The sequence below is a fragment of the Dromiciops gliroides genome, chromosome 4 (assembly GCF_019393635.1).
Source record: "Dromiciops gliroides isolate mDroGli1 chromosome 4, mDroGli1.pri, whole genome shotgun sequence".
Lineage (NCBI taxonomy): Eukaryota > Metazoa > Chordata > Mammalia > Microbiotheria > Microbiotheriidae > Dromiciops > Dromiciops gliroides.
The window spans coordinates 303,351,321-303,423,409 of NC_057864.1; positions in this window are offsets into that span (position 1 = coordinate 303,351,321).

The window sequence follows — 72,089 nt, forward strand, 5'->3', positions numbered from 1 at the left end:
TCTGTTCTTAATATTATCCATGACATGTAATAGATGATAGGGAAAAACAATATAAATTTCATTATTTGTCATTCCACTCAACATTTGATCTACATCAATATTGAATTCCATAATTAATTAAACTTGCTTCTTCTTGCCATTAGATCCATATTATGTTAATTAAGAGATGCCAGCAAAATTAAATTGTGTGATCCTGTTATGGAAACATGATGACTGATGTGAATCATGGACATTTTTCCTTGGAAGCTAACTAAGAAATCATTTAGTCCAACCCCTTCATATTACAGATGAAGAAATTGAGGCTTATAGAAGTTAAAGTCACACATGATATTTTCAGAGCTGGTAAAAAACACTTGGTCTCTTGACTTCCAATTCATTATTCTTTCAAGTGTAGCGTACTGACTTCCATTGCTTATGTATGTGAATGTTTGTATCTCTACATGCACTAGTATCATTAAATTGATTTTTAAAATCAATCTCCAATAGCTATATGTTGGGGAAAACTAGAAAATTTGTTTTCTACTTGATGTCGCAGAAGCAGTTTGACAGAATTTTTCATTATCAAAGAGATATGATCAATGAAGTTAAAGATCTGTAATCAGAGACAAAGCCATGATCATTCTTGCAGATTAATAATGAAGTAACTAGGTGGCACATTGGATAGTGTTGGACATGGAGCCAGCAAGCGTTGAGTTCAAGTACAGTGTCAGACATTTACTAGGTGTGTGACCATGGGCAAGTCATTGCTGCTTTGATTTGCTTATCTATAAAATGGGGATAATAATAGCACCTACCTCCCAAGACTTTTGTAAAAATCAAATGACAATATTTATAAAGTTCTTTGCAAACATTAAAGTGGTACTTATATGATTTATTATTATTATTCTTTCAGAAAGATTACTGGAAAGGGACAATATATTATACTGGAGAGAGCCTTTGGTCTGGAGTCACAAAGTGCATGTTCTAGTTCATGCTCTGATGATGATTTAGTGTGTGCTTTGGGCTAAGTCACGCCACTTTGGGGGTCTCGGTTACTTTACTGACATGTGATTAGATTGAAATAAGCAATGTCTAAGATCCCTTCCATTTATTAAAAATCTATTCTCTTCAAAACATCTTTCCAATAATTCAATAATTCATGACTCTATAATTCTCAATAACCCATGAGTCTCTTTTAATAATCCATGACTCTGGGGTAGCTAGGTGGCACAATGGATAAAGCAATAGCCCTGAGTTCAAGAGGACCTGAGTTCAAATCCGGCCTCAGACACTTGATACTTACTAGCTGTGTGACCCTGGGCAAGTCACATAACCCTCATTGCCCTGACAAAAAACCAAACCAAACAAAAAAACCATGACTCTCAATAATCTGATTCTATAATTTAATGTTTTTGAGTTTGCTATAATTTTTTGTCATTTCACTAATACATCTGAGAGTATTTTATATCTGTATGTCTCTTATTGAAGGTCCAATGAGTTTGCATTGTCATTAATAGAAGCTCAGTCAATAGCAGATATAGGGTTTTTTTTTTTTTGCTTTTTTGTTTGTTTTTGCTAGAATAGTTTATGAAGCCCATCTATTAAGTCATGATATGTGTTAGTGGTAGGTGGTACCCACACTGATGAAAGCATATATTTGAAGAAGTGAATTATTAGAGCATTACTAGAACATATTTGTTCTTTAACAGTTGCATGATGTGATAAATATTATATTTCCCTTTACTGTAAGAAGATGGAGTATGACATCATGGTTTTCCATTTTTAATTTCAGTGATTTACAAGATTGTAACACTTCTGTTACAACAGATGATGAAATGACATCAATGAAATGAAAGATAGTAACCATTAACCAAATTACATTAACAATGCATTGAGGATGCAGGATTCAGTCACTGAAAGAACACCAGGAAAACACTGATGCACTGTACTGCTGAATAAATCATGATGGGATTGTGCACATTTTTAGAAAATAATGAAGGTGTTACAAGTCATCAGAAATGCATTTTTAGTATTTATAAAAAGCTTGTATATTTAGACCAAATTAAATTTTTCTTTCTTCCTTTCCTTCTTTTCTTTTCCTTCTTTTCTTTTCCTTCTTTTCTTTTCCTTCTTTTCTTTTCCTTCTTTTCTTTTCCTTCTTTTCTTTTCCTTCTTTTCTTTTCCTTCTTTTCTTTTCCTTCTTTTCTTTTCCTTCTTTTCTTTTCCTTCTTTTCTTTTTCTTCTTTTCTTTTCCTTCTTTTCTTTTCCTTCTTTTCTTTTTCTTCTTTTCTTTTCCTTCCTTCCTCTCTTCCTTCCTTCCTTCCTTGCTGGCTTTGCTTATTCCACTTTGTATAAGTTCATGTAAATTTTGTCATTCTTCTCATGTTCAGCTCTTTACCTCTTCCTCTCAAAATTCCTCCCCGCCCCCCAATCAAGTACATCTAAAGACCACTGAATCTTTTCTCATATGCTTCACTAATATCCTGCCAGCTGTGCTAAATATTAAAGGCAAACCTAGTGCTTGAAATCTATTAAGTCAGTTTCCATATTGGGATAGAATGAGGAAATCACAAGTCATCGAACAGTTAACAAAAAGAGTTGTGCTTTTTCCCTGATACAGCAAGGATATGCAACATGGATACAGAGGCACTTAGCTTCTCTGGTTTGTAACTTCCTCATTTCTATATGAAAATGTGTTAAGGCTAAATTTCTAGCTGAACTGTCTAAAATATCTAATGAGTGGTCGCCAATAAATTATAAGCTTTAGCAAGAGTTAGACTTTTAAGCCTTTATTAAGGAGAATAAGAATTTGGTAAACAGAGAAGAAAAGGCCTAGATCCATATATCTATTAAAGGGAGAGCACATTTCTAGCTCCCTTCTCCACCAGCGTCCTCAGGAAAAAGCCCCAGTCAGAGTGCCAGGCTCCCCCCTTCTTCCTCCCACAAGCAGACATCACTTCCTGCCGCCAAAGAAAAGACTCCTGATCTTGCCCTCAAAGACCTTAACTTCATGGGGAGCTTTTCTACAGTAAGTCTCCAGCAGGTGGCGTCATTCCAATCGTTACAAATGTATCTGTTCAGTAAGGCAAAATATGGTGAAGGATATGATGGCATAAATGGTCTTAAGAATTCAACCATGGGGAAATCTAGGTGATGCAATGGATAAAGCACTGGCCCTGTTTTCAAGAGGACCTAAGTTCAAATCTGGCCTCAGACACTTGATACTTACTAGCTGCGTGACCCTGGGAAAGTCACTTAACCCTCATTGCCCTGGAAAAAGAAGAAGAAGGGGAGGAGGAGGAAGGGGAGGAGGAGGAAGGGGAGGAGGAGGAAGAAGAATTCTACCAAATCTAAAAGGCCCCAAATGCACATGGGTGGGATTTTTTTTATGCCTTTAGGATATTTCAGATGGTCACTTAAGAGAGGTAGGAGCCAATCAGCTCCTGGGACTATTTTTTTTTTTTTTTTAGGGAAAACTGTTCCCGATTTAGGAAACAGTGAACAGTTAATCTCTATTGTGGGAAATGGTCCTACTATAGGAGAAGGGATAACCTCCAAAAGTACTGAGAAATAGTGGGATTTGGGTCCTAGCGAGGACAAAATAAATTTAGGAGTGAGGTATATGGAGAAATAGAATGATAGAAGACCATCTTTGGATAAATTTCGGAATTCTTCAACAGGGAATGTGAACATTTGTAGATAATTGCATGATTTCATGTTTGACCATCCCTGCATTTGGCTAACATGTACTAGAAGCATAGGTTGCTGGAGTTGTCAGCTGAACAAAAGGGAAGTAGATGTATTTGAAGTAACAGCAAAATATTATTGAAGTTCCCTAGTACACATATGAGAAAGAATACAGTGAAATACAGAGTAAGGCATTGAATTAATTGAGAGTTTAAAAACTGTGAGCTAAGAGATTTTGAAACAGTTTTAGCCCCATTGTTGCCACCAACACCATCCAGATCCTGCTGAACCCCCAACTATTAATCTATCACCACCTCTCATTCTGGGCACAGAATTCATAAAAATGACATGGTGCAAATGATCAAATTGGCTGAACAGGCTGAGAGATAGGATGACATGCAGTCTGCTTAAAGTCTTTAACTGAGCAAGGAGATGAATTACCCATGGAAGAAATGAATCTTCTCCCTTTTGCTTACAAAAACATTGTAGGAGGCTGGGTGTCATTTTGGAGGATCTTTTCAAGTATTAAGCAAAAGACAGAGATTCTGAAGAAAAAGAAAATAGCAGATAGCTTGAGAATGTGGAAAGAAAATTGAGACTCAGCTCAGATATATGAGCAATGATGTATGGCCACTACTGAAGAAGTTATGGGTTCCAATTGCTTCACAAGAAGCAAACAAAATTTCCTATTTGAAACTGTGATGTTTAAAATCTAAATTGTGGTCGACTTCAGGAAGAACCCAACCAGGCTGGAACTCTAGACTAGACTGGAGCTGAAGCTTCTGATTTAAGGCGACCACAATTTAGATTGTAAGCATCACAAAAATAAAAGATTACCATCATTAGGCTGAGGTTACTGCTAGTGAGGACCAGAAAGGATTATTGGATCAATCACAGGTATATCAGCAAGCAACTGAAATCAGCAAAAATGACTTACAATGAATGCCTTTTATAAGATTGGATTTGACCTTGACCTTTCCTGTGTTCTATTGTGTGAGAAAATAATGGGTTTTGGGAGGCACAGAGGCCTTGCCACTTGAAGAAGCCTTCCCTGACCTCTTTTAAGGTCAGTCCAGAGTCAGGAGTATTGCAAAGGAAATGTAGATTTACCTTCCTGACTAACTAAAGGAAGTTAACTCACCTAGTCGACCCCCCAAGTCATGTCAATCAATGGACTGGCCAACTAGCTCTACCTGAGAGAGGACAAAATCCCTTGGGGCAGGGAGAAGTCACTTTCTTCTCTCCCTTTCTCTTCTCACTGTATCTTTCCCCATCCTGGGATTTTATGCTAGCCTTGGGATGCTGGAGGAGGCAGCTGTGCAGTCCCCACTCCCTCTCTTTTCTATCTCTGTATGTAGGGCTTTTCAAGTCTAATTCTGAGCAATGTGTTATCTCTCTTTACTAACATTTAATATGCTTTAATTAATGCTTAATGCTGAAGACTAGTGCTATAGCCTCTAATTTATAAGTAGCAATATATTAGAAACCCTAGCTAAATCCCCTTAAACCTAGAACAGAGACAGGCACCCTTATATTTTCAAATGATACAATTGAGAGCACATGAACTCCCCACAGGAAGCTCATTCATTCCCTTAGATATTTTTTGAAGATGCCATTGCTAAACTTCACACATGCACACACACAGAGAATATATACATATGCTGAATATATATATATATATATACACACACATACATACACATACACACACATACATACATATATATAAACATATATGCACACTGAATACATATACCAAATAGGTATGTATATATGTACACATATACATGCATATGTACACATATACATGCATATGTGTGTATGTGTGTATATATATGTGTATATATATATATATATATATATATATATATATATATATATATATATATATATATATATATGTATCACAAAAATAACACACAAATAATGCAATGATCGTGAGACAATTTGAAACTGTGAGCATCAAACACCCAAGAGGTGAGGCTGATTCAAGAAAAAGACAGTTATACTAAGCAACCTTTCAATATTTATCTACCTAATTCTACAACTGGGGCCATCTCTAGTCATCCTGATGTAAGTCTCACCACTGGACTCAGATGACTCCAGAGGAGAGAGTGAGGTTAGTGACTTTGCAAAGCCCTGTGTCACTCAAATCAGAGTCGCTTCAAGTCAAGACATCACCCCAATATCATGGTCCTCTTTGAGAAAAAGGACAAACAACAACAGCAGCCTCATTCTAAAATGTACACAGTAATCCAGTTGCCATCCATGCTTTCTCCAAAATTGTCTTATTTATTATTTATGGCGAGTTTATGTTACTCTTTTATGAGTCAGCTAGGTGTTTCAATAGCTGAAGTGTTAGGCCTGAAATCGGGAAGATCTGAGTTTGAATCTACCCTCTGACACTTACAAGCTATGTGACTCTGGTCAAGTCAATTAAATTCTGTGTGCCTCAATTTCCTCATCTGTAATTACAGCATCTGTCTCCTAGGGGGGGGAGGTTGCTAAGGAATAATGGCTAAGACAGAGTCTTAAAGTGGCATTTGGGGAAATTTGTTGGGGGAAGGGGGTGTGTCAAAGAATGTACAACCAGAACTGGAAAGATTGACATATGGATTCAGTTCCATCTAGGAGGAGGCAGGTCTCTGTGAGAGAAAGTCTAAAATTATGTTTGTTAATTATGGTCATTTGAGCACTTAGAGGAGAAAATTTGATAGAGATTTAGGAGGAATAGGACTGAGAGGACAGGGGATTAGGAAAATCAATTGTTTTTATTTTTAAGCACCTGGGGATTCAGTATCACTTGGATTGAAATAGTAAGATTGCTCCCTCTTGGGGAATAATAATTGATGGGAACAACTCTGCTACTGATGCCTGGTGAGTTCAAGTTCTGAGATACAGTTCAATAGCTCTGCCTTAGTCTCATCATGTTTGTATTCTCCATATGGTTATTGTGATCTTGGAAAGGCCTGTCTGGTGGATCTTAAAATTAGGCCTAGTCTATTTGGTAGTGTTCTGTGCTGGTTCTAGGCTTGGTCTATCTAGTTGAACTTTAGATTATTGCTAAGGCTTGTTCTATCTGAAGGAATTCAAAGTCTGGTCTCCCTGAATCTCTTTGTATTCTGTGAGGCATTGTGAGGATCAAATGAGCTAATAGATATGAAAGCACTTTACAAAACATAATGTGGTCTACAGATTTTAAAGTGGGAATTTTTACCCCTTCTTTTGAAGTACAAAGTTAAAGTATTCTTGGATAAACCCAAAGTTAGAGGATGTGAGAAAATGGGCAATTTTCTCCTCTCAATGAGGATTTAACAGTCAATCATACTCCTCCTGACCTGTTTGTAGGACAGTCTGATTGCCTCATCCCCCTCTGGCTAACAAAATCACATGGTTCAAGGAGCCCTGGTCTCAGTAAGGTCCGCTCTGGAGTTGTGTCCATATAAAGAAGAATAAGGTTTACTCCTGAATTATGCCCATATAAGGAAGAAGGGTGGGAATACTACATTCTGAGTAGCTAGCTTTTGCATGTAGATTGTAACCCTTGAGTAACTGGACCAATGATGAAAAAGTGGAGGGTCCATTTGTGTTGGGGACTAGGGTATAAAACAGAATTTTAAAGCCCCCTTTCTTTGCACCCACTAGCTGCACATGAGGGCACCTACTTTTCAGGAGAAGGAAATAAAAGAGCCTTTGTCACATAACTGCTGAGTTCCTGAGCATTATTGAGAAGAGGATTATTTTTTTTTCTCACAAAGGATAAAGATAAATTCAATGTCATATGTATTACTAAGACTTGGTGGTGTTAATATGAATATATGGATCACCTGGATTTGATGGAGGTACCTTATTATCCAAAAGTATTTTTTATGAAAGCCTGGATTAATAGGATTAATAGGAGCAAAATGTCCTTCACCTGAACTCCAAACTGAACCCAGATATCAATCAGATAAAAGGCTCTACTTAGTGACTCCTTTTCCCATAGGATAGTAAGTCCCTTTCTTATGGTAACATCTGGGTGTCCTCATCCTTGCCAAACCCTTTTTTGGAGTCCTGTTATCTTATCATGATGCTTCTGAATTTCCTCCAAACTTGTTATAACTGAAATTGTTAAATGGCTTTTTGATTCTGGGTTAATTTCTGTATCATACCATTGAAACTGACAATGCCCTGTAAACAGTGGACAAAAAAACAAATAAACATGTATAACCTCAGAAATGGGGAGTCTCTGAGCTTCCCTCTTAGGAGGGTAGTCTCCACATCATCATGTATTATATATTTATATGTTATATATTTCTTCTACGGACAAAATATTAAATTGATATTATATTTCTTCTGTCTGTCTCTGATCTGGTTAGTCTTGTAGGAGATATTAAATTCTCTGATCTGGTTCTTAACCATGTTCTCTGATGTGGATATTATATTTTGTAGGATGGCAGGTATGGGAACAAATTGTAGGAGATATAAGATATCATAGTTTCTCTGATCTGTTAATTAATTTTGTAGGAGAGATTAAAGATTATTTCCCTGATCTGTTTGTAGGAGATATGAAGAAACAAAAAAACCCTCTATTTTAATATTCAACAGTGGGAATTGGCATAAGCAGAATATGTCATTGACGGATATGCCTTTTTCAAAAGGAATATATTTTAAAAAGAGATGATAGAGTAGCATTGCTATAGTTACATGCACTTAAAGAAATTCATTAATGCAAAGGGATAGTGATTTGGAAGAAATAATTTTGATGATCAGTAGGGGAAAGAATTGCATAAATATTATGGTGAGTGTATACTACCAATCACTGAGCCAGAAGGAGGAAATGTATAATGAGTTAAGGCAATATATCAGAAACCTTGCATAGTGGAACTATTTAATAATGGTGAGAAATTTCAACATCTTTTCTGGATAGAAAGCTAGATTACTGAACTCTTAGACTTAGGAAAACTCATCTGGCACTGTTCAATAAATTTCTCTTCTTTGATTAAAAAGTTTAGAGAACTCTTGAACTTAAGATTGTTAGAGAGGCAACCTTTAAGAACTTGGGCAGAAAGTTCAGCTCAGGAATTCACAATGTCCTGTCTACATGGTTGCCACAAGGTAGCTCTTGATATTCTGGAATGTGGGAGAAGAGAAGGGAATATCAACTCCTTTCTCTCTTTCTCTGTTTCTCTGTCTCTTTTACATATACACACACATAGACTTGTTACTCTCTTTCTAAAAGAATGGTGGAAAGGAAATGGCAAAAAGCTTAAAGTCCTTGATGAAGACATCTTTTATAGCTAATTTTTAAAAATATGGCTTTTACAATGAGTTTGTCTGCCTAAGAACTGGAGTTGACCTATCCTTTTGGAGATTTCTAGGGGGTAGATCCAAACTAATTCACCTTGGCCCAGACCCATTCATTTACACTTAATCAAGAGTTGCTTTGTATCTTTTGCCATGCTGCCAGTGGCTATATCCACACCTTTTAAGAGGAGGAGCTTTCAGAAGTTCTAAGCAAAGATTCACCTATAAATTCATCCAATTAAAAACTCCCCTCTTCAACCTCTTCCACTTGTAAACATGCTACAAAATGGGAGCTGTCTTCAAATATGTGAAGTGTCATCGTGTGGAAGAGTAAATAAGCTTATGCTATTTGGCTCCAGTTAATAGAATTAGTAGAAAAGAGTAACAATTACAGGAGACTATTTTGGCCAAACATAAAGAAAAATTTCCTAATCTAGAGAGTCCTTATTTTGGGAGGTAGATTATTAACTTTCTATGGAGGTCTCCAAGTGGGAACTTGATGATTGCTGGTCAGGGATGCTCCATCAAAGGTTTCTATTCAAGTAGAGGTTAGATTTAGATGACTGTCTTCTGAGGTTCCTTCCAACTTATGGAACCTAAGTTTAATAAGTAATGCGTGTTCAATTATGATACAAAAGACATAAAAAGGGTGAGAAACTACTAGAAATCTCAGGCTTGCTGATAATAGGTATCTCTGGAAAGAGTCATAGAGAGCCTGGTGGCAGCAATGGGCTAACAATCCACCTCCATGCAGGGTAAGATAATTTTTCCTTAAAAGGTACTAAAACTATCACAGTGCTTTGAGTCAGGGTGCTAAAGTCTCTGGCAATTGACACTTAGAGATAGCTAGATATCTCAATGGGCACAGCATTAGATTTTGGAGTCAGGAAAACTTGAGTTCAATCCTGTCTTAGACACTTAAAGTTGTGCAACCTTGGGCAAGTCATTTGGCCTCTCACACTCAGTTTCCTTACCTTTAAAAGGGGGATAACAATGGCACCTATCTCAAAAGGGTTATTGGGAGGATCAAATGAGATAATGTACATAAAGCACTTTGTATACCATGAAGTGTTATCTGAATCCTATTGCTTTTTACTTCTTGGTCACTTGAGTACTAAACAGTCACTAGAGTAAATGTAAACATCAATTGTTTCAGTTCTAACCAGAAACCCTAAGTGTCTTCCCCTCCCAGATTCATTCATTCCTTTATTTTTGACTAGGTAAAAGAGGCCATTCTTTGCCTCCTTCTTGCCTAGCCTTAAGCACTGAATGGAGGTTGCTTCAGGCAATTTGAGATCTGGGAAAAACCTTACCTTAAAAGAGCCAAGGTCTCCCACTGCATGAGGGACATTTCCAGTCATCCCAATTGATATTTTGCCACTGGATCCAGATGGCTCCAGAAGAGAGAGTGAGCATACAACAAAATGAAGTGACTTTGCAAGGGCCTGCCTTAAATCCAATTCACTGCAAGTCATGACATCACCTCCCCAATGCCATGGTCCCCTTTCAGAACAAAGGACAAAAAAACCCCAACAACAGCAACAACAACTCAAGTCACTTCAGGCTCTTTCTGATACTGGTGGATTATACTGGGCAATTCAGAGGTAGGGGAATTTTGCTCGGCTGAATTAACTCTATATTGTTTTAATGTAAATATTTATTGAATATCCTACTATGTCTAAGTAATTGTCATTTTGTTAACTATTGAATGATTTGTGAGACATCAGTTTGTTCCAATATCGAACATAACTGTCTATGTGCCATCTTACATCAGGCCAGCCCAGAACACCATGTAACTAAATAAAGACATTGGGTATATAATGGAGTGGAAGAAATTCTGGGAAAACACCATCATCGTCACCACCACCACCACCACCACCACCACCACCACCACCACCACCACCACCACCACCACCAATGGAGTTTATATGTAAAAGGAGAAGATAGGGACTACGGAACCAGGCTGCCCTGACTACTCAGTTTGACTGCTTTTGTCCTAATCAACCCTGTTGACGATAGCCATTGATATGAAAGGTGACTGGGCCTGAGCCTAGGATCTGCCTCACTATACTACTGTTTGGCTCCTATTCCTGGCATGTTATATTCCTTCTAGGCATAATCCCAGCACAGTCATTAGATATTGCAGATAGGATGACAGAATTCTTCCTTGGTCTCCACTTTTCCCAAAGGAGAACTTCTTGGTAAGCTCTGGGCCAGTGACACTCCCAGATCACCTTTACGTGCTCAAAGCTGAAGCCGTTTTCTAGTTCTCTGTAATACTTGAGATATAGTCCCAGTATTAGCCCCAGACATAGCCCCACTGTGGGGATATTTATAGGGATGTAGTGAGGCTCTAGGATGAATACTGTGCTCTTACTTCACCTGTGCATGTGATGTTTGGGTTATTGTCCTACACATGGTCATTATATCTCAGGGAAGAGATCCAGGTTCAAATCCCAGGTCAACCACTTACTACCTGTGTGACCTTGGGCAAGTTATTTTAACTCTCTCACTCAGTTTTCTCACATATAAAATGAGAAGATTGGATTTAATAGCCTTTGAGGTCCCTTCCAGATGTATGGACTTCTCTGTGGGGTTGAGTGAAGTTCATTTTCAGGTTCAACTTTACATGCCCATGTATCAATCAGCCTGTTAGATCCTAGCCCATCATGATTATTTAACTAGATTTTCTTGAGTGTGATTACCTCTCATGATGAATGATACTTTTCCCCACTTCCCTGACATATAAAGATTATGCCTCAGAAAAACCATCTGCCAGCTTTACATAGTCTGGTCTGGTCCTTTAAGGGAAGGTTGGCAAATGCCAAATTTAGAAACTCATGGACTGAGGTTTGGTGTTTATAGTCACTGGTGTTAACAACATGCTAAATTGAGTATGTCCAGGCTGAACATAAAACTTCCTACACTGAAGTGCATATGCTAGTAATTAAAAGAAATTCTCCCTTTCTGGTTTATTGCCAAGGTCTCTTGTAAAAGGGCTAGGATTCTCCAAGTCATATTTATAATTACAATTTAATCAACTGTAGGACTGCTAATTACTGCTCTTATAAAGGATTCACACTAAGTTAAGTCAGTACAATGATACTTTGTTTTTAAAGTGACAAAGCAGTAAGAGAAGGCAAGTTTTTTTTCTTATATTTCAATCATGTCTGACACTTTGTGAATTCATTTGGAGTTTTCTTGGCAAAGATATTGCAGCCATTTATCATTTCCTTCTCCAACTCATTTTACAGATGAGGAAACTGAGGCAAACAGAGGTAAGTAACTAACCCAGGGTCACATAGCTAGTATGTGTCCAAGGCTAGATTTAAACTCATAAAGATGAACCTTCCTGATTCCAAGTCTAATGCTCTATTTACTATGTCACTTAGCTTCCTAGAACCTCTGCCTCCCTCAGTAACTTTAATTATATATACAGGTAGGTCTATATGGGACATACCTATGTGACGTATTAAGAGATATATCGATTAGGAAGTTGGAAATGTAAACTTGATATCAAGAGAAAGATGAGATTAATACGTGTGTATAATATACAAACATTGACAAGCAGGTGGTAGATCTGTGTTATTTGCCTACAGTCTTATATTCACTTTGCTCTTGTTTTTTACCTTAGAATCATTCTGAAGACCCTGGAAAATAGCTAGAAAATAGCTAGTCTTCCTTTTATGGATCTTGCTATGTCACTGCCTAAATTATTTCAATCACTGGCAACTTAAATGATGTGACTTACTTGGTCATGATTCTTATGAGTATTATATGGGAAATTTTATGAACATCAACACCTAGCTTATTTTCTTCCTTGAAAAGTGTCTTTAAGGAAGACAATTTATGTCCAAACAGGAGATAGAGAATATTATGAAATGCAAAATGAATGATTTTGATTACATTAAATGAAAAAGTTTTGTACAAACAGAAGCAATATAGCCAAAATGAGAAGGGAAGCAGGAAGCTGGGAAACATTTTTTACAGGCAGTATGTCTGATAAAGGCCTCCTTTCTAAAATATATAGGAAAGTAAATCAGATTTATAAGAATGCAACTCATTCTCCAATTGAGAAATGGTCAAAGGATATGAACAGGCAGTTTTCAGATGAAGAAATCAAAGCTATGTATTGACATATAAAAAATGCTCTAAATGACTATTGGTTAGAGAAATGCAAATTAAAACAAATCTGAGATACCACCTCACATCAGATTGGCTAATATGACAAAAAAAGAAAATCATAAATGTTGGAGAAGATGTGAAAAATTGGAACACTAATGGTGGAACTGTGAACTGATCAAACCATTCTGGAGAACAATTTGAAGCTATGCCCAAAAGGCTATGGGACTGTGCTTACCCTTTGACCCAGTAATACCACTACCAGGTCTGTATCCTAAAGAAATCATAGAAAAGGGAAAAGGACCCACATGTAAAAATATTTATAGCAGCCCTCTTTGTAGTGGCAAAGAATTGGAAATTGAGGGAATGCCTATCAATTGGGGAATGGCTAAACAAGTTGTGCTGTATGAATGCAATGGAATACTATTGAGCTATAAGAAACGATTAGCAGGAGGATTTCAAGGAAACCTGGAAGGACTTATATGAACTGATGCTGACTGAGAGGAGCAGAACCAGGAGAGCATTGCACACAGTAACAGCAACATTGTGTGATGATCAACTGTGATAGACTTGGCTATTCTCAGACATGCAATGATCCAAAACAATTTCAGAGAACTGATGATAAAAAATGTTCTCCATATCCAGCAAAAAAGAACTTTGGATTCTAAATGCAGATTGAACCATACTGTTTCTACTTTTGGGCTGTTTTTTTTCCCCTTATTTTAGGTTTTCCCATGTGTTCTGATTCTTCTTTCACAATACGACTAATGCAGAAATATGTTTAATATGAGTGTACATATATAACCTATATCAGATTGCTTTCCATCTTGGGGAGGGGAGAGAGAAGGGAGGATGGGAGAAAAATTTGGAACTAAAAATCCTATGAAAACATATGTTGAAAATTATCTTTACATGTAACTGGAAAATAATAAAATACTTTTATGATTAAAGTAAAAAAAAAGTGTCTTTATCTTCCTTGCAAGTATTGGGGCTGATTACATTAAACATAGAAAAAAAATTATCTTGCAAGGACTTATACCCAAAACTTTAGATAGTCAAAGAATATTCCCAATTTCTACAATGTTGTTAAAACAACTTGTATATAACTCATAGGTAGTCAAGAATACTTTTATTTCCTACCAAGAAGAATTGAACTATCCCCTCTGACCTTTTGTGTGGAAAACCACGAGTATATGAACAAGCACATGCATAGGAAGTGAGATAGAATTAGAAGGCTCAGCCAGTAAATATCCACTCTGCACCTTTCTGGAGGCAGTGGCTAGCCTGAAAGGGTGGAGATGAAAAGGAACATGTGGATCTTAGAGAAGGTTGTTGTATTGCCATGACTCTGGAAGGAAAAAGCCAATGGAAATTGATGGTTGGTAATGGGTTCCATATGGATCTAGTGAGGAGGCCTACAAATGAAGACTCCTACTCCCCATTGGAATGTATTCTACAAGGAACAGAAGAAACTCAGAATTAGTAGCAAATTATTATAGTGTCATTTTGGGGGGAGAAAGTTCATGTTGGAAGGGAATTATAGAATGAAAAATTTAAGAAAGAAATTGAACTGAAAAGTAAGGAAGCACTGATGTATGATCTGGGGAAATAAACTTGGATCTTTGCCCTTTGCTGATAATGTGAATGATGTGGACTGTGTAGGTTAGGGAGGAAAGTGGTTGGCTCCAGTGACCCAAGTCAAACAGGCTATTATTATATGTTGGAGTGAATGCATAAATGTCTATGGGGAGTAAGATTTTTTTCAACCATCTTTGGCTTCAAGCAAAAGCCCTTTTTATTCTTTTGTTATATAAATATAATTTCTCTGTTTAATATCTTATAAGCCTGAGTGTTTATAGGAGAGGAAAATAAATCAGATACTGTTGTTCCCAAGCTTTCCCTGTATATCCATGGAAGGTTGTTGTTAGTGGTGGTGGCATGAATCAGGGAGATTATCAATACAAGCCAGATACTGGCACCTCCAAATGTCTATGGGCAGGGCAACTAGCAAGTTATTTTGACAATAACCCATGAAGTTATGCAGGTTCCTGTTTTAGGAGTGATACTCTGAAACAAGGGCTTAAAGTACAGTTTACTTTCCTACTAGTCTTCAGTTTCTCCCTCTGAAAAGCCTCCCAACTCTTTCTCTATTTGTCTGGTACCTCTTGTCACTGAATTCTTCTTTGCCAAGTGACTATGCCTTGGCATATCCTTTCTTTTGTTCTACCATTTCTTCAAGGTCCATGCTATATCTCCAGGTGCATCATCTGTCTACAGTATTAGGATCTTTTTCATAAATAATTAGCTCAACTACTTGGTCATGTACCTTTGGAATCTTCATTTGAAATGGGAAAAGTTTGCCCAAGACATTTTGGGATCTCTGCAAAACATCGTTGTAAAGTGATGAAGGCCTGGACTATGGTGCTGGCAATGGGAATGTTGGATAAGTGCTGTTAAATATGCTCTGAAGGAAAAATAGACAAAGTCTGACAACTATATGGCTATATGTCAGATAGGAAAGGAGCTGGAGAAGTCAAAGTTTTCTCCAAGCTTTTAAGCCTAAGTGCTTGGGAGAATAGTGATTCCAGAGATAGAGAAAGGAAAGGTTTTTTTTTTTTTTTGGGGGGGGGGTAAGTTCTAGAAAGATAAGTTAGATTTTAAACATTTTGAATTTGAGATTATGATGAGACATCCAAATAGAAAGGCCCAATAAGTCAGTGAGTGATTCACTCCATCCCCAACCATGATTGCATATCTAATCTTGTTCAGGCTCACAAATATTATTGGTTGTAAGGGTAACTGAACAATAGGATGTGGTTGGATCAGTGTAAAGTCAGTACCACTATGATAGAATCATTCAAATTACATAGTTTTCTAAGTGAGTGAATTTGTGGGGTCAGTTGTTCTGGATGAAACAATGTGGTGTGAGGTCATATGATAAATGCACCATGCAATATGAGGGGCTACAACTAGATGTTTATATTGTCAAAAACTCATCTTAACCTAAGAGAACATTGTAAACAGTAACAATATTGTAATGATATTTAAATGTGAAAGACAGTTTCTTTGATCAACACAATGATCGATATAATACAATTATTTCTAGTTCTAAATTTATGATCCTATGATCTTCTTAGGGTGAATTTTGGGGTCAGACCTATTACTTTAGGATATTACTATCACCATGGTATATTCATTTTAAAGTAGAAATTTCCAATAGGGTAGAGTAAAACTTTGTTCATGATACTCTCTATAGTCAAGGTAGCTATTACCTTCATGAAAATCTTTTTGAGAGTTGACTACAGAGCTGCCTGTCCTCCAAATATTCCTTCCACTTGTCCTGCTGGGGTTATGTTAAGGAAACTTTTTGGAGTCAAGATTTTTGTTAGCCTGTAAATAGCTAATAGCATATCAGACCAGCTAGCTATACCCTAGCCTAGAAGAAAACTCAAAGAAAATAGAATACCAGAGAGATGCATTCTGGATGGAAGCAAGGAAAAGAGATCTAGTAATTAGCACAACACCTAGCACTTAGTAGGTATTTAATCAATGGTAGTTTACTGACTGGATCATAAGAAATTGCTTGGTAAGCATAGGGTTTACATAGGACATTGAAACCAGAGGGCCCTAGGACTCATGGAATGTTGGAAGCACATGGGTGGAATGGAGGTAGTGGGACATACCTGAATGGAGGAAAAAGTGAATTGGCTAAAGAAAAAAAAATCTTCTTCTTTAATTTTGCCTGAGGCTGTTATTATCTATATGATAATGTATGGTATAGTAGACTAGATTTTGAGTCAGAGGATGTTTGAATCCTGGCTGTGGTATCTAGTAACTGCATAACTTTGGGCAAGTCATTTCACCAATTTGAGTTTTACTTTCTTCATTCACAGGCCTGTATTTATGTCTGTGGCTCTATATATGTATATGTTTATGTGTATACATGTGTATATGATTATATATATATATATATATATATATATATATGCATGCATGTATGTATGTATGTATCTATGCATTCATCCATCTAATCTGTGTGGATCTGTACCAACATTGGTATAGGGAATTTCAAATAAGGAATCTCCCTCTATCAAATCATATAAGGTCCTACTTTGCAATCTACAGTCTTAGAGAGTTTTCTGGGGACACTGGGAAGTTGAGATTTGTCCAGTGTCACAAAGTTAATATGTGTAAGATATATGTCTTGAATTCAGTCTTACTGAGGCCAAAGCCAGCTCTCTCTCCACTATTTCACACTTCCTCGAATCATTTTGAACTTGGTAACTGTCACCAAGGTATTATAAGAATGGTATAACAAGGTTCCTGACTTCCTCTCTTTCATGTCCTTTATGTGACATTTTCTTTGCTGACATGCAGAGAGATGTCTGGCTTAATTTCAAGAGTCATTTATCTAGTACTATGTAAGTCCAACTGATTTTTTCCCCAATTCTGAGACTCCTCAGTAATTAAGATTCCTCAGAAATAATTTATCAGAGAATGTCACAGATGCCTCAGGAAAAGAAGAATCTGGCCTCCTTGATGCTCAATTACCATGACTTGTCATTGGGATGTAAAGAATTGTTTGTGATTTGGGGTTTCTGTGACCCCATATTTGGCTGTGATTGGAGGCGCCAGCATGCAAGGGTGTGCTGGCTCGCACTAGACACTAGTGTGCCTGCATGGGCCTGACCAAATTTTAATGATGGGAAGCCCAGTGAGGGCAGTCCGGTGATCTTTGGCGACCAGAAGCTGGGGGGCTGGCATTTGTAGAGCTGCTTGTTAGTTCTGTCAATCAGGGCTGCCAGCCAATTAGTTTGAGGCTATGCATGTGTTCAGCCCTTTTTCCTGTAAGAGAGGGGGCTTCTGGGAGAAAGAAGGGAGGAGAGAGCACTCTGGCGTGAGCAGTAGAGGGAACGAAATGCTGGAACACTGAGCAGCTGATCCTCTTGAGAACAGCTGATTTCCAGGTGGTGGTTAGTTGTGGATTGTATATTTTTCCTTCCCCATTCCCTTTGTCTTTGTCCCTAGTTCTATTAAACTTACTTGTGTTTGAAATTTATTCCTATTAATAAACCCTGTTTTGTTTTTTTTGTTAACTTTTTTTTTTTTGGTTGGGCAATATGAGGGTTAAGTGACTTGCCCAAGGTCACACAGCTAGTAAGTGTCAAGTGTCTGAGGCCGAATTTGAACTCGGGTCCTCCTGAATCCAGGGCTGGTACTCTATCCACTGCGCCACCTAGCCGCCCTGTTTTGTTTTTTAAAGAGGCTGTTAATCTCCTTTCTTAACCCAATATTGCTGTGAGCTGCCCAATTAACACTCCCCATATTAAATTTGGCCCTTACAGAGAAAAGTAGTTGAAAAAAAAATTTTTAATGATTAGCTAAGCACAGGTGATTGAAATCCCCAGACAAGTAGGATAATACATAGAATAGAATAGATTTGAAATTGAGACATGATTATGTTCTATGACCCCCCCCCCCAACCCCTGCCATGTTGGTGGCCAGGTATTCTGGATATTGAAGATGTCCCAGGAAGAAATGCTTCTTCTTACCCCCTAAGGGGTAAAACCATCTTTCTAGAAGGCAGAGGACATTTCTATTCTTGACAGAAACTTCTCTTGAATAATGACTGCAACTAATGTCCATTTCTACCATTTAACAAGGGGCTCAAACCCCATAATTTTAACACTTACACAAGGTAACCAAAACACCAAAATAATACCACCACCACCACCACAACAACAGCACTGCCTCTGGGGTCAGAGGGACTGAATGAAATCCTACCTCTGAATCTTACCAACCATGTAACCTTGCATAAGTCACTTAATTTCCCTTGGCCTCAGTTTCCTCATCTGTCCAGTGAGAGGTTTGAAATTGATTGCCTCTGAGGTCCCTTTGAACTCCAGTTGCATGATTTTCAAGTATGTATTGGAATACTGACTCTCACAGAACCAGAGAGCTAGAAGGGAGTAACCTTAGAGATCCAATGATCTCATTGTACTGATAAGGAAACTGAAGCTTAGAGAGGTCATTAGGCATGAATGTGGCTACACAAGGAAAGTGACCAGGAAAGAAATGTGTCCAAAGAACAAAAGGAAGAGTTTGAAATGGGGAATCAGATGTTGAAGATGAAAATAGCTGATGCTATGAAAGTAATTTATGGAGAGTGGTTTAAAATTGAATAAAGTGCTATGAGACACTTTTGTGTTTTGTGAGTTTGTGAAGAAGCCAGTGGAGGACCGATGAGAAAGAAGAGAATATACTGCCTGTGGTTTGCCAGCAGACACATTAGACCTTACATCTGAGGTCTCTGTTGTAAAATTTGCTGCACACTGGGCCTAGTGGTTGTGGAAAATGCCTGTGGTTTCCCTGGCTTGTCCCTACCAGCAGGGTCTGATGGTATATTGTCTCAAAAGTTATAAGAAACCAATAGGAGAGAATACCAATAAAATTCTATTAAAGGGAACAAACTAGAAATAGCAGCCAACTCTTAAATGAAGTACCCCTATCTTGGCTACTGGAAGGCATTGTCTGATGCTTCTTGCTCCCTTGGACAAGAAAGCAGCTTGTGGTTTTTTCTCTGTTGGCTGATCAAGCCATTTCCAATAGAAATCTACTTAAATGTTCTCTGTGTACCTAGGGTAGAGTAGAGCTGCTTGGCCTAATACCCGATTAGGAGCCACCAATATAGCTTTGATATTATGGGACAAATCACTGAAATTTTCAGTCTTAGCTTCCCTGTAGGGGCAGTCAATTGAACCTGGGCATATAATTCCATTGACTGTGACTCTGCTACCATGCTATACTAGACTAAGCTCTCTTATTTTCGCTCCACATATGATCTGAGAAGGGAAAGACTCAAGGGATTACTTTAGGTCTTCAATGATAAATGTTGTTTCTCTTTCCATAAGCAGCATATGTACCACCCTTCTGTTTTAATAGTTTCCCTTATTTTGACAGTGAAGACTGAAAAAGATACTTAGTGCTCATAAAGGACTATTATCCTTTTTTATTTTTCAACTGTTTTTTTTTCTTTTCATTTTCAGGGAACATGCAAGAACTTTTGTGTAACTAGCTTAGAAAAAGTTTTAGTGTATTAGGGAAAGGTCCATTTCAGAACCTCAGAGAGCCCAATTCCTTCAGTTTTCCTTTTCCTTTTTAAAGATAGATTTGCCAAATGCATACCTTCATTTGAATTAAATTGTATGTCGGGGCAGCTAGATGGCACAGTGGATAAAGCACCGGCTCTGGATTCAGGAGTACCTGAGTTCAAATCCAGCCTCAGACACTTAACACGTACTAGCTGTGTGACCCTGGGCAAGTCACTTAACCCCAATTGCCTCACCAAAAAAAAGAAAAGAAAAGAAAAAAATGAATTAAATTGTATGTCTTAAGTTAAATGGAGAAAAAGAAGCAAGGAACCATAATTTTTGTGGATATTAATATTTTTATGGATGCAAATTATCCTTAGCATAGGCTTTTATTGTCGTTCCCCTCCCCCCCCCGCCCCCCCCCCCCCCCCCCCCCCGCCCCCACCCCGCCTTTATCTCTGTGGTTTAAATGATGCAAGGAACTCTGGCAGTGGAATTCTCTCCACTGTTACAGATGGCCAAGTTGCCTGGAACACTGAGCATTTGTTCATGGTCATGTAGTAAGCATCAGAAGCAGGAGATGAACTGAGGTCTTCCTCATTCCATGGCTCATCCTTCATTTTTCACACATTAGGGCCAGTTTTTCTGTCCATGGTTGTTTCATCACTTTGCCTTGAGATGGTGTTGAAATAAACAGTCTGATGGATTTGCATGGACTGAAAAGTAACTGAGTGGATTCAGAGCAAGTGGGTGGTTATATATAGGTTAAACAAACAACTGAAATACTTGCTACTTCTATTTCTCCTGCTTGCTATTAGCTACAAAGAGGACTTCTCTCACTGCAGGGATTTCCTGTAATCTCAGATTTTAGCAATTACTTTATGATGAAATACTCTTTGCTTACTTAGCACATTCTATTTCTCCATTATAGTATCTTAGTAGTTGCTTATGAAGGCTTTATTTAAAAACAATTAAAATTTATAAAGAGTTAGTTTTACCTAGTTCACATGAGTTCTAAGTTCTATTGAGTATGCCTTAAATGTTAATACATATATGTATGGATTGTGGAAAATATAATTAATCATATTTTTATAATTTATTTCCTGATCAAAATGCTTTTAGAGGGGGCAGCTAGGTGGCGCAGTGTATAAAGCACCAGCCCTGGATTCAGGAGGACCTGAGTTCAAATCCAGCCTCAGACACTTGACACTTACTAGCTATGTGATCCTGGGCAAGTCACTTAACCCTCATTGCCCTGCAAAAAACAAACAAACAAACAAACAAACCCCAAACCAAAACAAAATGCTTTTAGAAGAGAAATGGGATCTCAAGGATCTTTCCTAAGCTGCTTTCTTATAAATAGGAAGTTGTGTTTTTTCAAGAGATAAATAGCCTCAGAAAGACACTATGTAGCTCTAGATTGTAGCTGAGTTGCTGCTCTACATTATTGGAGGAAATTTCCATACTGAGTTCACTATGATGAAATCACAAAACTAGACTCTACCCCACCCCCCAAATCCAAATATAGTATCAAGAGTCAGAAACTTAGGTGCATGGGTAACAGGTGATTCACACCTCCCCCCCAATTAAATCTGATATGAGCAAATAGTCTTTAAAAATGACTCTTAGATTTTTGTGACCCCCCCCTCCAATCTACCTTAGTATTGATGACACAAAAGAGTCAGAGTATAAAGAATCTTATGGTATTTTGACCATTCATAAGCATTAATTAAATCATTGGTATTCAATGTGTGATCTTTGCATGGCACCACATTCATGGAGAAACCTAGTATGGCCATAATGACATTCTCAATGTTAATGTCAACAAAAGGAATAAAGAGGTCAAAGCTAAGAGGAAAGAAACTCGGGGATTTTCCTTAGAGCTGAATAAAAGAACCCATGAAGTTGGCTTTGTTGTGCACCTGAAGGAACAAAATCCAGTGTTTCCCAGAATGCTTGATCTAATTGTCTTTTGGTATACAATAAAAGAGCCACAATCAAAGAGATCACCATGAAGACAATGTCAGCTTATGCATGGGCATCTCTTAGTGAAGATGAAGAAGTACCCTATAAAGATCTTGTCAAATTCTTCCAAACTACATTAACCTATCAGTTGCTACTCATTTCCTTGAATGTGAAAATGCACAAGGGAAGGAAGCTGGTGAAAGTTATGTTAATAAAAATTTATACAGTGCTTTTAAATTTGAAGAACATTTTACACATTTGATTATATTAGAAACTCATAGTAATCCTGCAAGGTTCCATAGATAATATCACTCTCATTTTTCATATCAAGAAACTGATTCTCAGAGGGATTAAGTGATTTATCTTGGTAGATAAATCTTGAACTTGAACCCAAGTCTTCCTGACTTTAAGTCTAGGACTCCAAATCAATGCCATGCCATGGTTTCAGTCATTCAACAAGCATTTATTAAGTGTTTACTATGTGGCAGGCACTGTGCTAAGGGGTAGGAATACTAAAATCCTTCTTTTTTTTTTGTGTGTGTGTGTGGGGGCAATGGGGGTTAAGTGACTTGCCCAGGGTCACACAGCTAGTAAGTGTCAAGTGTCTGAGGTCGGATTTGAACTCAGGTACTCCTGAATCCAGGGCTGGTGCTCTATCCACTGCGTCACCTAGCTGCCCCCTAAAATCCTTCTTAATGTTTGGATCACCCAAGATTTTACCTGCAAAGTCAGAGCAAAATTGTCCTGAGGATTGAGGAGAGAGATGATGAAAAAATCTATGAAAGCCCCTGTAGTCATCTATCTCTGTGTCTTGATCTCCGAAAATTCCTGTAGGAAAAGTAGCTCTACAATAGGCTCATAAATATAGAAAGGAAAGGATACCCCACCTTTTTTTTAAGATGAAGAATTAAGACCCAGGGAGTAGCTTCCCTGCTGTCACACATGTATTAAGTGAAAAAGCTAGGATTTGAACACAGGTCCTCTGACTCCTTCAGTCAACTGCCACCAGAACAAATTGAAAGCTAAAATTATCAATCACTCTGAGGAATTCAATCCAAATTTTCTCCCTTCTCCCATGGTTTTCTCTTTTTTTCACATTCACTTATGGTTTCTGAAGTTCTTCTGGTCCTGCTTGAAAATTGAGATCTGGGAATTTCCTTAGACATGAAAGAGAGCCCAATTATGGGCCTTCTAGTTTTCTAAGTATTTCTAGAAACAAAGAGACATTGTGAAGAAAACAGTTTTTATTAATGATCATTTTAGCCAGAAAAGTTTCAGGATATTCCTGGCTGAGGTTCAATCAGAAAACCTTGCAACCACAGTTTCAATGCCATTCAGCTCTCCACGTAGAGCTGTTCATTACTATGCCTTCAGACTGACCCCACCCACACATACTTGGGTGCATAATAATAATAAAAAAACCTTCTGTGAAAACTATCAAATATCCTGATGCAAATACCTTTGGACAGATGGATTTCATTTTATTTAATCAATACTCAATACTTATGTGAAATCTCACCAATGCAATTTTCATTTAACTTAGGTATGGAAAGCATAGGTACTGTGCAGAAATTTCACCTGAACGCTACTTTCATTTATCAAGAAGGGTGGTACTCTGGTTCAAAGTTATTCTTGCTGTCCATTCATGGATGTGGTTCACTATTCCTTCCCTATGTATGAGTGGATCTTGACAGAGAGAGCTGGGTGGCCTAAAGTGTTTTCCACGTGTAATTCAGGGAATCTGGAGAAAATGGTCCCACCCATTTGTCAAAAAGCCTGCCTCTATTTGTGGCCCTCTGTTTCTGCAACTGTCTACACTTTAGTTAACATGCATGTGTTGATATTTGACAATATTTTGTGTATGTTTTTGTGAATATTTATCACCACTACAAACAGATTGATGACAATGGGAGACCTCATTAAAAAGCTGCCTGATTACTTAAGTTTCATAGTTTTTCTCTTCATGAAATTTTTAATTAGCTTTGGGACACTGGGATGTTGTCTCAACAGGAAAGATTGTGATGGCCTAGGAGCCAGGAAAAACCAGGTTTGAATCCCATATTTGACACTTAGCAGCTGTGTATATCTGATTGTCACTTAACTTTTGTGAGCTCAGTTTCTTTATCTTTAAAATGGGAGAAATAATTGCACCTGCTTCATAGGGTCATCATTAGGTTTAAATAAGACAATGTAATGTGTGTTGTAAACCTTAAAGCAGTACTTAAATATGAACTATAGACAATTTGGTGTCATAATGCATATAGCTCTGGACCTAGAGTAAAGGAGACTTGGCCAAATCATTTAATTTCTTTTCAAAAGATTCTCAGATCTCCAGGAGATAAAATTCAGGGGATCGAAAAACCAAGGGAGGCATATTGAGTATGATCATATCCTTAGTTTTCCCTATTTTTACTTCTACCTTCAGGAGGTTATAGCCCTCTATAAATGCAATAGTGGGGCGGCTAGGTGGTGCAGTGGATAAGCACTGGCCCTGGATTCAGGAGTACCTGAGTTCAAATCCGGCCTCAGAAACTTCACACTTAATAGCTGTGTGACCCTGGGCAAGTCACTTAACCCTCATTGCCCTGCAAAAACAAAACAAAACAACAAAACAAAAAAACAAACAAAAATTTTTATTTAAATGCAATAGTGGATTCCATGATTTGCATTTTTAGCAAAGTCTGTTTATATATCCAATTCTTTTTCTGTTAGAGTTTTTTGAAGTCTAGCCTTTTCAGCTTTTTTGTTGTTTACTTGTTTCAATCATGTTGGACTTTTCATGGCACCATTTGGGGTTTTCTTGGTAAAGATACTGGAGTGGTTTGCAATTTCCTTCTCTAGCATGTTCTCATATTACAAATGAGAAAACTGAGGGAAACCGGCTTAAGTGAGTTTCCGAGAATTACATAGCTGGTAAAGGTCTGAGGTAGGATTTGAACTTAGGTTTTTCTGATTCCAGGCCTAGTACTCTAAGCATTGTACCACCTAGATTTAAGTTGCTTATTTTCACTACTCACCCATTCATTGTCAAACACAAGATATTCTAATTTGCCTCTTCTGATCTGCAATTTTGGTTGATTCTGCCTCTGTTATGGGTTTGTTTTTCTTTAGGGCTTTGAAACCCAATATTTGCTTTCATTGGCTCTTTCCTCTTCTGAATGAGGGGGGAAAATATTTTTTTCTGACAAAGATGTCCTGCATTTTTGTCAATCAAATCTCTGTAGCAAAACTATATTCTACCTCATCCACACTTTTTTCTTCTTTCTTTTCTAAAATTAATTTTAGAAATATCAACAAATGAATCTGTATACAAAGAATGGAAAAAAAGGAATATATGTAAACCCATGGATCCCTACTATGCAGTTTGTTTTTTAAATATATGTTAAGTATAATATAATAATAACATTTTTATACCTGTATATATGTCTATACATATATATGTGTATATATATACATATGTGTGCATCTGTGTGTATATATGTATATATATGTATATGTATGTATGTGTATATATTTGTGTGTGTATGTATATATGTATATATCTATATATATGTATATGGTGGGGACCAATTTTTAATTGGGGAGTGTTAGCTAAGCAGCTCGCTGCAACAATGGGGCAAGGAAGGAGACTGATAGCCTCCCTCAAAACAGAACAGGATTTATTTTAACAAGAATGAACTTAAAAAAAACACACACACAAACGGGATCAGTAGGATCAAGGGAAAGGAAATAAAATGGGGAAAGGGAAATTATATGACCTGAAAAAACACCGCCGCCCAGGAATCAGCTAAAAATACACCGCAGCCTCTTCCAGCACCTTCCAGCTTCGAGCTAGAATTCCGGAAAAACAAAACAAAACAAAACAAAAGAAAAAAAAAACAAACTCTCTTCTCTCAGCCCCCCCCCCAAACAGTCCCCAGCCAATTGTTTGGCTGCTCTGACAGTCACATGACTGCCCTCACTAGGCTTCCAGTCATTATAATTTTGCCAGGCCCATGTAGTCATCAGCCAGTGGTGATAAGTTGAGGTGCCAGCACCATTGCCATGGCTACAACCGGGGGTGGGGGGGGTGGGGGTGGTGGAGCACCATGTAGTTTTCGGAGCCCCAGGCCAGTGCACGCTGAGGTTTTTCTTTCAAATTCTAGCCAAAAGATGGGGTCATAAATATATATATATATATATATATATATGTGTGTGTGTATATGTGTGTGTGTGTGTGTGTGTGTATATATATATATGTGTGTGTGTATGTGTATATATGTATATATATGTATGTATGTATTTGTTCAACTTTGTTCTGTTTTCTTCTCTGTACTTTTAAAAAATGATTATTGGTGATCCATTTTTCTTTAGCTTTTTTTGGAATCATCATTATCACTATTTCCCTTGTTTTCTGTGACAACTCTCCCCTATGACCTCAAAATAAAAAGTACTTTTATGTAATAACTAACTTATCAAGTAAATCAAATTCACACATTGGTCCCATGTGAAAATTTTTACCTTGTCCTCTACCTTTAGTCATATTTTGCCAAGAGATGGGAAACATGAGTCATAATCAGTTTTTTGGGCAATCATGATTGGTCATTGAATTGATTGGAGTTCTTAAATCTTTCAAAATTGTTTTTCTTTATCTTAGTGTGGTCTTTTCCTTTCCTCTCCTCTCCTCTCCTCTCCTCTCCTCTCCTCTCCTCTCCTCTCCTCTCCTCTCCTCTCCTCTCCTCTCCTTTCTTTTTTTTTTTTTGCAGGGCAATGAGGATTAAATGACTTGCCCAGGGTCACACAGCTAGTAAGTACCAAGTGTTTGAGGCCAGATTTGAACTTAGGTCCTCCTGAATCCAGGGCTAGTACTTTATCTACCATGCCAACTAGCTACCCCCTTAGTCTAGTCTTTGCTAATTATTTCCCTGGCTCTGTTCCCTTAATTTTATAATAGTTCCTATGAATCTTCCCAGGTTTCCATGAAATTACTTTGTTACAAAAATGTTTTCTACATGTATGTGTGTATGTATACATACACACATATGTACATGTAATATATACATGTAACATATTTCTATACATAAGGGTCCTTTATACCTTTCATAAACATGTGCAATAGTCATTTTACAAGGTAACAGTTGGTAGGCATAGTTTTATGACTTTTGGGGTAGGGCTTTCTAGAATGGTTAGAGCAATTCACAGCTCTACCAATGGTACTTGTCTTCCTAGAATGCCTCCCACAAATGTAATTTTCCATTTTTGAAATTCTTGACCACATAATGGATGAAAATGGAACCTCAGAATTGCTTAATTCACATGGTAAATGGAGAAATTTTATAGTTATTGATAATTTCCATTATTTAAAAACTCTGTATATAATTAGACCATTTGTTCATAGATGGGGGTAAAGGGGGAGAGTATCCACACAAGGGACTTGTGGGCCAGTATGGAAATGGAACGAGTTGGAGAGTGAGCAGGAAGTGGAAAGTGAGAAGCATCACTCGATTTTCTTATAATGTGGCAGTTTAAGATCTTTTTTTATCACTTTGGTATATCCTTCCCTATCTCATTTGTTTGTATGATCTCATATTTGGGTAAAGTAAACAATTTAACCTTATTGAATATCTTAGGAGTTCTTTTTACTGTATACCTTTTAATGATTCTTTTGTCTTTGGCTTGAAAATCAAATTTTGTATTTAGGCCTGATCTTTTCATTAGGAATGCTTGAAAGTCCTCTCATTAAATATCCATTTTTTCCCTTGAAGGATTAGACTAAGTTTTGCTGGGTAGGTTATTCTTTATTATAATCCCAACTCTCTTGTCTTCTTGAATATCATATTCCAAGCCCTCTTCTGCTTAAGGAGGTAGTTCCTAAATCTTGTGTGATTCTGAATATGGCTTCATGGTGTCTGAATGGTTTCTTTCTGGCTGCTTCAACTATTTTCTCTTTGATCTGAGAGCTCTGAAATTTTGCTATATAATTCATGGGGATTTTCATTTTGAGATCTTTTCAAGATGGTGGATTCTTTCAATTCATATTTTACTCTCTGGTTCAAAATTTTAAGGCAGTTTTTCTGGATAAGTTCTTGAAATATGGTGTCTAGGCTCTTTGATCATAGATTTTAGGTAATCCAATAATTTAAAAATATCTCTTCTTGAGGCAGCTAGGTGGCGCAGTGGATAGAGCACTGGCCCTGGAATCAGGAGTACCTGAGTTCAAATCTGTCCTCAGACACTTAACACTTAGTAGCTGTGTGACCCTGGGCAAGTCACTTAACCCCAATTGCCTCACTAAAAAACAAACAAACAAACAAACAAAAAATTATCTCTTCTCTATTTTTATGTCAGTTGGTTTTCCTATATTTCACATTTTCTTCTATTTTTTTCATTCACTTAACTTTGTTTTATTGTCTCTTGATGTTTAATGGAGTCATTAGCTTTTAATTGCCCAATTTTAATTTTTAAGTAATTAAGTAATTATTTTCTTCAGTGAGCTTTTGTACCTGTTTTTATTTTATTTAGTTCTGCTTTTCAAGAGATTATTTTCATCGGTGAATTTACTTTTCTACATTTTTCCCCCATTTGGCCAATTCTGTTTTTAAGGTGTTATTTTCTTCAGTCTATTTTGGCGCCTCATTTACCAAGCTGCTAGTTGTCTTTTCAGAATTTCCTTTTTTCCCATCCATTTCTTTACCTAATTTTTCCTCTATTACTCTTTTGGGATCTTGAAAATTATTTTTTTTAAGCTGTTCCAGGAATCCTTGTTGGGCTTGCATCCAATCTACAGGTTTTTCTTTTGAGGCTTTGCTTTCTTGTAACTGTTATGACTGCATTCTCTTATTTTGAGTTTGTGTCTTGCTCTTCTCTTTCACCATAGTAGATTTTTTTATATTCACTTTGTTTTTTTGTTATTTGCTTAGGGTTTCCACTCCCTCTTGACCAATAGTGCTCCTTTTTGCCCTCAAACTATGATTCAGAAGTGGGTATATACTATACAGTTGCCAAACAGGATCTTGTCCTGTGTCCAATGCTATCTGAGGGATCCTTTGTAATATTTTTCTCAGCAGTTGCTAGGTCCCCTTACCACCTCTGCTCCCAAAGATGCTACTGCTTTTGTCACTAACCACCTTTTTCCACCCGTGGTGTTTCTACCCCCATGTCATAGATTTCTCTTTCTAAACTCCTGTGTTTCCTTGGGCTGGAATAATAACTCACTCTGACTTTTTATTAGTTCTGTCACTTTAAAATTTTATTTGAGGTATCATTTTAAAATTGTTTGAGGGATAATGTTGGAAGAGTTCAGTAGAGTGCTTTCTCTATTCTGCCATTGTGGCTCCCTTTGCAATTATTCTTTGAAGAGGCAGGTTTCCACTGACTCTTGAAATGGTCCATGACACAGAAAAAGATGAAGAATTCCTGGTTTAAATTTACTTTCTTTTTTAATACTTTCAATTTCCCCAGAAGGTTTTTGTTGAATAGTGAGTCCTTATCCTAATAGTTAGTGTCCTTGGATTTTCTGAAACTCTGTACTCCTATGTTTGATTGCTTCTGATTCATATAATTTGCTCCATTGATCAAATTTTCTATCTTTTGACCATTACAAATTTTTTTGATTACAGCTTTGCATGTAAGTAGAAATCTAGTACAATTAACCAACTTTTTTCTGATTTTTTTCCCATCATCTTGCTATAGATCTTTGACCATTAGTTTCTACTGATGAATTTTATTGAGATTATTTTTTTAAATTAATTTTGAGTGTTATTATTTAATTACTTTATAATGTTTTTAAGTAATGAAAAATGATAACTTTATTTCTTCTGTATGTGTTTATTAATTTAATTTATTTTTCTTATTTTATTTTTTTGGGCATATTTCCAAAGAATAGGGTTGAAAGTAGAAATCCTTCCCCCATCTTACTGGGAAAGCCTCTAGCATTTCTATATTATGGAAAATGTTGGATATAGGTTTGAGATAAATACTTTTTAACCATAGTTAGGAATGATCCATTTGTTTCTATGTTTATAATATTTGTCCTATCCCTTTTATTACCTGGCTGCTATTGTCATTGAAGTTCTGGATGAGGTGATCAGAATTAGAACCAGTGCTTTGCTGCGATCCCTGGTTTTAGTCTCTATCTTTTGGTAGTATCATCATCATCACCACCACCACCACCACCACCACCATCATCATCAACATGTTTGCATAACACTTGAATGTTTGCAAAATACTCTACATGTATTTTCTTATTTGACCATCAAAACGACTTTATAGACACAAGTCCAATAAAAATTCTTGGAAGAGCTAAAATGATTTTCAAAATTCAGTAAGACTGGTAGAGGAAAAATCAGGAAAAGAAATGAAGAAAAAAATTATGTAAAGAATTGAGCAGTTGGTAAAAGAGGCACAAAAATACTAAAAAAAACCCCTTTAAAACAGAATTGGCTAAATGGAAAAATAGGTAGAAAAACAAATTCTTTGATGAAAATAATCTTTTAACAAGCAGAACTGGACAAATGGGGAAAAATGGTGCAAAAGCTCACTGAAGTGAATAATTACTTAAAAATTAAAACCAGGGCGCAGCTAGGTCTTGCGGTAGATAAAGCACTATCCCTGGATTCAGGAGGACCTGAGTTCACTTAACCCTCACTGTTCCGCAAAAAAGGGGGGTAGCTAGGTGGCACAGCAGATAGAGCAACATCCCTAGAGTTGGAGTACCTGAGTTCAAATCTGGCCTCAGACACTTGACACTTACTAGCTGTGTGACCCTGGGCAAGTCACTTAACCCCAATTGCCTCACCAAAAAAGAAAAGAAAAACTACACACACACAGACACACACAGACACACACACACACACACACACACACACACACAGACACACACACACAGACACACAGACACACACACACAGACACACACACACAGACACACACACACACACACACACACACAACTCCAGGCAATTGAAAGCTAATGAATTCACTAAACACCAAGAAACAATAGTATAAAATCAAAAGAATGAAAAAAATAAGAAAATGTGAAATAGTGGGACAAAACAACTGACTCAAAATAGAGAAGAGATAATTGAAAATTTATTGATTACCTAAAATTCACGATCAAAGAAAGATCCTAGACATCATATTTTAGGAAATTATCAAGGAAAACTGCTCTAATATCCTCAAACCAAGGGGTAAAATAGGGATTGAAAAAAAATTCACCCATTACCACCTGGGAAAGATCTCAAAATGAAAATTCCCAGGATTCACATAGCAAAATTCCAAGCTCCCAGATAAAAGAGAAAAGAGTTGAAGCAGCAAGAAAGAAACCATTCAAACACCATGAAGCCATATTCAAGATCACACAAGATTTAACAACTACCACTTAAGGGAGTATAGGGCTTGGGATATAATTTTCCAGAAGGCAAAAGAACCAACCTCTATACGTGGACCTTTGATCCCTAAACTCCAGAAAATTGTTCCCACTGTCTTTCGTGCTCTATCTTTTGCCTTCAATCTCTCCCCATATACTTGTTCTTTCTCTGTTGCCTAAAAATATGCCTTTGATTTCACTATCCTTGAAAATTTCTCACTTGATCCTACCAGTCCTGGTGGCTATTGTTCTATATCTGTTTTCTTCTTGAGAAACCCCTCAAAGGAAACATTTTCCACTGGGCACTTTCACTTTTCTTCTTAATCTCTCCTACTTTCTCTGTAATGCTTCATCATTCTACTGAGATTTCTCTCTCCAAAGCTAATGAGAGAATGAATTTTCTTTTAGTTATTCAAATGTAGTGAGTTTTTTTCTCAATTTTCATCCATCATGACCTCACTGCACCATTTGATACTCTTTATAATTCTCTTTTCCTGGCCTGTTTCCTCTTTTGGTTTTTACAACACCAGTCTATCCTGAGTCTCTTCCTCTGTCCAATCAATCACTTCTTTCTTATTGTCGTTTACAATTTCATTATCCCTGTCCCACTCACTAACTGGACTTTCCCCAAAGGTTTGTCCTAAGTTCTCTTCTCTTTCTCTTATGTCACTTGATCTCATCAGCTCCATTATTTCAATTATCATCTCTATGTAGATATTTCCCAATCTCTGTCTCTCTGTCTCTCTGTCTCTCTGTCTCTCTGTCTCTCTGTCTCTCTGTCTCTCTGTCTCTCGGTCTCTCTCTCTCAGTCTCTCTCACTCTCACTCTCTCTCTCTCTCTCTCTCTCTCTCCATATATATATATATATATATATATATATATATATAGTCTCTCCCTTGAGCTAGTCAACTATCACAATGCTACCTATCTGACATTTTCAACTAGATTTTTTTTAGGCATCACAAACTCAAAATGTCCAAAAACATTACCTCCAAAGCTTCCTTTCTTTTGAACTTCTTTATTACAATAGAGGTCACCACCAACCTCCCAGTAACCAGTGCTCTCAATGACAGAATCATCTTTGACTCTTCATTCTCATTCACTGCACATAGCCCATTCATTGGTAAATCCTTTACCTTTCTGACTTCACATCTATATACACCCACTTCTCTCTTCTCCCACAACCACAACTCTAGTTCAGGCAATCATCATCTCTTGCCTGGACTATTTAAATACACTTTTTCCTAGTCTCCCCACCTCAAACTTATCCTCAATTTAATCCATCCTCAATTCAGGGGCTAAAGTGATTTTTCTAGACTATCAATCTGACCATGTTTTATCATTGCTCAATGAGCTTCTAGTACTGTTTCCTCCAGATCTGTTTGACATTTCAAGCTCTTTATATCCTGAGGTTTTTCAACCCTTTAAGTCATCTAATATTTTATTCCCTTTCATGCACTCTATATTCCATCCACAATGGCCTACTTACGGTTCCTTGAACATGACAATGTACCTCCCAATTCAGTATTTTTGTTTCTATTTTCTCCCATCCCTGAAATAGCTTGGTTCCTCATTACTTCCTCTTGATTTCTTTGGCTTTCTTCAAGGCTCAGTTCAAGTATTACCAGTGTTTTCCTTTCCCTTCATCTACTCTCTTCATCTACTCTGTCTTTGTCTGTCTGTCTGCCTATATATCTATATATTATATACATCTCTCTCTCTCTCTCTCTCTCTCTCTCTCTCTCTCTCTCTCTCTCTCTCTCTCTTGTACTTAGTTATTTACATGTTGTCTCCATCATTAGACCATGAACTACTTGAGAGTATGTTAGAGCACCTTTATTTTGGCTAACAGAGTACCTGGTAAATAATAAGAACTTAATAAATGCTTGATGCCTATTAGGATTTAAAATCATCCTTTGTAGACTAGTTGAATGCATCATTAGTACAACCCTGTAGCAGACAATGTGGTGGGGTTTCTATGTTTTTTGTCCTGTTCCTACATGGTTTTTATTTCTTCTACTAGATGTCTATATTTTAAAAGTTTCAAAATTCACCACCTCCTGGATATTATAAATATTTGGTTTATTATTATTGTCATTATTAGAGTTTGTTTTTTTAATGGCCAACAATTTGGGCTGTGTTAGTGCTCTATTTCTAATTCACTTAATTGGTTGAATTTTCTGTGATATTCTGAATATTGTATTTTTCATTAGGACATTTTTCTTCTGTTAGTTTATAAAAGGTACTAAGGTTGTGTCTTGCTATATATTTGTGATGTGCTAAACTTTTGCAATCTATAGTGATATATTGCATAGTTTCTTAAATATCTTTGCAAACTCTACCTTGATTCATAAGTCTGCACTCCTTAAAGCTAACCTGTCTCTAATTTCTAGTGGTGATAACTTGTTCCTTTGTTCCTGAATTCAGTAAATCTATCAACAGTTTTCAGTTGAATTGCCATCATAAAGTCCTCCATTTCTATAAAAAAATCCATGTGACAACTTTTTGGTCAGTACTTCTTCCTTAACATACTGTTGGGTGATTTTATGCAGAATTAGCCCATAGTTATTCTTTTGCTTTCCTTCATGGATCATACCCTTTTTGTAGGCTTTATCCATAGATAAATTACTTTGTTATATTTGACAAATCTAATGGCCTATATTATTTCTAAGTAACATGATATATGTCTGTCCCAAAAGTATTTCTGTTTTTTTTTTTTAACCTGGCTGTCTTGTGCTCTGAAAATATCTAACAATTATTTCCCTCCTTTGTGGTGAGGAAATACTCATTTTATATAGCTACATTAGGATGATGTATCCCATATCTTTCTCATCTTATATAGAGTTTTTTAGGATGCCTTTCACACCTATTATGGGCCATTTTAGATATGAAAATGCATATTAAGATAGGAATTGTATAGCTATCTTAGGATACAAGTAAATTTGTTGGTCAGTCATTTGTGACTGATATGCCTGGCCTAGAGGACACTATAGGATTTATAAGGATCACCTTCTTCTATTGGTCCAACTTGATCTCAGATCAATTTGAATCAAGCTCAAAGCCTATACTTTCCTTCTTTCTTTGGTATACATTAAAAATTTCTTACTTATCAAAACCAAATGATATTCTTATTTTGTTTTCTTATTTTTTCAAGACTCCATAAGATGGAGGAATTGTTTATGCTTTTTTTCATCAGTCATTTCTGTTCATATCATCCATATATGAACATAGGTCTCCTAAGTTCAGGTGCTTTCTTTTATATGAAGTCTTCCTTGATTATTCCACCTGACAGTGAATATTTCTATCAGTAAATGTTCATGAAGGATTTTGTATGGATATCCTCCTCCCATATAATGCTTTACTTTGTATCATACTTATTTATGTACATGCCTCCTGCATCTATTCTCCCAATAGATCATATGTTTTTATTTTCTTCTGCTTAGGGATATTGTTGCTTTTCATCTGTATATTTCTAGCATAGAGTTTTATATAACATCTGCTAAATTTAATTGAACAGTAAAGTCTTTATTTTAATACAATAATTAAATACCCTGAAATGATATTCCAGAGAGATCCTTATACTGAATTCTGGTTGATAAAATTGGATTGCCTTTAGACTATACATGAGACCTCATTTCCTAACTTTCACATTTTCTTGATTTTGGGTAATGATGGAAATGATGCCTACTTTTGGAAACATAAATACAATAAATTTCCATTTATATAGAATCAGAAAACTTTAAAGAAATAAAATTGTTTTAGAGTTTAGTACAACAGTGACTGATATCAAGGATGAAAAATAAATGTAAGATCTTGATATTCCTTTTAGGTTATCCAAAAGAGATTTTAATCTTGAGTATATTTAATATGTAGTATAATCTATGGCTTTTAATTCCTTGAAAATTATGTTTATGTAACATAAGGTAACTTTCTACCAACTTGGGTATTGGATGATCAGTTGCCTCAATATTTGCCTTTTTCTATTAAAAACAGTTTAATGTCATTTAACATAGATCCAAATCATTACAGATTCATATGAATTTCAAATTTCAAAAAGATATTATTCCCTTCTTCAAAAACTATTTTTAGTATAGAAGACAAAAACAAGTAAAATTCTCAGGATATCTCACAGCTTCAAACTATTTGAAATAGAGAATAGCTTTTGTTTCAGTTCTATTAACATGTCCCAAATATTCAGGTTTAAGGCTTTCTCAAGTACATTAGCTTCATTTTTTCATTAAAAATGTAGAGTTTCAGGGCAGCTACGTGGCACAGTGGATAGAGCACCAGTCCTGGCTTCAGGAGTACCTGAGTTCAAATCAGGCCTCAGACACTTAACACTTACTAGCTGTGTGAGCCTGGGCAAGTCACTTAACCCCAATTGCCTCACTAAAAAAAAATGTAGAGCTTCAGCTACATTTGTCACTTTTCATTTTGAAAACTCATTCAGCTGAATTAAGAATGCAACACTAGATTTTGTTTTGTTTTTTAAAGTTTGAAGACAGGTTCAAATCCAATCTCTGTTGCTCATTGCTTGTCTGACCTTGGCAGGAAGTATAACCCCTATGGACCTTTTTCTTCTCCTGTAAAATGAAGAATTGGACTAGTTGATTTTTAGATCTTTTCTATTTTCAGATTCATGATCATGGCTATATTTGCTGCAGATATAATAACAAAATGCTTCTGAGAATTTGTCTCTATTATTCCTGTATAGTTAAAGTATTTTTTTAAAAAGTGCTGTAATCTTTTAGTAACCAAAGTTTCAAAAATAACTCCAGTAGGAAGGGAACCTGGGGTGAGCCATCATAAGGTGAGAAGTGTATAAAGATTATGACCTAGGCTCAGGTTGCATATGTAAGCACTGACAATGAATTATGAGTAACAGACACCCTCCTATTTTGGAAATAGTAAGAAACTTAGTGAAATATCCAAAAGGTATTGGAATAAAAAGATAAATTCAGTTTGCTAGGGATACTTTTAGAGGATAGACATAAAGAATTCAGGCTCAAGAAAAAGGAAATGACAGTGTTGTAAGTTATGAGCACTGGCAACATGACTTCTGAAAAAAAAAAAGGTCATGTAGGGAAGCAAATCTACATTGAAAGGGTAAAAATGGTCTTGACTGGCAACTAACTTTTATTTAGACAAGTCAACCAAAATAGTAAAGAATGGGTTAAGTGGTGGAATGTAATTTCTAAGGGGGCAGAATCAATACATTGTCCAATAGGACTGATGCGGGTAACTTAAAGATTGGTAAAGATCAGTCTTATGTTCATAAGTGGGATCTTTATATTTCAAAGAACAAAGTAATTTTTGTCCCCCATTCATGGTTAAAGTTCAAAGATTATGCAAAATATGTAAGACCATTAAGTTACTAGAGTGTAGTAGTTGGCTTCAAAGTCTTGTAGCTTAGCTTGAAGTCCATGGGATGATTCTTTGGGTATCAAAAAAACAACAACAAAAAACAGTCCTACTTCTTTGCTGATATTTATATAACATTTTAAGGTTTGTAAAGCACTTCAGATATATCAGATTATCTGATTCTCACAAGAACCCTTTAATATAAATACATCAGATATTAATAGCTTCATTTTATAGTTAAGGAAATTGAGAATTAGAGATGTTAAGTGACTTGGTTATGGTCATGCTACTGGAAAAAGGTAGGATTTGAACCCAGGTCTGCCATATGATTTAGTATTCTTTTCACTATGATATTGTTATAATAAACTATTCTCTTTCAGACTGGGGTTCCACATTCAAAGAAGAAACTAAGATTAAATTTTTTAAAAAAAGTATTTGAGAGTCTACATCTATCCTGGCTGGGAACACAAGGGCTTGCTTTAATGTTTTATTCAAAGAAATTCTGGAATATCTCCAAAAAGAAGAAGAAGAAGAAGAAGACATGAGTCTTAAGTGTAGAGCTAAGGGAGATCTAAGCCTTTTTTCCTCTCCTTTGCAGAGGGAGGTAGATGGTGTTATCACAGTAAAAAGAGTGCTTCACCTAGAGGCAGAAAGACCTGAGCTCAAATCCAGTGTTAGACACTTACTGGGGAAGTCACTGAACTTCTCTCTGTATGAGTTTCTTCAACTGACAAATAGAGATAATTATACCACCAAACTCACAGGGTGGTTGTGAGGATCAGATTTGTAAAAAGCACTCAGCACAGTGCCTGGCACATAACAGTCTCTATATAAATACTTAATCCCCTTCCTTACTTTGTATAGAAAACCAAGGTTTTCTGTTATTTTTTATTAACTTCTCACTTTTATACATTTAAATCCCACTGGGTTTTCCCCCCTATGGAGCCTAAGTAGATTAAAAACTTTAAAAACAAGCAAATTATTGGGCAAGGATGAAGGGAAAAACTTGTGTTTTCTTTCATTGTAAACTTAGAGTAACCCAGGTTAAGCAAAGAGGTGGTAAAAGTAATTACCAGTAGGGGGAACTAGTGAATCAAGGTCTGAATCTCAGTGGAATAAAAGGTGGGGCAATGCAGGCCATAGTCCTCAGGGCAACCGAACTGTAATCTTTGGTCAAGTGATTAACTTAGTTTTTTGACACACAATTGGCAAAGGCAGTAAATATATTTTCTGATTGTCCTGCCACATAAAGCGAATAATTCTTGGAACTGTTCTGTTCCGGCATATGTATATTCATAATCAGAGTGTATATATACAACTCTGAAACCAACACCCAGATGAAAAGTGAATAATGTAGGCGAGTATCCAGATTTTTTATTTATATGATTCCAAACATCTGCTTGATACTTTTTAGATCAGTGTCCAGTTATTAATGCCTTTAAGTCAAACCAAACCCATGCTGATTAAGACATTCCCATGGGTGTCTATATTGGTCTGTAGGTATTGTTATAGAAGGTCTGTTGAAACCCCCCCAAAAATAAATAAAAAGTATCTTCCCATTAGATCTGTGTGCCCCTCATCACCTCCAAGTCAATGTTTTATTCATGTTTTATGTTATACTTTAGGCTTTCGATATTGGTTTCTAGGAAGTGGAAGCATCTTTGATTACATGGCAAATGAAATCTAATTTAATCCTGTAGGCAGTTGTAAAACCCAACTATGTTTCCTTAAACCTTTATTGGCACTTTAAAAAATTATTCTGTCAATCAAAATCACAAAAGAAATTATTTTTATTTATCTATCTTCTAGTTGTTAATTAATTAATTGTGATGATGTATTTTTTATCTTATAATTTGCTGTTTTTTGTATACAGCACATTGCACTTTGCATCAGCTCATGTAAATCTTTCCAGGTTTTTCTGATAGCACCGTGCTAATCATTTCTTATAGCATAATAGTGATGATATATTTTTTTAAAATTTTGAGTTCCACATTCTTTTCCTCCATCTAGCCCTTATCCCATTCACTAAGGAAGCAATCAATGTGATGCCCCATTATAAATACGAAGTCATGCAAAATACATGTCCATATTAGCCAGGAAATGAGTTTCAAAAGAATTATTGTAAATGGTAGATGAGTGTTCTTGATTCTTTTTCTGGCAGTCTATCCATTGCCCCACCAAGCCGTAATATAAATAGTAGGAGGATTTAAAAGTGGTCTCTCATACACTAATAAGAGCTATATAATAATAAAACTCCTAGACAAGGGCTCATCTGGGCAGAAAGGAGTTTCTAGATATGGAATTCTACAACATGTGGCTTTTCTTAGATGACTAGACAGATTCAAATGATGGCTTAACTGGTATTTGTGATATGGGTATATAGCCAGAAAGAACAGGACAGAAAACATGCTATTGAGAGGGGGAAAATTAATATCTGTCATTCTCTGTCCCCATACAATGAAATGATGAATTGAGTAAAGTCAGTGGTTTAACTGTCAACTTGGCAGCTTTTTATTCCTGACCCACAAAGTGCAATTTTATATACCATAAATCCTAGTCTGACCAAAAGTACATCTATTTTCAATTTCTTCAGTGAGACCACAGCATATATAACAAAGTCTCAAGCCAAATGTTAGTCATTTTTTTTCCTTCTCTCTAATTCCTGGGTCAATTTTTGTTCATTATTTATACAGATGTACTCTGACACCAATTCCTAAACTCCTAAATATCTTCACTTCTTACAATTGAGCCGTTTTTTTTCTCCCTTGAGGGAAGATCATAGAATAATTTAAGAGTTGGAAAGGATATTAGAAGTCATTTTGTATAAAACCTCATTTAAAAAATTAGAAAACTGAGATCCATGGGATTTAAGTGGCTAATCTAAGGTCGCACAGACAGTAAGGGGCTTATCATAGACCCTTATAATCTGAAAATATTCATTATAACTCTTCTGTTTTGTGATACTATTTTATTTATTTATTTGTTTATTTATTTTTAGTGAGGCAATTGGGGTTGATTTGCCCAGGGTCACGCAGCTAGTAAGTGTTAAGGGTCTGAGGCCGGATTTGGACTCAGGTACTCCTGACTCCAGGGCCTGTTCTCTATTCACTGTGCCACCTAGCTGCCCCCATGACACTATTTTAATCTTCTATTAGCCACATAATTGGATGGATCATGCAAAACAAATTACTTAGAAGGACCAGAATTTTTTTTTTTTTTGTGAGGCAATTGGGGTTAAGTGAGTTGCCCAGGGTCACACAGCTAGCAAGTATCAAGTGTCTGAGGCCGGATTTGAACTCAGGTCCTCCTGACTCCAGGGCTGGTGCTCTATCTACTGTGCTACCTAGCTGCCCCTGGACCAGAAATTTAAAAACATATTCTTTTAACTTGACTGTAGGTATACAGGTATGCTTCACTTTTTGGAATGCATATGACCCTTTAAAATATATTTATGTAAACTGAATCTTCAGTTTCATTGTAAAATTTGAGACACATTCCTATGAGAAATTATTATGGCTCAAAGATGTCTGCCTAAATATAACAGATGCTAATTATTAACTTTGAAGTTTGATAAGCTATTTACACACATTATCTCATTTGAGCATCAAAATTAGCCTTTGTGGGAGGTATTTATTTTGATTCACTTATTATTACATCCCATTCTAAAGATAAGGAAATTCAGGCTCCAAAGAGTTAAGTAATATGCTAATGGGCATATAGTTAATAACCATTAAAGACAGATTTTGTATTCTGGTCTTCCCTATTCTAAGGCCATCTTGTAAAATCTTGTAAAAATCACACACTTAGAAGAAAGAATGCAGGTTTTCTGATAGAAATTATAATTTACATTCATCATACTGATGTTACTATTAAACATAATAAGAAGAAATACATTTCCCTAGAGCTAGATACCCAGAAAAGAGTCTGTGGCCTATTAAATTTGGTATATAGTTTTATCTGAAATCCAAGGTCAATATTACACTTGAACACTTCAAGCTTTAACTTTCATTTCTAAAGGGAGTTACCTATATAATATCTCTTAATTATTTAGTATAAAACAGCAGACTTGGAGTTTTTAATAGCTTCTGATATCTGTTCACTTTCCACCAGAGTTATTTTGACAAGGTTAGTTATCTTTTTGCACATTTAGCCATCAAGTCCTGCTAAAAACATCATTATTTCCAATTTTGTGTGTTTCTAGTAATTTGTTTTCGTTTAATTTAGTGCAACAAAATGGCTTTGCTGAACAGAAGTGAAAAATAAAATCACCCTGTAGCTGTCTACATGGTCAATTAATAGTGTATAGTCATCTAGAAATTTGATGAACCGTAATATGTAATGTCTGCTACTTCCACTTTGTGGCAAATTCAAAGTTGATTCTGAGCATAGTGAAGACACGCTCCAGAATTCGTTCATTCATTCATTCACTCATTCATTCATTCATTCAATAGAAATTTAAATTGCCTCTTTGTACAAGGTCCTGTGCTAGATGAAATGGAGTTTATATTCTAATAGTAATATAGGAAGTTGGAACATCAGAATATTATTCTAGTAAAATGAATAGGGAGAAAACAAAATTTTTTTTCAGGCTCTTGCTAGTACTATACACCTTTCTATATAATAAGCATTCTATAAAAAGCTCAAGCTAAGTCAAGTCAACAAGCATTTATTAAGCATTTACTATGTGCCAGGAACTATGCTAAGTGCTAAGTGCTGGGTATATAAAGGCAAAATGATATACTGCATATAGAGTTTATATTCTAATGGGAGAGACAACTGATGAAATCTATGTACATGCAAAATATAATCAGGGTAAATTGGAGGTGATCTAAGAAGGAAGACAGTAGCTTTAAGAGAGATTTGGGAAGACTTTCATGTAGAAAGTTCAATTTTAGCTAAGAAATGAAGGAAGCCAGGGAAACCAGGAGACAGTCAAGGAAAGAGCACATCCTAGACACTGGAAACATCTAGTGAAAATTCAGAGTTTTAAGGCCTGTCTCTTCATTTTATAGGCCTTTCCTGCCCCTGGAGTTCATATGAATGAACAGGCTAGTATTAGAGGAGGTAAAGAAGATATTCTCTAACAGATATGTCTAGCTCCCCAGGATTGCTAGTAAAACAGCCACTAAGCTTAAAACTAAGAGGTAGGTAGTAAAAAGGATGTTATTAGGGCTGCTAGGTTGCTCAGTGGGTAGAGCACCTGCCCTGGAGTCAGGAGTACCTGAGTTCAAATCCGGCCTCAGACACTTAACACTTACTAGCTATGTGACCCTGGGCAAGTCACTTAACCCCAATTGCCTCACTGAAAAAAAAAAAAGGATGTTATTAGAAGGTGAACCACAGAGGATGAGAGGCAAAATGCAGTGATCAAGAGTTTTTAAAATCATTGTTATATCTGCAAATGTGGTTTTCTACATGATAGATTTTCTTTAAGTGGGTGACATGGTATATTGCACCAATATGGTGACAATGAAGAGTAAAACTAAAATCATACTACAAATGTATACTTAGTTGATGGAGTTAGATTATATATCATGAAAATGACCCAGCTACTAATTTTAATATCTTACTTGTAATTTTACAATATAATGGTAAGTTTAAAGTTGTTTCTGAATAGACCTAAAGTATTGAAGGAAACTTTAGAAATCCATACATCCATACATACATTCATTCTTCCAGCAACTATAATATAGCACAATGTTTCCCAGCCAAGGCATCACTAAAATTTCCCCAAAATATTCTAGTAAATAGGGAATTACTTGTAATCTTGGATCTTCTTCAATGTGTGTTTTACTTCTGATGGTGCCACTCCTAACCAAGTGTTCTCTGATCCCTTTCATTCTTCTTCTAAGTCTATATCCTTTTCTCCATCCTCCCAGATCAGATCCCAATTTAATTCTTATCTTGGACCCCAAATAGCTCTGGTTCCTCATTTCTGGATCTCTTCTTTTTCTCCCTCATTATCTGAGCCTCTATTTTTATGGGGTTCTTTCTATCTCCTCCTGTTATTCTGCCTCCTCTGCCCCCCCCCCCCAGTGCCTCTGCCTCAAAGGTGGGAAGAATTTGTATAGGTGATAATGGTTGTGTTTTATTAGAAGGAGATAATTAGGACTGGCAACTGAGAGAGGACGTTCTGGGGGAAAAAGTTTATTCTCTTATAGTTCATTCATTCAACAAATTTGTATTAAGATCTTATATAAGGCAGTTAAGTGGCCCAGTGGATAGAGTATAGGACTAGTAGTAAGGAACACTTCAATTAAAATCCTGCTTCTGGGTTTGACTCTGAGTTAATCACTTAACCTCTCTTTCAACTTCAGTTTCTTCATATTTATAAAGGAGATAACAGCACCTACCTCATAGACTTGTTATGAGGATCAAGAGCGACAATGTAAATACATTGCTTTACAAACTTTTAAGAGCTTTATAAATGCTAGCATTAAGTGTCATTATTATTATTGACATTATTATTATTATTATTATCAAAGATTATCTGTCACTATTAATTTTTTCAGACATTTATGAAGGATTTAGTATGTGATGAGAACCATGCTAAGTACTGAAGACAAAGACAAAAGTAGAACAATTCTTATTCTCAGGGAGTTTATATTCAAACAGGGGAAATACAATCTACAAATAATACTTCTGTCCCAGATAGATTTGGGGGTTCTCTGAAGGTTAGCCCCAAGATGCTGCAGACTCCTGAGTTTTGTTTTTTTTTAGTATTTTATTATTTTCAAGTTACATGTAAGGCTAGTTTTCAACATTTGTTTTCATAGAATTTTTAGTTCCAAATTTTTTCTCCCACCCTCCCTTTCCTCCCTCCTCCTCAAGGCAGAAAACAATCTGATATAGTTTCTATATGTACAATCACATTAAACATATTTCTGCATTAGTCATATTGTGAAAGAAGAATCAGAGCACAAGGGGAAAATCTCAAAAAAGAAGGAAAATATACAATGTCCCAAAATTAGAAACAGTATGGTTCAATCTGCATTCATAGTCCGCAGTTCTTTTTTCTGGATGTTGAGAACATTTTCTACCATGAATTCTTTGAAATTGTTTTGTATCATTGCACTGCTAAGAGCTAAGTCTATCATCATTGTTCATCACACAATGTTGCTGTTACTGTGTACAATGTTCTCCTGGATCTGCTCCTCTCAGTCAGCATAAGTTCATGTAAGTCTTTCCAGGTTTCTCTGAACTCCTCCTGCTCATCGTTTCTTACAGAACAATAGTCTTCCATTACATTCATATACCACAACTTGTTTCACCATTCTCCAGTTGATGGGCATTCCCTTGATTTCCAATTCTTTGCCACCAAAAAAAGAGCTGCTATAAATACTTTTGTACATGTGGGTCCTTTTCCCTTTTTTATGATCTCTTTGGGATACAGACCTTGTAGTGGTACCACTGGGTCAAAGGGTATGAACAGTTCCCTAGCCCTTTGTGCATAGTTCCAAATTGCTCTCCAGAATGGTTGGATCAATTCACAACTCCAACAACAATGCATTAGTGTTCCAATTTTTCCACAGCTTCTCCAACATTTATTGTTTTCTTTTTTTTTGTCATATTAGCCAGTCTGATAGGTGGGAGGTGGTATGTCACTATTAGGTAAAGGAACAATTCTATCTTGAGAATTTGACCAAGAACTTTTACCTATTTAATTGAAAGGGTAATAAGTTATTTGATATGTAATTCTAAAGAGAAAATGATAATAAATTCCTCAATAAATATTTAATTTAGGGAGAAATTGTTGTTGTACTTTGTTTTTGAGGGCTATTGTTATTGAGTTGTTTAGACATGTTCAACTCTTTGTGATCCCTATAGACCATATCATGCCAATATCATCCATGGGGTTTTCTTGCCAAGGATATTAGAATGGTTTGCCATTTTCTTCTCCAGTGGAATAAGGCAAAAAGAGGCTAACTGACTTGCCACAGTTCACACAAATAGTAAGTATCTAAGGCCAGATTTGGACTCGGGTCTTTCTGACTTCAGGCCCAGTGCTCTATCCACTGAGCCATCTAGCTCCCCATCCTGAGGGCTACCAAAGTCTAATAAGTGTGCACTGCCAAAGATTAATGATATTTAATATTGATATAATATGGTACAGTTTGCAAAGCACTGTACATTTGTTACTGCCTTTGATCCATACTATAACCCTGTGAGGAAGGCAGGATAATTCTTACCTCTATTTTACAGGTAAGGAAATTGAGCATCAAAGAGGAAAAGTGACTTCTCTGAGGTTCCATAGATGTCAAGTGGAAGAGGTAGATTTACAACATAGGTCTCTGGATTCCAAACCCATTGTCCCTTAGCTTCCTCTCCCTTACTAGACACACAGTTGTAGGCCAAATTGTAGATAAACAGATGAAAGTACCAGGTAGGTGCCACATTGAATACAGTGCTGGGCTTGGAGTCAAGAAGGCTCATATTCATGAGTTCAAATCTGAGCTCAGAAACTTTGCTAGCTATGAGGGCAAGTCATTTAACGCTGTTTGTCTCAGTTTCCTCATCTGTAAAATGAGCTGGAAAAGGAAATGGTAAACCATTCTAATATCTGTGCCATGGAAGCCCCAAAAGGAGCCATGAAGAGTCATACACAACTAAAATGACTGAACAACAACAACAAAGCAGCACATTTCCAACAATGTCATATAACTATCGCAATAATTTCAAGAAATTAGACTTCACAAAAGGAGTTACCACATATTTCAATTTTTATTTTGGAAAGTGTGGTTGTTATACCTATAGTTAATAACCTTAGGTAGTTTTAGCTATTCCACAAAGTGGTAGGATCTCTGTTCTTCTGGGCATTTCTGTGCTACTTACAGTCTTAGTTCTTCTGATGATACAGATTCTGAATCTCTATGTACCCAGATGAATTCTAAAACCCTTGAAATCCTTATTCTTCAGGCTATGTGCATTACATCTAAGTGGGTTACTTCTTTAGACACAGGAACCAAGATTTTTTACACTTCATTAGACCTCCTGGGGGTAAAGGGGCAACCTATTCAGGCATATACATGGGCCCAATCAAGTAGAAAAGGAATGTAGATGAAAAATTTATACTGACACCAAGTCCTGTCCATTTACAAGTGGTCACAATGTTCTATGTATTTCAATCCTGCCATTCTTCATGGGTGACATGGATGACTGCCTCTTTCTTGACTAAACAGGAGTCTTGTTAGATTATGACTAAAACACACACACACATATATATATATATATATATATATATATATATATATATATATATTCTCTGTTCTGGCTCACCAGATGTGTAGAGATATGAGCTAGGTATTTTGGGAGCCCTTTTAAAATTGAGATTTTAGGCATTAGAATTGAAAAGTCTAATACATCTCCACTTCCTAAAATTGTTTTAAAACTTGAGAATAGGGGGACTGCTAGGTGGGTGCAGTGGATAAAGCACTGGCCCTGGATTCAGGAGTTCCTGAGTTCAAATCCGGCCTCAGACACTTGACACTTACTGGCTGCATGACCCTGGGCAAGTCACTTAACCCCCATTGCCCTGCAAAAAAACCCAAAGCAAAACAACAACAAAAAAACCCTTGAGACTATATATTAGAAAAATTTAAACATCTGCTAGAATGCAAAAGGCAACCCCCCCCCCCAAATAAATGAAAAGAAGTGCTGGATCAGGGAAAAAGAAAATGGAAAACTAATTCACCATATTTGGAAATTGTCTTACAGTAAGATCCATTTTAGATGTAAATACAATGAAGCTAACAAGGTTTTTAGAGAGTGATGTCTTGATTGAACCCAGATTTCTGAAATCTTTATTCCAAATATTACTCTGTAGTCTTTAAAAAAAACCCTTAAAAATAAAAATAGCTTAAAGCCAGAACTACTGAGGGGATGAACACTTTTAGAAAGGCACCTTTATTTACTTACCCTTCTATCTATCTATTTATTTATTTGTTCAGACACCTACTCATCCATTTATTTATTTATTTGTTCAATTGTTTATGTATTCATTCATTCGTTTACTTATCCATCCATTTCTTTTTTATTTATCCATCTACCTACCCATATATTTATTTATTCATTCATCCATTTATTTATTTATTTGTCTAGTCATTCATTTATATATTTATTTAAGCATTCATTCATTTATTTATCCATTTATTTATCTGTTTATATATTTGTTAATTCTTTTATCTATATGTCTATCTATCTATTCATTAACTCACACCATTCATTCATTCATTCATTCATTCATCTGCAGAGAAGATAGTCAACAACAAAATGTTTATATATCTTGAAAGGAAAGACGAAACAACTCCCAAAACCCAAAAACCTTGGCTGACTTCTTTGGTGCTTGGGTTAATTAGATGTCCATTGAAAGAAAATATCAATAATATTTTGCCATTTAAGAGATGCCAATTTCTTATGGGGGGGGGGCAATGATGTATTGTTTTTGGAGGGTAATGACAAAATTACTTTTGTCCTACTGTGAGAAAATAATGGAGTTCTAGGGGACCCAGAGAGCCTGGATTGATGTTTCTTTTTTTTTTTTTTTTTGGTGAGGCAATTGGGATTAAGTGACTTGCCCACTTACTAGTAACAGCTAGTAAGTGTTAAGTGTCTGAGGCCGGATTTGAACTCAGGTCCTCCTGACTCCAGGGCAGGTAGTTTATCCACTGCACCACCTAGCTGCCCCCTGGATTGATGTTTCTTAAGGCCAGTCCAGAGTCAGGAGAATTTCAAAGGAAATGTAGTTGGACCTTGGATTGTGAATACAGAAAATAGAGGTTAAAACCACACCTACCTGAAAGCTTTTCTCCTCATAGGCTTTGCCCTCTGTACACTGACATCAGCATGTACTGTGTCAGACCACCCTCAAGTCCAGTAAACCAATAGATTTGAATGATGCTAGCCAATTAGCTTTGAGCATTATGAGCTTGATTTCTCAAGAATCTGAGCTCAAACCCTTTGAGTTAACTTTGAGTTAACTTCTAGGGTACAGTATTCAATGGCTATCCATAGATATGAACAATTGACCAAGAATGGGACAGTGGTCCCAAACGTTCAATTGTTCTGATCAATCACTGATTTGCTCTGGGTTACAGAGCAAAGTTCAAGAGGAAACTTGAACCCAGATCTTCCTGGGATAGGCCATCTCTCTAACAGCTATGCCAAGCTGCTTCTCCTTTTTATATGTTTTATTGAAAGAAATATCTATCTTTATTATATAAAACATAATTACATTTCCCAATAATATTACTAGTAGGTAATATCATTACAGGGTAGAGAAGGATAGGACTAGAAGTTCAGGTTAAGCAAAAAATATAGGCACAATAAGAATACCATAAGCAAAATCTATTTATATAGAGTCCAAGATTCAGAATCTGTTTGCAACAGATCACAGGAGGAAAACTTATAGGACTGTCATAGCCAAATTTCCAGATAAGTTAAGGAGAAAGCAACAAGAAAAAATATTTGAATACTGCAGAAATGCACCCAGGATTTCACAAGTCCTAGTAGCTTCTACTCTAAAAGACTGTAGGTCTTGGGACATCATATTGAAGAGCAAAGAGCTGTCTAAGAATAACTTTCCCAGCAAAGTTGAATATAATCCTGAATAAATAAATGGACATTTGATGGACTGAAATACTTTCAGGTATTTGTAATAAAAAGACCAGAACTCAATTAAAAATTCTATATAAAATGTTGAGAAGAAATATATGGAAAATACTAAAGACTAATTGTAAGGCACTCATTAGGATCAAACTATTTACTTATATAGATGAAAATGTTATCAATATTCATAAAAATGTTATTACTAAACTCATTTGAAAGAAAGGTTAGGATTGAGTTATTTATGATGGTTCATCTAAAAAACAAAATTGTGTAGGAAAAGGTACAAGGGAGCAATGATATTATAAAAATGGAGTGTGAAAGGAAGAATGGAAACAGAGTAAGTAGGTTGGGAAAGAGGGCCATGTGTATACCTGGTAGGGTGTATAAGTCTTCTGAACTTGTAAAGACCTAAGAAAATTAGGGGACAGGGTGGGAGAAGGACTTTTAGAGGAATGTGTTGATTGGGCTTTAGGAGGATAGGGAACTCTTGGAGGAATGGGTGACATGAGGGGCAGCAAGAAAAGGTAAGAGGAGTAGAGCAAAAAGAGAGGCTTAGAAAGAAAATAATGACTAAAAATGAGATGTCCAGAAATTCAAAAATAGTAATTATAACTTGGAATGTGAATGGGCTGTTTATAGTAGCTCTCTTTCTTGGGGTAAATAACTGGAAATTGCAGGGATCTCCATTAATTGGGGAATAGCTGAACAAATTTTGATGTACGGTTGTGATGGCATACTACTCTGCTATGAGAAACGATGAGCTCAATAGTCATAGAAAGGCATGGAAAGACTTTTATGAAATGATGCAGAGTGAAGTGAGCAGAACCAAGAGAACATTGCATATAGTAACAGCAATATTATTTTAAGAATGATTTTGAATTACTAAGTAATTTTGACATTATAAATACAGAAATTAAAAATAAAGGATATATGAAGAAAGATGATATTTGTATCCAGAAAAAAACCTCATAAATAGAATATATATACATATAAATATATATGCATATATATATATATATACATACATATGTGTGTGTGTATACACACAAACCTATTTGTGTTGAATTGTAGCTATCCCTAGGCCATGGGATGGGAGCAGAGAATAAAAAAGGAAACAAAAATTACATGATAACCTTATTTTCTATTTGGAGAGAATAGCAAGTTGTAGGTGGTAAATTTGCAGTTTTATTTGCGATCATCTTTTTTATTGTAATGTGTTATGGCAGTGTTCATTTTGTTCTGTCAATTGAAGTAGAATAAATTAAAAAACAACCCCCCCCAAATGATTGGAAGAAATTCAAATGGAAGAAATAAGCAGAAATCCAAATGGATAACCACTTGATATTTAGTAAGTTTCAGGAACACAGCAATTGGAGTATTAGAACTCTCAGGAAAACAGTATATTGGGAAAATGGTGGAGTATTTTGATACTATGATCAGAAAGGGACCAGCAACAAATACTTGGTTCTGAGAAATGCTGACATAAAATCATTTGTAACCCTGACCCCACCTCCACAACTCAGTCATGACAACATTGATCCCAGAGTCTGAAATAAGATTGAGTGTCTGATGGATGTCTAGTATATGTTTGCTTGTTATGGATAGAGAAATTTTGGATGGAGGGTCAAACCGACTATTATATTTAGTATAGAAACCTGGGTCATTTAGTTCATTCCCAGACTTCCCCCCAGAATTTCTTTCTTTGCAATCACTTTAAACTAGTATATACATTTTAACAAAGAACTGAATGGCTGTAACAAATTGGAATATAACCCATCTGTTATTTTCTTGGAGATGACAAGTGGGAAAAACATGTTCTAACAGGATCGGGATGAACTTGTAAACAAGGCAAAAACATTCTTTACTTCACCTTCTCCTTTCATTGTCACCATCATTCTTGCATCCATCCTACACATTTCCTTTTATTTCTGCTACTGGATTAGTCAAGGAGGATTCTTTTGTGATGTTCATAGAACCACAGAATCTTAATGATTAAAGGCACCTCAGGATCACCTAATTCAACTAGAATTTGAGAAAATACAAGCTGCCACACCACTCACTCTTCTGCCCTGTACCCTGGTGGGATCAGAAGTATTATCAGTACTAGCAAATCTTCCTTTTTCAGGACATTGACAACATAGTGGGTGGATCATTTCCCTGATTCTGTTTGCAGATTTGAGGAAATAGTTTGGGCCTATGAAAGGACTAATGTATTTAGAGCTTGGGTTCAAAACTTCACTTCACCATTTACTATTTGTGTAACATTGAGCAAGTCAATGACCTGTCTGGGCCTCAGTTTTCTTATGTATAAAGTGAAAGGGCCTCCAATAATGAACTTCCTGGGTTCCTTACAGTTTTAAAGCTATGATCCTATGACCCAGTTCCTATACAAAAAGCTAACTTACTATTGACATGTGTGAATATTCAGTAAAAGAAAGCTTAAGATATTACCAAAAAAGGGCTGGTGAGGAGTAATGGAAAACATCTCCTAAGATCTGCTAACTTTGCTGTCTGTTAATAGTAGTAGCCATTTATTTTTCACATGCAGTGCATGGGGTTACAGTTTTGACTTCTGCTTCAACCTGTCTCAAGGCTGCATTTTTATTAAGTGATAGGCTGCACTTTGGTCTTGGCAGGAATTCCCAACATGAGGTTCTGAGATTTGGCTCTTTGATCGAGGGTTTCCATGCTCGTGTTCTTTGTTTTTGCCATTTGGCTCAACTCATTTCATTGCTTCATCATTGATAAATGCTGAGGGTGGCCCCATTTAATGCCTGTAATGGTGTAAGTGGAATAGAAACTGACCATAAGCTCTGAGCTGAAATGGCTGATATTCTAAAATGAGATAATTATAAAGGCTATCAATGACCCCACTAAACACTTCCAAGAAAGGGGAGCTTTTAGCCAGTCTTCTATTCAGATTTTCCTATTGTATTGGGTTTTATAATTTTTCTTGGACTAACCATCTGAAAAAGGAAGGAGTTGAACTAAATGATCACTAATGTTCCTTCCAAATCTGAGAGTCTATGATTCTGTAACAGAGGAAGTTTAGAAACAAGGGATGGGCAGAGCATAATATTCAGATTAAAGTGGCCAAGACTAGGATACATAGATGAAGAAAGGAAATTGTGATATGGTTGGAAGCGAGGGTACTAATAAACAAAAAGGTTAATGGCAAGATAGTCATAATTAGGAATATTTTTACCTGTTGCAAAAATTGTGTGTGTGTGTGTGTGTGTGTGTGTGTGTGTGTGTGTGTAGGTGATACCACATAGTGCAAAAGTAGTAGAATGTATATGATCACTTCCTTCAAGTCTCAAAGGGCTAGATTAGATTTACTGTTTGGTCCCAAGGGGCAAAATTGGCAACATTGTTTAGAAATTCCAGAAAGGCAATTTAGGCTAGTAATAAGGAGAAACTTCCTAATAATTTCTTTCCCAAAATGAAATAGGTTGTCTCAACTCTCCTCTCACACATTTCAGGTTGTTTTATAAAACAAACAAACAAAACCAAAATATTTTTAATGTTTAAAGCTGTCCAAAAGTGGAATAAGTGGCCTCTGGAGGTATTGGGTTCTCCTTAGCTGGATGTCTTTCAAGCTGTAACGATTGGAATGACGCCACCTGCTGGAGACTTACTGTAGAAGAGTTCTGCCCATGAAGCGAAGGTCTTTGAGGGCAAGACCAGGAATCAGGAAGTGACGCGGCCTAGTGGGAGGAGGAAGGAAGAGACTGGTGCTCACTCGCTCTTTTTCTTGAGGACTCTGGTGGAGAGCGGAGCTAGAAATGCGCTCTCCCTTTAATAGATAGGCCTTTCTCTCTCTCTTTACCAAATTCTTGTTCTCCTTAATAAATGTTTAAAAGTCTAACTCTTGCTAAAGCTTATAATTTATTGGCGACCACTCATTGGATATTTTAGACAGTTTAGCTAGAATTTTAGCCCTTAACAGATGGCTGACCACGAAGAGGAAAGCTGAACCTCACTTCTGAGCTTTCGGTTGGGTAAGAAATTTCCCCTACCCTAACCCTTTAAATCCAAAGTACTGCTGAATTGCCCAGTGTTTTCCCTTTAAATTATTTCAAATGGACCTTTTAAACTCCTTAATTACCCTATTTTTGATTTTAGTTTGTTTAACCAGACAAATGGGGGATAAGATCATGTTAATGCTTTGTTTTTGTGGATTTTCTATTTTTCTTTTTATTTTTGTTGCAGGAGCCAGCAAGGTACTTACACAAGGGAATATAAATATCCCCCCCTCTCCCAGCCATGCTTTTTCAGAGAACCCTTGCACTCCGGTATTTTTTTCAAATTCTAATGCTGAGAGATTCTCTAATTTTGCATGCCTAGAGGCAATGACCCAACCTCTAGAAGCTTTTTTTCCCCTAGGAGTGGGGGTAGGGCCTGAGTTCAAAATCAAGTCTGATTCAAATTGTGCTGGTCCCTCCCCTCCTCTCCAGACCCCACCCTTTACTCCTCCCATGGCCAAGCCCATTGCTTCCCCTGCCTGGGAAGTCCAGAGATCTGATGCGCATGCTCAACTTTCTCTAACTACATTTGCAGCTTCAGGCTCAGCCCTTCCCCAGGCTGGCTGTGCTTCTGAGACAACCTTAGAAAACCCTTTAAATTCCAGATATGCTTGTTTTGTTCATAATTTTGCTAACGTGATTTTGTCTTTAATTAGTAATCTTATAAAGCATTCGTATGGTGAAAAGGCTGACAAACAATATAGAGGGGTTAAAGAAGAAAAACTTAAGCTGAATAAGAATGACAATCATCAACATAGTTCAAGACTCCTCTTCTTTTGCCATGGAAGGGTATATATTTTACAGAAATGTAGAAGTAAGCAGCAAGGTATTGATATGAGTATTGGGGATTTTAGATATCGGAATCAAAAGTGTTCTGAATTCACTCAGAGTAATAGTATCAGTTCAGAGGTTACATAGGATTTCTATGCTATTATATATACATTTTGAAATTAATGGTATGGGTTTATTTTTATAGAGATTTTCATGCTTTTGAGATTGTGTCTTATACTTAGTTTTTAAAACAAGGAGAATATTTGTAAAAGCTTTTTAGTCATGTGATCAAGTTTATATTTTATGATACTCTTATTAATATTAAGTTCATGCTCATTTAGATTTCCTTAGTTTGAATTTCATTGTCTTTTATTGTTCCATGTGTATTTTCTTCTATTCATTTGTCTATCTAATTTTGAAACATTGCAAGATGGTTTTGATTTCATAATACAATGTTAATTCTAGGAATATTGTGCTCCCATATTCTGAGTTGTTTGTTTTTGTTATTTTTTTTTCCTCAACTGATTATCTGATCAAACTCTTTAAAGCATTTCCCTGGCAAATTGGTTGCCATGGCAAGTGTAAATTGATTCTACAAGTATTATTTTTGATAAGCATATTCCAAAAAAAAAAAGAGGGGAACATTTGTAAAAATTTTCTTTTTTTAAAAAAAGTTTTCTTTGAGATTCTGTTTTGCTTTAACTTGTATTTAAATATGTTCTGATTTTTCACAAAAGTAATTGTATACTAAGTAAAAAAAAGGGTATTATTTGAAATTGTTGCATAATTATATATTGTGTTCTGAGTCAAGATGTATTCATATTTTTTGCAATCATTTATTATCCTCAATTTTTAAATCCATATGAGACTTGGATTATGGGAACTTATCATTTAAGACATTAATTGCCTTTATTCTGAGTTATCAGATGCCAGTTGGCCAAGATGCCATCCAATCACAAAAGGAATACATGCAAGAGCAGACACTGAACTGTCACATGAGGGGAGACATGCATGAAGTCAAGGTATGGCCGAGGGAACGGCTTTTGACTAATGTTGAGGTTGCATTCGCTTGGTTTAATATTTTATTTTATTTTTCCCTACAATATTATACAGATGGCTGGAAGTATTCATCCCATCCATCTCACTTCTACACCTGGCTTCTATGCTCCCTCCTATATGCCTGATGCCATGGACATCTCAATCCCATGCATCTGATTAAGTCTGACTCAGTTTCATCCAATATGTTCGGTGGCATGGACATATATTCCATCCACCTATTTTAAACCTGGCATACTGCATGGGCAGTATATATTGCTCAAGTGTGGGAATGCTCATATCCCATCATTTCTCTGTTCTTTTATGGTAACCCCCATAATTATCTCAGGTGTCATGATAAATACAGTGTTGAATTTGGCCTTGACACCTGTTACCAATTATATTAGATTTTTTAATTTCTCATAATGGCATGAGGATAATTAGGCAGATGATACAAAAAGTGATAAAACAAAGATAAAAAATTATTTTTATTAATTAATATTGCAGCAATTGTCTTCTCAATTACCCTCCATAAGAGGGGACTATAGTAATATTATAATTTTAAAGAATGTTTCAATTTTTGTTTTATTATATGTTTCATGTGTAACAACTAAGATTCTGAATTCCCTTAGACATGTTTTTGAGAACTTTCATTGTTTGATTTGATTATTGACAAAGCTATTTTAAAGTTGTGTTAAGCTCAATTTTGTAGGAAATTTTCCTGGCTGATTACCAGCATCTACACATCAACCCCTGAAAAGACTTCCATTCCATGACTACACCTAGAGAACATCTGAGAAAAGACTTTCAGAGACTTTAAATGAACAGTTTTGATTTGTTGTTTTTGTTGTTTTTTTCTCTTTCTGTTATAATATACACAATCTGTAACATGTATTCTCTACAGAGGCCCTCCCTTTGCAAGACTAATGTCAAAGCGTCGGTTCATGAGGACAAAAAAAAATCGCCCCTCTGGACAAAACTTTCCTCTCTTCCTTTTCTATATTGTTGTTCACATATTATTAGTTAGCAATAGTTATTATATTGTTTTTACTGTTCCGTCAAGGAAACACTTTGTTTCTTGAGGAACAACAGGGGGGACTGTAATGATTGGAATGACGCCACCTGCTGGAGACTTACTGTAGAAGAGTTCTGCCCATGAAGCGAAGGTCTTTGAGGGCAAGACCAGGAATCAGGAAGTGACGTGGCCTAGTGGGAGGAGGAAGGAAGAGACTGGCGCTCACTCGCTCTTTTTCTTGAGGACTCTGGTGGAGAGCGGAGCTAGAAATGTGCTCTCCCTTTAATAGATAGGCCTTTCTCTCTCTCTTTACCAAATTCTTGTTCTCCTTAATAAATGCTTAAAAGTCTAACTCTTGCTAAAGCTTATAATTTATTGGTGACCACTCATTGGATATTTTAGACAGTTTAGCTAGAATTTTAGCCCTTAACAAAGCACAGGCTGGACACTTACTTGTTGGGTTCGTTTTTTTTAAAATCACTATCATCTAAACCAGAAAAGTTGAGAGGAGTGGAAGGTCTCAAGGGCAAGAAGCTGAATTTAATTTTGGACATGTTGAGCTGGAGGTACCAGCAGGACCTCCAGGTGGAGATGATAATCGAGTAGCTTGATATGTCGAACTGATGATCATGAGGCTGCCTGTGTGGAAGGAAGGAGATAGGAATGAAATATGTTGTAAAAGTTAAAAAGGAAAGATTTGACAATGGATTAACTATGTTGGGTGAATGCCTATGAAGAGGTGAGAATGAGCCTAGATGACTTGGAAAACAGTAATACCTTTGATGGAAACAGGCAAAATGGAAAAGGGGGAAGGTATTCAGGCAGAGGGGATAAATAATGAGTTCTGTTTTGAACATATTGAGTTTGAATAATCATCAAGTTCATGATGATACATAGAAATACTTTGCCGAAGAACTCAGTGGAGATACAAATACACATGTACCTTATTCTCCTCAATCTGTCCTCTTGGGTTCTACAACTTTGCCAGAGTCCAGAGGGGGCCACCCCAGTAAAGAGATCATCTTCCCACTGTATATGGATCCACCCATAGGAACAAAATAAAAATTAAATGTCATCTTGTGCTTGTTTGTGAAAAAGAGATCTTGAGTGGAACACTTAGACCAACTATTCTAGGCATGAAAAGAAGCTTTGTGACTGGTTAGACCCAACCATAGCAGCCCAATCATGTTAGCAATTAGAAGTATATTTTGAGAGTTTTTGCTATTGCCTTAAATCTATGCTGCTGTGTTCAAAGTTGTTTCTTTTCCATTATAATTGATATTACAAGAAAAAAATCCAAGTTCTAAAAAAAAAAAAAAAAAAAAGAGGGGGCGGCTAGGTGACGCAGTGGATAAAGCACTGGCCCTGGATTCAGGAGTACCTGAGTTCAAATCCGGCCTCAGACACTTGACACTTAACTAGCTGTGTGACCCTGGGCAAGTCACTTAACCCCCATTGCCCCGCGCAAAAAAAAAAAAAAAATCCAAGTTCTGAAAGAGAAAATAAGACCAATTTGTCCTTTTCATATCCACATTTGTGTGTCTCCATTGGAGGTTCTCTGAGATGACTGTCTCTTTGCCAGAGTCCAGAGGGGGCCACCCCAGTAAAGAGATCATCTTCCCACTGTATATGGATCCACCCATAGGAACAAAATAAAAATTAAATGTCATCTTGTGCTTGTTTGTGAAAAAGAGATCTTGAGTGGAACACTTAGACCAACTATTCTAGGCATGAAAAGAAGCTTTGTGACTGGTTAGACCCAACCATAGCAGCCCAATCATGTTAGCAATTAGAAGTATATTTTGAGAGTTTTTGCTGTTGCCTTAAATCTATGCTGCTGTGTTCAAAGTTGTTTCTTTTCCATTATAATTGATATTACAAGAAAAAAATCCAAGTTCTAAAAAAAAAAAAAAAAAAGAGGGGGCGGCTAGGTGACGCAGTGGATAAAGCACTGGCCCTGGATTCAGGAGTACCTGAGTTCAAATCCGGCCTCAGACACTTGACACTTAACTAGCTGTGTGACCCTGGGCAAGTCACTTAACCCCCATTGCCCCGCGCAAAAAAAAAAAAAATCCAAGTTCTGAAAGAGAAAATAAGACCAATTTGTCCTTTTCATATCCACATTTGTGTGTCTCCATTGGAGGTTCTCTGAGATGACTGTCTCATAAAATGTGATCAGGGAGTAAGAATGCTTTTATAGATGTGAAATAACACTGAAAAAACAAATCCCCTATGGAAGATTTAAGGTAAAACATAGATGAGAGTCACAGAACACTAAGAAACATAGATAGGTTATTTGGGAGGCTTTTGTTGTTTATTCTGTTGTTTGTCCTGTGTTTTAAAAGAGGACCATGACATCAGGGAGGTGATGTCATGACTTACAAGTGAATTGCAATTAAGTGAGGCAGGGCTGTGCAAAATCACCAGCCTCATTCTCTTTTCCAGAGCCATCTGAGTTCAGTGGCAAGATGTAGATAATGATGACTAGAGAAGGCCCAGGATGCAGCAGGAGACCTATACGAAATATCTGATGATCAATGTTATTCACTACAAACCCAGAAATGAACCTGGAAATTAGTCATTAAAATGATATGGCAAAGCACCATATGAATATTTTAATGATAAAAAACCTTTTAATTCTTTTGTTTCTCTGGACACTACTGGGAGGTGTGATAGGTTTATTAACATGAGCAACCAGAACAACAACAACAACAACAACAACAAAAGAGATAACTTGTTTGCCTTAGACCAGATATACAGAAAGGATTAGGTAAGCAGGGACCAGAAGAAGGGTACTTTAAATATACACTTAAATTCAGTTAGGATTTTTGAAAGGAAAAACTTTATTAAAAAAAGCAAAAATAACGGATCACATTTTTGGATATATGTTTTTTAAAAAAGCTCTTAAAAATCCATCTCTCAGTTTTAAAAATAAGCCAAGAATATTCTTATAAATATTCCATGTAATGCATATAGGTTTAATAATTATTAAAAAAAAGAATTCTTCATTTTTTGACGAAATCAGAATAAATAAAAATGATTTGGAATTTTTATCAACTCAAAACAGTTAAGATAAAACTAAATTTAGGAATGATTAGAGTAAATATTATTTACAATTAGTCCGTTTGCATAATTTTTGTACTCTATAAATATGTCACAGTTAAATATGCTCCGATATTTTGAAATTCTTTCCCTCAAGTACAGTAGGCATAGGAAATATTTGCTTTGTGTTTTGACAAACTGTTTTCAGATGTCAATATGAGTAATGTGATAGCTTAACATAAGGATTGCATGAAATGTTTCAGTTCTTCCAGAGAACTTAACCCGGATTTGTAAAATAAATGTTTGCTAGAATATTGCCTACTGTACAGCTTTCAGTAATGAAAGTCAGCAATCAATGCACTCCCAAAATGATGGTAGGAGATATTTTGAGCATTTTTTTTCTTTTGTAAATTGGCAAAGAGATTCCTACCTGAGAAGAAGTCTCCAGGGGGTGATTTTGGAGGGAGTGATGATAGAGTTGTTGGAAAATGACTCGGGAATAGGTTATATGAAAACTTGAGGGAGAATAAATGTCACAGAATTTCAGAGGAAACTTCAAAAGTCATTATTCCAATCCAGAACAATGAAAAGAACCCCCCTTACAATAATCCCAAGGATTTTGATTAAAGACCTCTAATTTTAGGGAACCAGTTACCTCCCAAAACAGATCATTTGGTTTGGGGACATATATTATTGTTAGAAAGTTATTTTTTTCTGACAAGAAACATAAACTTACTTTGTATATTCCACTCAGGAGGGGTGTCTATTTTGTCCTCTAGGGGTATGTTGAGGAAACAAAATAGAAATAAAACAATAAGTGATTATATTTGAGAAAAAGAAACAGATGGGAAGGAAGAGCAAAAGAGCCCATCTATTTGGACCACCCCAGACATGACAAAAGTCCTAGAATTATAAGCATATGCATGTGTGTGTATGTATGTGACAGGTATATCATACATGCACATATATGTTCATACATATATGTATATATTAATAGAAATCATTTAAACATATATGATGAAGACACAGATGATGGAGGAAAGTGAAAACTTGTGAGAGTTTTTAAATCAGATATTAGAACATTTGTTGTCATTTAATTGATGCTTTTTGATGGAACAAATAAAAAAAACCATATCTATGAAGAGAGACAAGGTTAATTTTGTTTCTATTACAAGCTTTTTCTGGTAAAGGCTATTCCCAATGGATGTTGGAAGCACATTATTTGGTACCACCCAAGTGTTGTTGTTCCCCAAGGCTCTGTACTCCATCTGTTTCTATCCTCTCATTTGTTTCCTTTGGTAACCTCAAACACTCTCATGGCTTCAATTAGTATCTCTATGCGGATGACTTTGAATCTGTATATCCCATTCTAATCCCTCTTCCATCTCCAGTTCCAAGTATTCAACTAATACATAGTCATCTTCACCTAGAAGTTCTGCTTTTACCACAAGCTTGGCACATTTAAAATTGAATTTATCTTCTCACCCTTGAAACTCCCCACTACTCTCAATGTTTTTGGTTCAGATAACATCATGATCATTTTCTCAGTTATATAGGTTTAAAACCTTAAGAACCACCTCAATTGTTTTCCTTTCTCTCAGTCCCCTATCCAATCTATTCTGTCTATCTCATTACCATAATTTTTCTCAGATTTCTGGCCACCAGCTCTAAATATGCTACCTCCACTATGGACGTCCCTAACTTCTCGCCAAAAGAACCTTGGATTTCACTGCTGGCACCTCAGATTCTGACAGGTGAGTTGCCAAATGTCATCTGGAACCTGGCCTCCATGCTACTTCAGGGACATCTCTACATTATGCTACCTCTCCTCTTTCCCATATTCCATCTCTCCTTTTGTCTTCTCCTATTAGAATGTGTGAGTTCTCTGAGGGCATAGATTATCTTACTTTTTGGTATTTATATCTACAGCACTGAACATAGATCCTGTAGCATATTAAATGATTAATAATGCCCCCCCACTCCAGTCATCACATTATTCTCTATTCCTCTGTAGGATAGCTCTAAGTGTAAGGAGGTTTTTTTTTTTCTTACATCAAGTTTAAGTTTGCCTAATTGCCTAACTTCTACTCATTGCTCCTAATCCTACTTATGGAGGCCACTTGAACCCCTACATCTTCTACTTTTGAAGTTGGTTTCTTGAACCCAAGAGTGAGACTTTGCATTTATCCCTAGTAATTTTCTTCATATTCAGTTTATGCAATTGTACTATCCTTTTAAGTTTTTCTTGGATCATGACTCTTTTATCCAGAGTATAAACAACCTCTCCCAGCTTTGCATCATTTGCAAATTTTATAAATGCATTCTTTATGGTTTTATTGCACAGTATTACATTTTCAGGACCTCATTGATTCTTACGTGAAACTTTTTGCTTCTGGTCTCTCCCCATCAAATACCTCTTTCATTTAAATACTCAAAAATTGCCACAGCTTTATGAAATGCCAAATAGAACAGAACAAGTATAAGGGTCATTTACTATTTTTCTTTGATTCTTTTGTTGTCATGACCAAAGGATTTATCAGTAAGCTTAATGATTCCTCACTAACCCTGGCAATGAGACTCTCTGTATCTAGCTAGCTGGTCTTTGGGCAGTAGACTAAATTGTAAAGAATTAATTGTGATTGGGGCAGCTAGGTGGCACAGTGGATAGAGCACCAGCCCTGGAGTCAGGAGTACCTGAGTTCAAATCTGGCCTCAGACACTCAATACTTACTGGGCAAGTCACTTAACCCTAATTGCCTCACTAAAAAAAAAAAAAAAGAATTAATTGTGATTTAGAAGCCCCAGAATGTGCCCCTACCAGGGCACAAGTGCTGCACATCCATGCTGGCACAGGGCTCTACCCACCTCGCGCCTATGCCTATGTGGCCCTGGCCAAATTATAATGATGGGAAGCCAGGTGAGGGCAGTCAGATGACCTTCGGCATGTGAAAGCTGGGAGGCTGGTCCTTCTACAACTGTCTGTTAATTCTGTCAATCAGGGTTGCCAGCCAATTAGCTTCGGGCTGTGTGAGTGTCTGTCCTATTTCCTGGGAGAGAGGGGGTTACTGGTAAGTAGAAGGAAGGAGATTCACCATTCTGGTGATGAGCTGGATAGAGACAGGATGCAGCTGTTTGTTCTGCTGAGCCCTGGGTGGTGGTGTGATAGCAGGTTGTATAAGTTTCCTTTCCCCATCCATTTTTTCCCTTGTCCTTAATTCTATTAATCTTACTTGTATTTTAAGTTCGTTCTTGTTAATAAACCCTGTTCTGTTTTTGAAAGAGGCTGTTAATCTCTTTTCTTGCCCTAATATTGCAGTGAGTCACTTAATTAGCACTCCCAAATTAAAATTTGGCCCCTACGCAATCTATTATTAGGACCATACTCAATGCCTTTCCAGCATGATGCAAAATTCCAGATCTTGCATTCTTTCATGAAAGCCTATAATAATTGGGGTTACCACAATATCATAAGGAGATAATGATGAAATATGGCACAGTCACCCCCAAAGTCCACCTTCCTAAAGCAGAGACGATCTTATCAGAACATTGCCTTGTTCAAAAGTCTCTCAAGGCTCCTCATTACTTATAGAAGAATGCACAAACTCATGACTGGATTTTGACTCTCTATAATTACTCCTATTCACCTTTCTAGCTTTATTTCATGCTAATCCTCCTTCACATGGTCTATGTTATAGCCAAAGTAGAGTACTGGCTGTTCTCTGATCTTATCCTTAGCGCTCCTGATTTTATGCATTCAAGAATGCAGGGAATGTTCATCTTCCTCATTCCAAAGTTTTGAAAACTTTCAAAGCCCAACCAATCAAGAGACATTTATTAAATTCTTATTACATTATTATATGCTTATGTTTGAAGCATTACAAAATAACACAGTATATAAATATACTATATACACATATATACATATATTTGAATACATATATATGTGTATATATATATATATATGTGCGTGTGTGTGTCTGTATATGTATGTATGTATGATTTGCTTTTTAAGAATTTACATTCCAAGGGCAGCTAGGTGGCACAATGGATAAAGCACCAGCCTTTCATTCAGGAGGACCTGAGTTCAAATCCAGTTTCAGACACTTGATACTTTTTAGCTATGTGACCCTGGGCAAGTCACTTAACCCTCATTGCCCCAGAAAAAACAAAGAATTTACATTCCATGGCAGACATGGCATATACAAATATAATTAAATACAAAGAACAGGGGTACTAGTAAGGGAGTACATCAGGAATTCCACATTTTAAAAAATGGGTACTAGAGCTGAGTACTTGAGTCAATTATAGCTGTTATTATTGCTTTCATAAAGTCTTTTTTTCTTTACCCTTCACTTCAGGTAAAATAGATCCCTTTGCCTACACACTAGTAACCTTATAACATTTTGGGGGGTTTAATCTATATATTCTGGTAATTACTTGTATGTTCATTATATTTCTTCCATTAAATTATAGACTCCTCTAGGTCAGAGCCATTCCCCTATATTTTTATTTCTACTACCCTTTTTTTCAGGAATATGCTGATAAATGTTTAACGTTCAATTCTGTCCCTTCCCACTCCACAAAAGGTATGCATTACACACTTTTAAGCATAATATGCATTGTTAACATTTCTTTTCTATCTCTTTCTTATGTCATGACAATTATCAATACAATAATTCGATCCCTGATTTGTAGTGTTTTCTGACTTCTGAAGTATAAATGCTTGCCTCCAAAATTTAACAACCAGCTTTCATGAGTCATTATAAACTAGCTCTAGCATACCACTGCTTGTTTTCATGCCTTCTACAGAGAAGTCACTTAATAAATCTTTGGTAAATTGAATTGAATCTTATTTGCCTCCTTGTATTACTGATGAGATAACTGAGGCCCAAGACATATTGATGCTTATCTAAAGTCACATGATTCGTTATGGTCTCTCACAGAATGATTTAAGATCAGAAATAGGACTATAACATATTTCTCATGTTTCCAGGGGAGTGAATGTGTCTTCCTGATTATCTTGTATCCATTTCTTGAGACATTCTGATTCACACATAAACACACATGTTTGTGTGTATATTTGTGTATACACACATACACACACAAGGTAGAAAGATAGATATTAATTATTATTCACAATCTAAACAAAATATCATTACTCCATATATTCTTTTATTACAATTTTTCCTGTTGCAAAGCTAAGAGGTTCCTTGGAATCAAGGATCATTTCGTAAATCCATTGTCTATTAACTGTAACATTTTTTACAGTGCTAAATATGGGGTAGTATGGCCAATAGTATTTACTTAAATGAATGAGAGGAACAAAGATGTGTTTACTCCAATACTTATAACAAAATACCTGGAAAATAGTTATCTAACTGACCCTTAAACACCTCCAGAGATGAAGAATCTATTGAATTTATGGCAACTGACATTTTTAATCACTCTAAATGTTGGGTAGTTTGTTTCTGTTTGTTGATCTGAACTCTGTTTCTCTACAACTTCCTATGATTTCTAGTTTTGCTCTCTGGGGGCAAGTAGAATGAATTTGCTTGGCCCCAGAATTTCCTTTTTCAAGTGAAAAGCTTTCAGATTTTTTGAAGACATAAAATGTGCTCATCCCAAGTCTTCTCTTCTTCAGGCCAATAGATTTCCCTTTAAGAAAAATCCCAAAGAGGGAATTATTATTGAATATTAGTATTGAGGAAAGCCTTTAAAAACTGGGTTGTCAACTCAAAACAGTAATTTTAGCAATAGTGAATGAGTAAGCCTAGGTAGAGAAAGTGACTATAAGACTGATTATCCAATGAGTGCATTTTGAGGTATTGGTCACAAAATAATTCCACAAATAACTCCACTTCAGTCCTTGGCCTGAGTAAGATAATAGAAATAGGTTGAAATCAAGAACTCATTCTCCATGCCTGCTCAAGTCTGTTTTTATAGAACTAATTTAATTTCATATTTTTGGCTGCTATATCTATTGTATCATTTCACATAATGTTATTGTGCCAAGACATTATTCTACACATTTGTCATGTAGTTTGTACTGCTTTGAGCAACTACATCACCCTGTCTTAGAAGCTGAATGAAGACTACAACCCTTGGCTGGTTTTATTAAACTCCTGGAATTTAGAGTCATTTAGTAGCCAGGAGCAAATCATCTGCATTTGTTATGTAACACTATAATACTGAATATGTAGTATAAGTTATAACCTCATATCTCTCCTATTTGAATATATGTTTTAAAGTTATGTTACAGGGCGGTTAGGTGGCGGGGGTGGCTAGGTGGCACAGTGGATAAAGCACTGGCCCTGGATTCAGGAGTTCTTGAGTTCAAATCCCGCTTCAGACACTTGACACTTACTAGCTGTGTGACCCTGGGCAAGTCACTTAACCCCATTGCCCCATAAAAAAAATAAAGTTATGTTACAATATTTTCCTTTTCTGTTATTTTTCAAATCAAGTTTCATTCAGTTTCTTGCCATTTGTTGGTTATCCACTTTGGATTTTCCTTTCTTCATCAGTCAGGAGGACTGGTGGCAACAAAACCCTTCTCATAGCTACTTTACCAGATTCATAACTAAAGTGCATACTTAATTTATTTTGTTTGTTTTCCTTCTAAAAGACAAACCAAACCACCACTACCACTATCACCACCACCACAAGCAACATATCCAACACTTGCAGTAAGGAGAGAAATTTTGGGGCTAAGGATGATGAGCAATATTTCCATTGAGTTATAATTCAATTGCCTGATGATGGAAAATATATGAGCTTCCTGTGGCACCTTGTAGAAAGAAATGGATTGATAAAATTGAATGTGACTTAAGGAAAATTAAAATAAATTTTAGTTCATATACCTTCTTTTATAAATGCATTCATCTTTCTACTCAGGCAAATGTAGCAAGTCCCTGGAGACTCATCTCTTCTAGCTTAAAATCTTTGGGAAAAATGCTAATCATATATTTATGAATTCTAGTGAATGATGTGAATAGATGAAGATGATGTCAGTGTTTCCGCAGGGAGAAATATAATGAAACCCAGAACTGTGTATAAATAACGATACACAACATCAAGTACTTTTGTTTTTCATAACTCTTGATAGGATTCTGAAAACTGACACTGTGCTTTTCTGTGTTTTAATAGTTACTGAAAGGTGTCTATTTTCTCTACTTCAGGGAAATACTTCACATGAAGATAATGGTGCTAGGCACTTTTGTCTGATATATATTTATTTTACCCACTTACCTAAATAGGTGTGAAATGGAGCTTTTTAGTTTTCTAATGCCATAGCATCTGATTTGTTGTCCATATTTTGGCCTCACTACTCTCACATATACCTGTCTTCTTAAACCATCAGAGTATTCATTATAGATTAGTATTCAGAGGGATTCATGGTTATAATGGACTTTCCTTATGTATTGACTGAGTTGCTCCTTACACCAATCTTATGAGTTAGGTAATATAATTATTATCTTCCCCATTTTATAGATGAGGAAAAGGTGGACACTTGGAATATAGAAACCATGAAGATTCTTCCATTTGACAAATATCTCTTACATCCCCTATTGTGTGTAGACCAAGCATTTTTAACTTTTTTTCTGTGTTTGTATGATGGAACTCTTTGGTGACTTGGTGAAATTATTGGACCTCCTCTAAAACTGTTTTCAAATGCATAAAATAAAATTTCTCAATATTTAAAGGAAACCAATTTTATTGAAATAATTATTTGCCTGTTTTTATCTCTTCAACTCAATAAGCATTTATTAAGTGCATATCATGTTCCAGGCTCTGGGGATACAAATAAAAAAAAAGAGAGTTCCTACCCTCAAGAAACTTATAATCATTTTTTTGTTTAAATCTTAAAAGTATTTTATTATTTTCTAGTTACATGTAGAGATGGTTTTCAACATTTGTTTTTATAAGATTTCTAGTTGAAAATTTTTCTCCCTTCTTCCCCTCCCTCACCCCCTCCCCAAGACAGCAAGCAATCTGATATAGGTTATATATGTACAGTCACATTAAACATATTTCTGCATTAGTCATGTTGAGAAAGAAGGATCAGAGCAAAAGGGAAAAACTTCAAAAAAGAAAAACAAAAAAGTAGAAATAGTATGGTTCAATCTGCAATTGAATTCCACAGTTCTTTTTTTTCTGCATTTGGAGAGCATTTTCCATCATGAGTCTTTTGGAACTATCTTGGACCATGGTATTACTGAAAAGAGTCAAGTGTATCACTGTTGATCAACACACAATGTTGTTGATACTGTGTACTATGTTTCCTGCTTCTGCTCATCTCACTCAGCATCAGTTCATGTATATCCTTCTAGGTTTCTTTGAAATCCACCTGCTCATCATTTCTTACAGTATAATAGTCTTACATTACATTCATATACCACAACTTGTTCAGCCATTCCCCAATTGATGGGCAGCCCCTAAATTTCTAATTCCTTGACACCACAAAAAGAGCAGCTATAAATATTTTCGTACATGTGGGTCATTTTCCCTTTTTTATGATCTCTTTGGGGAAAAGACCTAATAGTGGTATTGCTGGGTCAAAGGGTATGCACAGCTTTATAGCCCTTTGGGCATAATTCCAAATTGCTCTCCAGAATGGTTGGATCAGTTCACAGCTCCACCAACAATGCATTAGTGTTCCAATCTTTCCACAGCTTTTCCAACATTCATGATTTTCTTTTTTTTTGGTCATATGAGCCAATCTAATGGGTGTGAGGTGGTACCTCAGAGTTGTTTTAATAAGAAACTTAGAATCTAATAGAGAAGATAACACACAAAAAGGAAACTAAAAAGCAGATGTAAGGGGTCCAACAGGTTACCCAGCATGGGGACATGATGTTTCATATAGTTAGGATCATGCAAAGTTGCTTATGGATAATGGAGAGTTACCAGGAAAGTTCTGTCTGCCTGTCAGTCTGCTGATCTGTCTGTCAATCTGCCTATCTATCTATCTATCTATCTATCTATCTATCTATCTATCTATCTATCTATCTATCTATCTATCATCATCACCATCATTGTCGTCATCATCATCATCATCTTTCTAAACTAATGGATCCTTCCTAAACAAAAAAAAAACCTCTTATTGTATCAGATATTGGACATATTTGAGGTACAATATGAAGGTCATATGGGATAAAGTCCTCCTATGGAGGTTACAGTTTAGGGAAGAGACATGATCCATACCAAGATTAATTCAATGGAGAATAAACTGTTGTAAGTGTCTTATAGGTTTAAGAGACAGTTATGGTATAGTGAATAAAGGGGCATGCTTATAATTCAGAAGGCCAGGATCCAAGGTAGCAGCATTTTCAAATACTAGCTATGTGACCTTGGGCAAATAATTTAATTTCCAAGTATCTCAGACAACTCTCAAGACTATGAAGTTGTAGAACATATGTTTATCTGCATTGGAAGAGGAGAGTTTATTAATCAGGATTTCCATATAGCAATGATATGAAAGATCCAGTACAAAAAATAGTATAATTCGAGGTACAAAACCAAATACTAAGAACAAAGGATTTCAGTAGCTCTGGCTGGAACTGTGATAATGAGCTGTATAGGGTTTCTAGTTTAGAAGTAGAGTTAGAATTATTAGGCAATTATTTATCCTTCTAAATGAGATGATTTCAGGAAGGCTCAATACGTGTTTATTGAACAGAATTAAATTATACTGTACAGAAACAATTCAATTTCTGTGCCAACATCTTTCTCTTTAAGAAAATAAGACCTTTCCCTAGAATGTTCTATTCAAGGAATCTACTTTTTCTGAGTAAACTGGTTGCAACAGGACAAAATAAGCAATCAAAATATTTTCTTTCTCTCCCAATGTTACTTTTGTTCGGATATTTTATAATAAACTATAAATCATTATAGCAACCGATTTCTTCGTCAGGGTTGTAAGTCTATAAATGTTGTGACTCTGATCAAAATCAATTTGGTTTTGTTTATAGATTTTAATATTTATCACCTCTTATTCATTTCCTTATTTCCAATTAGTTATGTGTGTATATACACACAGAGTAGTAAATTACCATAGTAATTTTGTGTTTGATTAACCCAAAGATCCGAGCTTTTGCAGTCTGGCAGAAACTAGGCCAACATCTCACATCATTTACCAAAATAAGCTCAAAATGAGTACATGATCTAGACATAAAGAGTGATATCATAAGCAAATTAGGGGAGCATGGAAAATTTACTTTTCAGTTTTATATTTAAAGGAACAGTTTACGATCAAACTATAGATAAGGAGGAGGATGGAAGGTAAAAGGTAATTTTGACAACATGAAAATAAAATGATTTTGCACAAACAAAACCAGTGTAGCTAAAATTGGCAAGAAATTACGGAATTGGGAAAATATTTTTGGTAAGTTTTTCTTCTTTTTATCTTACATTATTGTTGTTATTTTGTATACAGTGCATTTCACTTTGCATCAGCTTGTGTAAGTCTTTCCAGGTTTTTTTCTGATAGCATCTTGCTCATCTTTTTTTTTTCTTAATAGTAACTACATTTATATAGTACTTTAAAGGGATATTTCCTTACAAAATACCCATGAGGTTGATTATTACAACAACAATAATGGCTAACATTTAAACCAAAGAAAGAATTTTCTTCACAATAGCCCAGAAAAGTAAGTACCATCACCAACATCCTCATCGTCTTACATTGCTCTTGCCTCCACTTCAATTCGCATCCCTGTTACTATTGCTAACTGTGTTTCCCCCATTCTTGTTCACTCTCCATGATATTTACTCTTTGTATCTTCTTTTACCCTATCCCTCCTGGTGTTTTGCTTCTGACTTCCCCAATCTGCCCTTTCTTCCTTCACCCCTCTTTCCCTTATCCCATTCCCCTCCCACTTTCCCAAAAGGCAAACTATATTACTATTACCACTTGAATGTGTATGTTATTCTGTCTTTGAGCAAATTCTGATGAGTGTAAGGCTCATTCACTCCCTCACCCCTCCCTCATCTTTCCCTCCACTTCATAAGCTTTTTCTTGCTTCTTATAAATGAGATATTTTACCCCATTTCACCTCTTCCTTTCCCTTTCTCCCAGAGAAATCCTCTTATCCCTTAATTTTATTTTAAAGATGTCATCATGGGGCAGCTAGGTGACACAGTGGACAAAGCAGCTGCCCAGACTTATGAGGACCTGAGCCCAAATCCATAATCAGGCACAAGACATTCACCAGCTGCACTACCCTGGGCATGCCACCCAACCATAACTGCCCCACAAAAAAGGATAAACAAAAAATAAATGCTTTACAGATCTCATCCCTTCCTACTCAATTCCCACCTGTGCCTTTTGTCTAAATTTATTCCTATCATCTGCCCTAATACTGAGAAAGTACTTATGAGTTATCCTATCATCTTCCCATGTAGGAATGTAAAGAGTCTAACTCTTTGACATCCCATATGATTTCTTTTTCCTCTTTACATTTTTATGCTTCTCTAGGGTCTTGTATTTGAAATTCAAATTTTCTATTCAGTTCAGGTCTTTTCATCACAAATGCCTGAAAGTCCTCTTTTCATTGAAGTCCCATTTTCCCTCCTCAAAGATTATACTAAGTTTTTCTGGATAGGTGATTTTTGTTTGTAATCCCAATTCCTGTGCCCTCTGGAATATCATATTCCATGCCCTCCTATCCTTTAATGTAGACACTTTTAGATCTTGTATTATCCTGACTGTGACTCCACAGTATTTGAATTGTTTCCTTCTGTCTGCTTGCAATATTTTCTCCTTGACCTGGAAGCTTTGGAATTTGGCTATGTTATTCCTGGACATTCTCCTTTTGGCATCTTTTTCAGGAGGTGATGTGTAGATTCTTGCAATTTCTATTTTACCTTTCTGCTTCTAGAATATCAGGGCAATGTTCCCTGACAGTCTCTCCAGGTCAGCTATTTTTCCAAGGAGATATTTCACATTGTCCCCTATTTTTTCATTCATTTAGATTTTCTTTATTGTGTCTTTAGTTGCATAAAATAATTCACTTCAATTTGTTCAATCCTAATTCTCAGGATATTATTTTCTGCAGAGAGCTTTTGTACGTCCTTTTCCATTTGGCCAATTTGTCTTTTCAATCTCTTGAATTTTTTTTCATAACTTTCCTGCTTCTTTCTCATTTGTCTTTACCTTTTTTCCTCTACCTCTCTTAATTTATCTTCAAATTCCTTTTTGAGTGCTTTGATGGCCTGAGACCAATTCATATTTTTCTTGGAAGCTTTGCATGTAGGAGCCCTGACCTTGCTAGAAGGAGTACCTTGCTCTTTCTTGTCACCAAAAATCTTTCTATGATCTGCATCTTTTTCTGTCTGCTTATTTTGCCTGCCAATTTCTTTACTTTTAACTCCTTAAATTGGGGCACTGTTTCAAGGCTGCACTGTCCCAAGCTTCAGGGGGTTCCATGTGGTATTATTTAAGGAGAGGCAGTTTCTCCACTCACCAGCCCTGTACTCTTTGCCTGTAAATAACCCCAGGCCTACTTGTTCTTTAACCCAGAAACAGAATTATGTTTCACTCTGGCTGGGCAACCTCCACTGAAGACTGCTTCCTGGTTCCCACCATGGGTAACAGCCTACTGTTCAACCCTCTCGCTACAATGTGAGCTTATTTCCAGAATAAGTCACCACTGGAGTCGATTCATACGCATGGGGGGTCACTTCCTCTGATGTGGCCAGCCTGAGGCTGGATCAGCATGTGCAGTCTTGAGACTGTGTTTCACTCTTATCCTGGTACAACAGACCTTTCCTGCTGACCTTCTAAGCCATCTTTGCCTGGAAAATGATCTCACCCTGTCATTTTGTTGCTCTGCTGCTTCAGGAATTGTCTTATGGCATTATTTGGAGGTTTTTGGTATGATTGTGTGGGGAGCTCTGAGAGGTTACTGCCTCTCTCCCGCCATCTTGGTTCTGTCCTCCCAGTCTCATTCCACCCTTCCAGTGTCAAATTTTTTCTAATAAAGACTTAATTTTTCAAATATAAGGAAAACTGGTCAAATGTATATAAAAAAAGACATTTCCTAATTGGTAAATGGTCAAAAGATACGAACAGGTGGTTTTTAGGAGAAGAAATCTAAGCTTTCTATGATCATATGAAAAATAGTTCTAAATTACCAATAATTAGAGAAATGCAAACTAAAGCAACTCTGAGCTACCTCCCATACCTATTAGATTAGCTAATATGGTAGAAAAGAAAAAATGGCAAATACTGGAGGGAATATTTTAGAATTGGGATCTTAATGTCCTATAGGTGGAATTGTGAATTGGTCCAAACATTCTGTAAAACCATTTTGAACTATACCCAAAGGGCTCTAAAATTGGGCATATCCTTTGAATCAGCAATACCACTATGAGGTCTGTATCCAAAAGATATCAAAGGACTTACATGTACACAAATATTCATAGTATCTTTTTGCTGTGGAATATTCATCATTTTAGGAAGGGCTGAATGGGTTATGGTATATGATATTGTTGGAATATTCTAGTTCTATAAGAAATGATGAGGGAGGTGGTTTCATAAAACTGGGGAAGACTTATCAGTTCATATAAATGAACTGATGCAAAGTGAAGTGAATAGAATCAGGGGACCATAGTACACAGTAACTGCAGTAAGGGTGCTCAACTGTGAAAGATTTTACTTTGGTCCCTACAATTATCCAAGACAATTCCAAAAATACTAATAAAACACTATTCCCCTTTAGAGAGAGAGAACTGATGAATTCTGAGTGCATAGTGAAGCA